The sequence below is a fragment of the Grampus griseus genome, assembly GCF_964374135.1.
Source record: "Grampus griseus genome assembly, chromosome: 1".
In the NCBI taxonomy this organism is placed as follows: domain Eukaryota; kingdom Metazoa; phylum Chordata; class Mammalia; order Artiodactyla; family Delphinidae; genus Grampus; species Grampus griseus.
In genome coordinates, this window is record NC_139017.1 from 73,118,088 (window position 1) to 73,169,019 (window position 50,932).

Genomic DNA, 50,932 nt, shown 5'->3' on the forward strand with positions numbered 1-50,932 from the left:
GTGTGGTTGGGGTATAGAAAAACTCTCACCTTGCAGCTCCCTCCTTTTCTCCCAAAGGTGTTCTGGAGGCCCTGGAAGATGACAAAAGGCTACCAGTGGATGTGAAGTTCGCAAGGGGTAGCCTGCCCACTGCCAATCAGCACCTCTCCCACAGAAGAGCCTTGGGGGCTGACTGGAGTTTGGCATCTAAGGAATTATCCTTAAAATCGGCCTTGCCCACACAAAAATACCTTTTTCACTCTTTCCGATGAAAGGTTTATAAATACTTGTCTGGGCTAAAGACCTCCAGTCTCACAGTCCACTTCTATTAAGAGTAAGTAGTTACAGTACAGACACTTCAAAACTAGGTCTGATTGGTTATGTCAGCATGGCTCTGTCCTAACACTGCATGGTCTTTTCAAGCTCTCCCTTCTACAACTAAACTTGCTTCACAATCCAGAGGTTAAGTAGCCCAGGTCATACAAATGGGATTCAAGTTCAGGTTGTCCTGGCCAAAATTTGCTTTCCAGTCTACAATAACACACAACCTCCCAACAGTTTAGGGTACCAGGTTGCTCAATGGCAACTGGTTTGATTAGAGGTGGTTAGCTTCTTCTTTTCCCTAAACAGCACAGAGGAAAAGGGAAACCAGGGCCGGGGTCCTCAACTGCCTCCTGAGACCATTATGTTTGAGCTTCCTATGGACCAAATGTGTTGGTACATTACTTTGTGTGGTTAATCTTACCTCAGGGATTATTCACAAGCGGGCAAATTGTTCACTTTCTGCCCCAAAGTCACATCCCCCTCCCACCCCAAATTTTAATACAACTATGAAGGACTCTCAACTCTACAAGGGGTATATCAAAATATTGTTATAGTGGCCATAATATTTCAAAGAGCCCAACAAATAAAGAGAAAGTCCTGACTAGATTTCAGAGAACAATTTGTTATAATGAACCAGAAACAAAAGATTCTACTGAAACTGGAACAGTTGACAGAAAATGGTTGAACTTAATTAAACCTTCAAGGGGAATAAGGGTCAAAGTCAATGAATGAAGCCCAAGATCGGCCTGGTATAAACATAACAGCATTTCAGCGTGGATATCTTCTGACCCCTCCCACCAGATATCTGCCATCAATTTCCAGCCCTTTCCCTTCTGAAGCATCTGCCAAACCAAATGGCTTTCCCCACTCTTTTGCAGGTGTAAGCCAATCCAAAAATACCCTCTTTGGGCACGATGCAAAGCCAAGAGGAAAAGTTTATAAATCTCATTCCAGGGTAGAAAGTGCACATACCTGACCCGGTACACTGGTTATGTGGTGTAAATGTACATGGTAATAACTTTAATCAAATCAGAGCTGCTACCGTGTGTAACTTGTTAGGTGGCCCTGTAGCTATGTCTAAGTTCCTAATTTACTTTACTAAAACATCAGCGTGGCAGAATGCATTTTTGAGCTCCACATTTTCTAAACACTTTTAAGAGGCTCTTTAAAGATGATGCAGAACAGAACTGTATCTCAGAAACCTAGATATTAAGGAGGGACATTGATGGGCTCTTTCTGGGACTTTTTCACGGGAGATGAACAGAGGAAATGTCAGAATGCCAAAGCATATGACAAGTGAGGGAAGGCAGAGCGGGGAAGAGGGTGTACTAGCCACAAGGCCAACACATTCATGTTCAAAGAGAAGTCTGGGCGAAGGAAAAAAAACCCCAAACGACAACAAAACAAAACCCAAGTCAGAGGAAAAAAGGGTTTCATACAACACAGTATCAAAAAGTAAAAGGAACACACTAAATGCACAAACTGGTGGCGAGTCAGTCCATAGCCTATTATGGTAGGTCCTTCCAGCATCAATCAAGTTTCTTCTCATCTGTTATCTCAAGGTTATTTACAGATGTGTGACTTTAACAAGAGTCTCACAGGAGGGTGGGCAGGCTTCAATCATTGGTTTCGGGATCTGTCTGAGCCATGTAGGCATCCAACTCAGCATCCAGGTGTCCTTTCGTTTTTGACATGTATGCATCCAGTTGGTTGTCCAGCTGCTCCTTGGTCAGTACAGGGCGAGCAAGGGCACCTCTCCCTCGTCCACGGCCTCGTCCTCTGCCTCCAAAGCCCCCTCTTCCCCGACCTATCATACCCCGACCTGGCCCAAGGGAAAAACAAGAAAAACAGTTACAAGTAAGTTTAATTGGTGCTATGGTAAATGCCCCTTAGAGCAGTGGGGCCTAGCTGAGCAAGGCTGAAGGGCAGGGCAAGAGGAGAAATCTGGAAAAACAGGAAACACACTGGGTAGAAAGCAACACATGGAAAGCACACATAATGAATCCCTTATTACATGCTCATCTCTAAATGCTATTTAAATTTTTTTTATTCTACCAACAAAGTAAGGGAATATAGTTAACTGATAATTAAAAATTTCTTAATCTCTCCTAAGACAGAGAAACTAAAATTTGAGACTCGCTATAAGTTTACAATTAAAATACAAGTACATTAAAGATAACCCCATTTAGCAAGATAGGGAGGAAGTAACAAGGGCACAGAGAAACAGGGGTGTGAAGCTAGACAGTTTTCAAATTAAACTTTACTGGAGATCCTTCTGAAAAATTAGCTCGTCTCCTCAAATTTATCAAACCTAATGAACTGATCCTATGTCAGGAGACTGAGGAGTTATTCTGACATAGGAACAATGAAGGGAATTGGGGAAAAACATTTTGAGTAGTCCCAGCCATTTCTATCTCCCGATTCTATTCACATTTTAACAATTATGGTTATCTGAGAGGTGGTTTCAATTCACTTAACAAAACATACCCAGCTTTCTGAAAAGCTACTTCAGACTCCTCCCCGCCCAATCCCTGTGATGTCTCTCTCAGAAACCAAGTCAAGATAATTTGGAAACATGCTATTTCATCCTGAAACCCAAACTAGCTTGTACTTCACTCAATAAGCCAAGCAACATATAATGCGAGAGAAGAAAACAAGCCCTCTGTTATCAAATTTCTTTTCCCAATAGTTATTATCCCCTGGCAACTTCAAGGTCATAAATTATGGAAGACCCACCACACACTTTAAAAAGACCAAAGCAAATATACCCAGGGGCTAAAAGAATATATATTATTTTTCCTGGACAGGTGTTGCTGGGAGTTTTCCACTAAACTCTAAGCCAGAAAACTCCCACGAGATTTGGCATTAACAGCAACACCATTAAAAACTCTCTTCCAGTCTGGGCCATGAGGTCACAGGACAAATATCACTAAGTCTCAAGGTAAGATTATCAACAAGAGTCAGTTAGTTAACTGACACAATACCATCTTGCTTTTTCTACTTTGATCAAAAAGAGTCATCTCTGGTTTCGCATAGACACAAACTTTATCTTGAATTTACTTGGTTTCAGAGTCAATACCTAGCTCCAAGTCTCACCATCCTCTTTAACTCTGCTTCATTTTTGTACATCTCCCTCTTCTCTCTTCTTAGACTCAAAGTGGGTTTTGAGCTATGGGGTGGGGTGTGTGGTGGTGGGTCAGGGACAGAAAAAGATAAAACGCCAAACTGACCATTCTGTCATTTTTAACAATACAATTTAAATTTGCAAGAGCCTGAAAGAAGTCTGAATATAATCTGGCTCTGTAACACATACCTGACTGTTCTTGGAAAACCCATGACAGACCTCCACATTACCAGCATGTGAATTTAGAAAATAAGCCAGTTTCATAAAACAAACAAGACAAACAAATAAGCCTGCCTGTGACTTGAAGCTGTGCAGAAAGGTGGCTCTGAGTTTTGAAGGGAGAGAAATAAGGGGAAGCTAGTCTCTGAAGTTGGTAGCTGACTAACCTCTACCACCGATTCCGCCACGACCCATAGCTCCACGCCCTAGGCCCCCTCTCCCAGGACCTCCACGACCTCGAACACCACCTCTTCTTAAGCCCATTCGGGGAGCTACGGCTCGTCCACCTCGGAGCAGGTTTTGACCTTGGAGAGGAGGCATACAATGTATATGCAGGTAAATCCAAGAGAGACAAAGTAGATTCTAACCAAAGGAAGGCGGTGAGGGTTAAATGAGAGTTAATTCAGTTAATTTTTAGGTTGGGTGGGGCAAGCTGCACACTGAGTGTGAAAAGATTAAGCTGCTCTTTATTCAATCAATTCAACAAGTCTGACCACAAATCCACTTTTGGAAGAAGCTGGGAGTTAAGTCAATTAGTTAAGTACATACATTTAATGAATATCTATTGAATAATTACACGTAGGTGCCTAGCATTATGGCAGATTTAAAAATAAATGATATGGTTCCTGCTCTCAATACATTTTTGTAGGGGACAAGAACTATACAGAGAACAGAATAACAGTGCCTAAAATGTAACATATAGCTAAGTGCTATTGGTCAACTTGTCCTCTTTTTTCCAGATGTAATAGAGTATTTCACTAGAACCAGGAACAGAGATGATTAATTAAGATATAGGCCAACAGGCCAAGAAGTTTCTTAGATTTGACTTATTTCTAGAACTCGAATGTGCTTTGATTCAAGCAGCAGCAGGGTGTTTTAAAATGGAATGGAGATGACATGAATTACCTGTTGTAACGCAGGTCCTAGCCTCTCACCATTGCACATTATCAGAAAAGGAATGGTATCGATAAAAGACATGCAGCACTATTAAAAACACGTCATTTCAAAAGTTATTAATTATATTAATACAAATTCAGGCTTAAAGATGTTAAACAAATGTGTCCATAAGCAGCCCAAGAGAAAAGGGAAGGGGGTGGGGCCCGACAATTATCAGGTACAGAGCACTGACCTCGGAGCGACATCCCGCCCCTAAGTAGGGTTCTTGTGGCACGTCCCCCACGAAGTCCTCCTCTGGACAAGCCTCTCTGGATAATGGGCAGGCCTCGTCCTCCGATTGCTCCCCTGGCCAGGGCCCCTATTGGTCGGCCTAACCGTGCCTGGATGTTACTCTTACCCAGGCGCTGCTTTAAGCTCTTCTGGAAGAAAAGGTGTTAGGGAATTGAGATCAAAAAAGCAATCCAATGGGATTTAGCAACTCAAAGTGCAGAGAAAAAGAAGCAAGTGAGATGTCTGTGTGGCGGGAGATAAACCTGCATGGGGTGTCCTAAGGATCCCAAACCAGAACCAAGCCTTTGCCTCAGAACATGGTAGAAAACAAGCAGAATTCTGATCCAGAGCTTCTAAGAAGCTTGAGTATGGTCCCATGAAACTGGCATCACCACAAATTACCTCACTAGTTTGGCTACAGAAGTCATATACCACTACTTGGAACGTAAGTTTTAATAAGAACACTGTATTTCAAATCCTGGATTCTGCTGCTTTTGAACCACCAGTTGACAATGACAGGACTGGATTCATACCTGCCCAAGGACTACCACTGTCTTCAAAGGCTTACTCAAACACCATAGGAAGTTCATCACACTCTGGGCAAAGTTTAAATTACAATTTCATTTGAGTTCTTGTGACTTAAGAACAAGTTTGATTTCTCAGTCAAAGAGGCCAGTGTGTTCCATTTTTCCTCTGAGTATCTATCTCCAGACGGTCCACTTTTTACCTTAAGATGTAAATAAACACAAAAAAGTCAAATCTCCTTTCCTTACATATCTTAAATAGCTGTAATTCCATGTCTACCTTTGCAAACAGATCCATTAATTCAGTATAATGACTTTAAATTCAAAATAAACACATAACTCAAACGTATCTCCACAGAAAGCTAGCCAAACCTGCATTAGAATTAAGACAGTTCAGCTATAATCATAAAACTCAGGGCCACATTTGAGAACAAGGACATACCATAGATAGAAATTTTTCAATAATCTGTCCCTCAAAGAGAAACTGCAAAGACCACATCTCAGACAATTAAATTCCTTCAGAGGAAAGGGTGACTGTGTAGCCTTGAACACCACCAAAGCCCTAGCAAACCTGTTCTCCTATAACGCCGTAAGTCAGTATGAACGAAAGTAAATTATGCGTCCTCAGGCTTCACCCACAAACGACTACAAACGACTTTCTCTGCAACCATATGCTGCGAGTTGTTATTATTAGCTTTCTAGCATGAGATCATAAACTGCTTCTAATCAGAGGGGCAGGCTCTGAACAACATGAGGTCAGGACTTCTTTCTACAAGTCTCTTGTGTTTAGTCATCCCTAGTACATTCTCCCAAGATCTGTGCTTTAAGGGGAGAATGCATAGTACTTAGAAGTTCTTCTCCCTTCCCATCCCTTACCTGCCACCGATACTAGTCTCTAATATTGAAAAGAAGCTGAAGGATGTCAACTGTATCATTCAGTTTCCACTCTAGAGCTGTGCTATATGCTAAGGTAACCACTAGCCACATGTGGCTAATTTAAATTACAAGTTAAAAAATAAATAAACAAAAATAAAAATTTAAGCTCCTCAATGGCACTAGCCACATTTTGAGCACTCAACAGTCAATGTGGCTAATGGCTACTGTGTTGGAGAGCACAGATATAGAACATTTCCAACACCGTGGAAAGTTCTATTGGACAGCAGTGCTCTAGAGTCTACTTTCTTCGGCACAGCCTCTGTCCCAAGCTTCTTGTTAAAAGGTCCTTCGGAATAATATGTCAGAGACCTGTCTTCAACAATTTTTAGTATTTCCTCTTAGAAAACAGTGGCACCTTTTACTGCTTTCCTGAGTCTAGGATGAATGCAGCCACTCCAGGGCTTAAGGTAGCTGAAGCAGAAGGCCTTGTTTATTTTTGGTCAGTGAGCCCAATGGTTCAGGGTGGGGGTGGAAGGGTGTTATATTTAACTGCTGATTTTATGCACAGCCATGCAGTGCTACCAGTTAAAGTCCTTACAGTTGCATGGCACCGCCCTCCAGACGCCCAGCCACAGCTTGGACATATCCTTCCACAGCCACTGTCCGGACTTGCATATAAAGTCTATGAATAATAAAGAGCAGGTTTTATTTCAGATCTGAATAGGATTATCTCTTACTGGAAATTTGAAAGAGAACCGCTAACTCTTAAATTACTCAGTGTTCTCGCTCTACTTTACTGACAAAACTTTAGGTGCTGTGGAGATGAGGGTCACCCCACTCTTTCTACTGTTTAGCATCGAAAACCTTTGACTAAGAGGCCTTTCAGACTCCCTGTATTAGGGAAGAAAGAATAAAATCATTTCCCTAATTTGTAAACCATTTAGTGAGAAATAAAGGATTTTTTGAAGATCATCTAAAACAGAAACCAAAATTTCTTTGTGGAAAAAGCCAGTGAATCTATTTTAAGGGCAAAGGATCAGAGAACAAAAGAGATTAATACTCATTGATAACAAAGAAACAGGCCACCTTGATGGCAAACTCCCTAAAAGAGAAAGACAACAAAAAGTTACTTATTGGTACCTGCCAAAATGGGAATTCTCTGAACTTCTCTTTCCTCCAGAAAAGTTCAGCTTTTGCCCTGAGCCACCTCGTAATTATCCATGGCGTCCTGACAGCCTCAGTGGACTACCTGACAGGGATCACCAGCTGCTTCTGGCGCATTAAGACCCATTCTCTCACCTGCTTAAGTTTTAATGCTGCCTGGACAGAGGGTCTATTCTCCATCTGCTGGGCCAGTCTTCTGTTTCTGGCACTGGCTAGCTGCTGTTGTTGCTGCATCGAAGCCCGAATATTCACTGGCATCGGCTGTTTGTTCTTCAGCATATTAGTAAAGCTTCAAGGTCGAACAAAATGGATGTTTAAATAAACGCTTTATTACAAAACATTTATTGGCATTTTCATGGCTTGCTAGACCAGGAGCTCCAGATCCCACGAACTTTAAGTAAAGTGGTACACTTAGATCAAGGCTGATGTGGGTTAAAGACTCCTCTGCTTCCACAAACTTGCAAGAATCAGAAACTTAGAAATGCAGCTAAGTGTAGCACATTCAATCAAAAGTGATAACAAGGGCTCAGGTAACGGCTTTTAGAGAGGTAGAAAGTATGAAAAGCATGCAATAAGCAGATGTGATGACAAGAGACAGAAGATGTAGTTTCAAAGACAGACAAAGCAAGCCAAAACCTTCGGGGACCTGAGGGTGCATTTTAAGGGCAAATATAAGGAAGGACTAGAGCACCTTCAAAGCCCATGGAAATGATACACCCACATAAATTATAGGAGCATATCACATTCTCTCATGTATTTGTTCACGTAGTAATGTGAATATGGAGAATTAGTGTATCACTAAGGGATAAAGAGAAGTACATATGCTTCAGAAAAGGCAAACAAACATAAGTAAATTTTTTAGTGGTCTAACATTAACTTAATAAAGTCACTGGTCGAAGGCACTCAATGAACAAAGCTCTCAGAGACAGAAAGTGCCTTTAAATGCCTTAACTTTTCTTAGTGTCAAATGATTACTTTTTCTGACTCTAAGTGATTACTTCTGAAAAAGTTAAGATTAGTTTAATCATTTAAGAGCTTGTGAAGACACTCTTCTATTATTCCTGTCAAGGTAAGTTTAATGGAATGAAAGAGAAGAACGTTCAATTGTAAAAGAATTGAAAACAAAAACAAACTAAAAGCAGAATGGAAAGAAAGTGAAATGGAGCAAAGCGAGTGCCTCTTACAAGGCCCAAGAATGACATTCAAGGGCCTTTGGACATATTCATAGCTTGCTACCCGCCTCTTACAGGCCAGACACAACACTGCTGGCCTTGGACTGGGCAGCAAGCCTACTGCAGCTAGGGTACCATGCTACCGAGCTGCACCACCCCTGTATCAATGTAAAAAAAAAAAAAAAAAAAAAAAAGTGAAGAAAAGGGAGGGTGTGAGGAGTCTTTTTAAAATACATCCCACCAGATAAATATTTCAGACAGCATAACATAAAAATCTACTGATAAGGGGTTTTGAAACAACCGCCCAATTTGTTTTGTGTACCACATACGATGCAACTAAGAACAGAGGTCTGTAGCCTTCTGTTGGTATTTAGTTTAAAACCGGTTTTTGTGCATTGGACCCCAGGGCCAATTTAAGTAATGTTTTCTTATGAACGAGCTGAAGTTGCTGTTGGCTGCCTCACCGCTCATTTAGAGACATCTTGGTGGTGCTTTTTAGCACAACTTTCGGCGCTGACTGTGCAGCCATCTTCAAATCCCGAGAATCTACAAAGGACAATGGACAGAATGAGCAAATGAGAATGATGACCACCTCATTGCAACAAGTGCCAAAGGCCCAAACCAAAAATGAATGAAAAGGCCTGTATCAGTGACTATTGACGATCACACCAAAACTCATTTCAGGTGCTTAAACTTAAGAAGCTAGTTACCTCTAACTAATAAACTCCAAGGCCACAGGACAGAAAATATCTGCCCAAGCCTCCAAAATGGCAGACTCAGACCCAGCCAAAAAAGTGTTAAGAGTTTGGCTTTTCATCTAGAGCGATCCTTCTCAACCTTGGCTGCAAGAAGGCTTTTTTTTAAAAAAAAAAAAAAAAAAAAACAACAAAACACAGAAGCCTGGGCCCAAACTACTTAAAGCACAATCTCTGATGGTGAGGTCCGGGGATCAGCAATTTGAAGGGGAAAAAAAAAAAAAGTCTACCTCGAAGGGTGGGGGGGGGGAGTCTACCTCGGTGCTTCTCTTGTGCAGCCACAACTGAGAACCACTGATCTAGAGAGATGACACAAGCATTCCAGTTTCAAAATCAAGTAGGAGACTTAGCAAGGGCCTGCGGAGCTGGGGGAGGGAGGGAGTAGGCAAGGTTTCCCTAAATGGGCATTCACCTGGGAGTTCGCTCCCGGGAGCGCTCCACCAAATTTAACCCTGAAGCCGCCATTACTTTCCAACGTTCCCTAAGGTCGTGCAGTCCTCCTTTGATTGCCCTTCCCTCTCAAAGCCCTGTCAGGACCGCCGACATTGCTCAACCCACCAAACAACATTCTTTTTTAACTCTATCAAATCCCCAACTTTTCCATCAATCCCGCGGCGGGTTTCCAGTTCGGGGTCTCCCCCGCCTCCCTCTCAGGGGCTCCGCCCCCTCCGGGGCCTCCATCTCGGACACCCTGTCTGCCTCCACATGCCGCCAGCTCCCGTTCCGCGTCCGCCGGACCCCTCCGTTCCCCAGGACTCTTGCCCTCCTCACCACAGACACGTACCGAAGGAAACGGACGCCAGTGCTCCTCCCGGGGCTGCCACCACGGCTGCGGCAGGCGGGCCGGGGGCCGGCCGAACCTGAGTTGACGGTGGAGGGGCTCGGGTTAACTTGGTGGGCGGTTAGTTAGATGTGTTAAGCGGTAGATTGCTAGGTTAGTTCTTTGCTGTTGGCTGGCTGTCCGGTTGGCCCGTCCGCTTGCTAACCGGCCTGCCCTTTCCTGCCTTTCACCACAGCGGCTGCCCTCAACTCCCGCTCGGTGTCGAAAACAAAATGGCCGCCACACCCAGTGCGGAGAGGGACCGGCTAAAATGGCGTCGACGCAGTTACGTTAGGCGACAGATCCGCCGCACCACTAAGGGGCGGGAAAATTTGTGCCACGCCTGCGCGGGATTAGGGCGGAGCCCTAGGGAGAAGGCGGGGCTTTAGCAAAGTCCTGGTCTGTATTAAACTCAGCCCCCCGGCTAGGAAGGGGCGTGACCAAGTGGCATAGCTCTGTTTATTTTTGGAAAATGGATTATTTTTTAAAGCTTTTAAAAAATATGTATTTATTTGGCAGCATTGGGTCTTAGTTGCGGCATGCGGGATCTTTAGTTGTGGCATGTGAACTCTTAGTTGCAGCATGTGGGATCTAGTTCCCTGACCAGGGATTGAACCTGGTCCCCTTGCATTGAGAGTGCAGTCTTAGCCACTGGACCGCCAGGGAAGTCCCTGCTCCCGGGTTTTAAGGGGGCTGCAGTTTAGTAATTTGGGTCGCTGGGGCTGATTCGGTCCCCCTGAAAAAGATGTTCATATTTCCTGGCACATCCCTCTGCCCCTCAAGCTAAGGCAGACGGACTACAATTCTTTATGTGGATGTTCCTCGGTCTCTCTCTCCCCCTTTGTTTTCAAAAAATTAATTAATTTTATTATTTATTTTTGGCTGCGTTGGGTCTTTGTTGCTGTGCGTGGGCTTTCTCTAGCTGTGTCGAATGGAGGCTACTCTTCCTTGCGGTGCGTGGGCTTCTCACTGCAGTGGCTTCTCGTTTCAGAGCACGGGCTCTAGGCACGCGGGCTTCAGTAGTTGTGGCACGCAGGCTCAATAGTTGTGGCACACAGGCTTAGTTGCTCCGCAGCATGTGGGATCTTCCCAGACCAGGGATGGAACCCATGTCCCCTGCATTGGCAGGTGGATTCTTAACCACTGCGCCACCAGGGAAGTCCCTCCTCGGTCTCTCTTGTGGACCACTGGGCCCAGGTAATTTGCACTGGCTCTCCCCTCATCATTTGCCTTGGCCCCGGTCAGAGAGTTGCAGATTGCTGCAAACGCCCCAGCCAAGGCCTGGGGGCCAGTGCTGGGAGCACACCTCTGCTAGATCCTGCACCACTCATCACCACCCGTCCATATTTTCCTCTTCACTTCCCTCCCCAACTTGGCCTGAACATCGTTAAATAGTTATTTGGGGGGGACCTTTGCGTCCCCGCTCCCCCTTCTGTGTCCTCTCTCGCCATCTGCCATCCATGTGGATTTTGATGTAGACCTATGCGGGATTTTCATTATGGCTGGACACACAATAAAAGGCTCGCATGTTTGAAGAATGAGTGTACGAACACGTCTTCAACACCCCCCCCACCCCAATCACGTGCATCAGATCCTTTCATTTTCCTTCCTAGCATGTATGTGTGTATGTTTTGGCATCCTTACTGGACTTTACCTATGTGATGTTGAGAGTCGTGTTTGTTTTGCTCACTGCTGTGTCCCCAGTTCCCATAGGATGTCTAGCGCATGGTAGGTCTTCAGTAAATATTCTTTGAAGATTGAAGGGAAATTCTTCTGGCTTTATATCTGAGAAGCTGATGTCTCCTCCACTTCCAGCTGGGACATTGAACCCCAATGTTCCTGGGCCTTGAGCATTCCTTAAGTAGGAAGATGTAATGGCCCCTTGACCTCTCTCAAAATAAGATCCCTCCCCAAATAAGGCAAGTTGGGAGTGAGCAGCCTTCACTTCCCCACCCACTTCCATACCCCAAAGGAGACAGACAGCAGCTGGCGGCTTGTGAGAGAGGAGCCTTTAATGAAAGATGAGTTGCAGGCCTGGCCCACTACTCTTGCGCCCTTGTTGGTGGGGAGGGAAAAGTGGGGTGAGGGGGAAGCAGGGTGAAGGGGCAGGCATGGCAGGGTGGAGGCGAAGGGCGCTGCCCACTGGGGCCGTCTGCTCAACTGTTCTCCCAGAAGAAGTTGTTACAGGCCACTGTGAGGGCAGCCACCAGCACCACATACTCCTGGAAGTCCACCTCTCCATCTCCATTCTCATCTAACTCCTTCATCACCTTGTCCACAGCATCCGCATCCTTCTGGGCCTGTGGAGGGAGGAGACGGAGAGGTAGGCGTATAGGGAAATGAACAGCACTGAGTCAGGGGCATGGGGGCTGGTTGATTGGGGAGAAGGAGGCAGAGATGAGCAAGAGAGAGAACTACTTCTAATTATGGGACTTAGTTTTGCTGTCCTCAAAACTAACAAAATACTTATGGCTTCCTGTTGCCTACAGAATCAGCTCCTTAACAAGGCAGAATAATAAAAGCAATTACCATACGCTGAGTGCCTACAATGTGAGAAGCACTACACTAGGAGCTTTACAAGCACTGTCTCATTTAGTTCTAGCACAAATAGTGTGAAGTAGCTTTCATTAGTCCCATTCCAGAGAAGAAACAAATTGACAGTCGACGGTTAAGGAACACGCCCAAAGTCACACAGCTATTAAGTGGCAGCACCAGAATTTGAACCCAGGTCTCATAAAATCTCAAAGCTGGTACACTTTCTACTGGCTTCTCTTTTGCATCCTTCAGTCCTGTCAAAACTACCGAGCACGCTCCATCTGCTTTCTCACACGCTCTTGTTCAGATACTACACCTCCTCCTAAAATGTCTACATTTACCCTAATGATCTGCCAGGGGCCTGAGTGCCACCTCTTTGGGGAAGCCGTCCACTTCAGTCAGGTTAATGTTCTCCCATAATCCTTTCTGGCACCTCTGTTAAGGCCCCGGGTGCTTCCTGGTGTTCAAGGTTTACTTTCAAGTGTCAGTCCTTCCCTGCTAGACGGTGTGTTTTGTTACTGATGCATCTACACAAGGCCTAGCCCTTAGCAGGTGATCAGTAAATCAGGTCATTTTGACTTGAACCCAGAAGAGTAGGGGAGCCTGGGAGAGGAAGGAGATGGTTGGGCTGAGCTGGGGTGGGATGGGGAGGTGGCAGGGAGGGGCCCACTCTGTTCCCCCACCCCTCGCCCACTCCACCCTGTGCCCCCACCCTGTGCTCACGTCCAGGAAGCCGGAGAGCTCCGTCTGCAGCAGCTCTTTGAGCTCCTTCTTGCTCAGCTTGTACTTGTCCCCCTCCTTGCCCGAGTGGGCGTGGAACACATTGATGAGAGTCTCCATTGCCGTCTCCAGCTCAGAGCCCATCTTGTAGCTCACCTACCCACGTCCCACCATGGAAGTGAGCTGGGGACCGTGCCTGGGGTAGCTGGGGTTGGGGTAGGGGCCCACAGCTCAAAGAGCCATGAGATCGAAGCCCCCCCACAACTGATCAGACCTAAGTCTAGCCTCATTCTCTGTGCCCTTCAGTCCACACCCCAGCCAGAGGGAAGCAGGGCTTTGGGCATGGAGGTAGAACAGCTGGATCTGGGCTGGCTCTAGAGGCCTGCAGTGGACTTCGCAGTTGCTCCTGGCTGCCGGCACACTGAGGAGGGTGGGGCAGGCAGGTAGGGGTGGTCACAGGACCCGGCCTGGCTTCCTCTGGCTCTATTTTTACCCTGGACTTGCCTGCCCAGCACAGCCAAGATCTGCTGTTGGGGATGGTGGGCTGGGCTCCCCTCTATAGCCTTGACTCTGCTGCCCACCCCGAGCAAGGAGTCAATCTGGTGCCCTTAGTCGGCCTGGTGGATAGGGTGGCAGTCTGAGTGGGTGGCCCAAGGTTCATGGGGACGGGGGCGTCTCACTGCCTCTGAGTTTCTTGTCAGCAGACTGGGGGCCTCTCTTGGTCCTTCTACACTGTTCTCTCCTGAACATGTCACTTTGGCTTCCCTCTGTTACCTCTAGTTTGGTTCGTCTTGCTTCTCTGCAGATTCAGCCCTTCTACTGTGTGGTGGTGGGAAAGGAAAGAGGAATGTCTGAGCCTTTTCCTTGGAGCCAGGGCTCCCAGGGAGGGGGAGAGGACACTTGTGGGATCTTGTCCCTGCCACTCCCACCCCCAGGCCCAACTTGGGTGATGTGGGGACATGGCAGCAGGGAGAATGGGGCTGGTATGTGTTAGGGGAGATAAAGGCTGAGTGCATGAGGTCCTCTGAATCCAAGGGGCTGGGGGAGAGGAGGGGAAAAATGGAGGGGTCTGTTGAGGAGAGGGGACTGCCGAGCCAGGGGGTCTCTTTCCCTTGGCCTTGGGATGGTTGGCCCCTCCACAGCCTCAGGGGGCAGCTCAGGTGTCTCAGATCAGGTGTCCCCATCCTTCCCCAGACCTGAGGGGCTGGACAATGGGCCCTGATCGGATGACATCCTAGCTCTTCAATGGGGCCCTTGTGAATGTCACCTGAACTCCGGACGTGAGAAGCGGTTGTCACAGAGACACGGGGGAGATGGAACCCAAGCCGGGGCTGATGGAGGGGATAAGCTGGGGGGTGGGTGGGGGGCGGAGGGAGGGGTGCTGGTGGCTCAGTTATCAGCCCCATCCAGGAGAGGCACATAGAGGTTTCCCGGAGACCTCAAGCAGCCTGGGATTTTGCGTAGGGGCCATTCTTGGCAGGGAGGGGGCAGACAGAAAAACAAAGGGAAAGAATGAGAGGAAAGAAGAATGGAGAAACTGGGCCAAGAAAGAGGAGGAGGAGAAAGGGGAGGTCACATGAAGGGACAGTGGGAGTGGGTATAGTACCCTAGTGCCCCCTTCCTGGTATCACATGATTCATGCTCTGCCACCCCCGCCCCCCAACTTCCCTGGGACCTGAGCTCTTGGCAAGGCTGGGTGGGGTGGCAGAGAGACCACGGCTGGCGGGGGGCGGGTGGGCAGAAGGAGCTGGTCCATCTGCTTTCTTATTCTTACACCGCTGGAAGCAAGGCGAGAGCTGGGTCTCCTCCCCAGCACCTGGGAGATGGAGGGAGCCTTGCGGGGGCACGTGAGAGCTCTGTGGGAGGAGGGCCTGGTCTCCTGGAAACTCAGTGGCTGCGTTCCCCACTGGCTTCCTTATTCACTGAGCTCCCAGATCTCCCTCTGACCTTCACTTGCCTCCCCTCACCACCTTCCAAACACTGTCTCCCCCAAATCCCGAGCTCCTCCCCAGACTTTTGGAGCCCTGCTGAAGTCCCCTTTCCACAAGGCTGGCCAGGGCAGGGACCCAGGGCAGATGGGGCAGGATACTCACTGTCAGCCTGGGAGCAGGTTCTGGACAGACAGACGAGGCTGCAAATGTGGCTACCGGAGCTGTGTGGGGAGACCTGTCTTCAGTCGTCCTTCCCCCGCCGACACCCCCCACTGGCTCCACCCCTTCACAGACAGACACCCAGTGGGGCAAGGGGCCAGGAGTGGACAGAGGCGCCCTCTGTCTCCTGGGCTGGAACAGGCTGGCCTGTGTCCTCTTCTCCAGCCTCCCCTGCCTCCCCCCACGCTGGGTCCCAAAAGGCAGGGCCCAGGAGGAAGGGAGGTGGGAAAGGTCCTGGGAAGAAGGAACACTCAGAGGCCTTCTCGGCTCCCCCGGCCTCCCACAGTACTGGGTATGCTGCTAGGCTAGGAAGAGGTACACGCACCTGGCTGAGGGGCTCAGCGAGGGAACTTCTCAGTGAATAATTTAGTCTTGGTAGTCTCCCCGAGGGGTTTCAGCCTGAGACCCCACTGCGGGATTTCAATCCAGGGTCTCCTCTATCGGGGGCTCGGCCTGTGTCCCCCTCTGTTTGTGGGGTCTCAGTCTGGGTCCTCTGTAGGGGTCTAGGGCTGCAGGGTCCTTGGTGGGATCCCATTCTGAGGGGCCCTCTTGTGGTGTTTCTTAGATGGGACCTCTCAGTGCCGAGCTCCCTCAGTTGATTCTTTGAATTTACAGTGGCCTCCCCACGCCCCAACATACATACTCCAGATCAGACGGGGCGGGTGTAGTGGGGCAGCGGGCTCCCCGTGTTGGGAGGGATGGGACCCCAGGATGCCTGCTGAGTGGAATCTGGCCAGGCAGCTCCAGGCGGGCCCTCCCCCTCACCAAGTCGAGGCTGCGGTGGGCTGCGTTGGGTGGGGCCAGGGTTCCAGGCCTGATTGCTTGGGGTGGGGAGGGCCGGGCGGGAGGCGTGACTGGGCGCGCTCCTCTCTTCAGAATGCAGACGGAAACTTGACACCTCCAGGCTTGGGAGGGGCTCTTTCCTCCCTCCAGGGAAGCTTATAAACCTCAGCCCTAGGGCTCCTGCCTCGCTGCATCCCATCTCCTTGCCCCGGTGAGTCGCAACCCTTACCCCTGGAGGGTTCCTGGGGAGCCTTTTTCCGCCCTGGCCTCCCAGGTTCCTACGCTGGAGCCGGCTCAGACTGGGATTCAGGAAGTGGCTTTGGGAAATCCAGCAGCAGTCCTTGCAGAGGGCAGGGGGTGGGTGGGAAAAGGGAGGATGATTGGGCATGCCCCCTTGCCCCAGCCGTACCCGTCCCCTCCCTCCCCCGCCGAGCCCCTCCACTCCGGGCGCTGTGAGTGAGTGCCAGTACCAAATCTCTCCTGGGCGCGGGCAGTCAGCGGAGCCCCATCCAGGACCTGTTGCTGGGAGACGGGGGCGGGGAGGGCTCTGGGGTCCTGGGCTCCGCACTCTGCCCAGCTGCCCCCGAGGGGAGGGGCGAGCGGGACGACAGAGAGGCGGGGTCTGCCCAGACCAAGCCAGCCCTGACCACAGCTGGGCGTTTGCCAGACCCCGGCCTCTCTGCTGGGAAGAGCAGCCAGTGTGTGTGTGTGTGGGGGGGGGGGGGACCGGGGCGGGTGCAATGCAGGCGGGTGGAGACCCAGGTCCTTGCACAAACAAGCTTTGGAGACAAACAACCCCATGACCCTTTGAGGCCGGTTAAGCTCCAAGAAAGGACCCTTGGGACTGAACCCCACAGAGGGGCCACCAGACTGAGAGGACTCCAAAGAAGGACCCCAGACTGAAAGCCTGCTCCCAGACAGAGGGGTCTCCAGACTGAGGGACCACCACACACGGGTCCCTGAGACACGGACACTTCAAAAGGACCCCCAGACTGTGAGACCTAGAGAGGAAGGGGTTTCTGGAAGTGAACATTTCTTCCCCCACCTACACTGAGGTACCATTGCCTGGTCCCCTGCCCCAAGCTCCATCCCTGCGTCCCTGTCCCTTCCCTACTTCCCCTTGAGGCCTCCTCCAGGCAGAGGCTTAAGGCGGCAGCGGCAGCGCCAGGGCAGGGGCGCTCTGGCCTGTCCTGACGCTCTCTTCTTCCCCCTCCTGCAGGTCAGCCCTGTGAGGACATCAGCTCCAGCCCCAGGGTCCTAATGGCAGCCGAACCACTGACTGAGCTGGAGGCGGCCATTGAGACTGTGGTCACCACCTTCTTCACCTTTGCAGGGCAGGAGGGCCGGAAGGGCAGCCTCAGCATCAATGAGTTTAAGGAACTGGTCACTCAGCAGTTGCCTCACCTGCTCAAGGTAGGTGGGGGTCTCTGGGTGTGAGGTTTTGGGAGCCAGTGGCTGTGGGACCCTGTGTATATGAGGAGATATTACTGAGCATGATAAGGTGACCACAGGTGTACTGTGGAGGAGGGTGTGATGACTGCACATGTAAATGGCTCTGGGCGTTCTTGCCTGGTGTGTGTATAGTTAGGTAATATTATGTCTGTGTGAACGCGAGTGTTGTATTGGGCTTTGTGCTCCCATCAGATGATGCTGTTGGGTTCTCGTGGTGTCTCTCTGTGCCTCTCTGGTCTCATTTCCCCAGCACAGGACTGGACCCAGAGCTGGCTTCCAGGAGATTCATAGGCCATCAGAGCTAGAAGGAGGCCAAGAGAAAACACGGTCCAAATTCCTCACTTCACGTATACAGAAACCGAGGCCCAGCTATGGGAAAGGGTTTGTCAAAAATCAAAACACAGCCAAATTAATGGAGTCATAGAATCTCAGTATAGGAGGTTCCTGTAAGTGGTCTGTGATTATTCCCCACCCGCTCTGGGAATCCCCTCAATAATGCAACTGACAGGATTATTCTTTGTCTCCTGTTCACAGGATGGAGTAGGGATTTACATTTCATCCGCTCTGGGTTGGCACATCATCCCAGGCTGTTAACAGTTTCTTTTACATCCTTTCTAAAAATTCAAAGGCACATAGAAGTGTGTGAACATGGATTAAAAAAAAAACGACACAAACTAGTCTCTGAAATTCATAGTCTATCATTTGCAATATCTCCTACATCCTTAGACTTTTCCCTTCCTCTTCTCACAGGAAACTTCAGGCTCTGCCCTGAAAGTACAGCATTCCCTGTAGCCTTGTCAAATAATGACTGGTTTTTCTTCCAAATCCGACTCCCTCTGGGCCTGGAAATGCAGATAGTGACCCCTTTGCTTTTCATTGCAACTTCCAGATCTTCGTTTCTTCTTCTTCTTTTTTTTTTGGCTGCACCCGTGCAGCTTGTGAGATTTTAGTTCCCCGACCAGGGGTTAAAACCCGGGCCCTCAGCAGTGAGAGCGCACAGTCCTAACCACTGGACTGCCAGGGAATTCCCACTTCTCCTTCCTAAGACACCCAACTCCTTGGAAGCTCGTATGTACCACGTGCCACCCTTCTAATCGCACACCTTCTAGCGCTTCAGCTTCTGGCTTTTACTGTTTTTCTTCTCATCACTGCCACTGTCATTACCTTCAGTATCCACACAGGCAACTTATTCAACACCTGGGCCTTTCAGTTTCTTTTTTTTTTGGCCGCGCTGCGCGGCGTGTGGAATCTTAGTTCCCAGACAAGGGATCGAACCCACGCCCACTGCATTGGGAGCACGGCATCGTAACCACTGGACCACCATGGAAGTCCCTGGGCCTTTCAATTTCTTCAACTCCTTACTTTCAAAGGTTCTGTCTTCCTGCACCTCAGCATCCCTGCCCCTCCACTCTGCTGCCCTGTCCATTCTTTAGGTCTTGTCATTACCAATGCGCCATCTCCAAAATCTCAATTTCAGGCCTCTCTTTCTCTGTCTGCCGCCTCCTGTCATTCCAGTTCTATTCCTCTATCTAGTTCCTCCACTCCATGACTTCCTGACTCCACTGGGAACTTCAGTCTCTTGACCCTATCACTTTTTCATCTTCCATCACCATCCCTCGAGACCTCATTTCCCTTCTTACTCAGCTGGGTTCTAAGGCTCACCACTATAATCACTTGCTCAACTCCCTTGATTCTCTTTCTCTCTGTCCTAGTTATTTGGCAAAATCCCAACCCAGGTTAAATCCAACATTTCAGCTTCATTAGCTTGCTGGTGAAACCCACCGTTCTGTGTCTGCGCTTGTACAGCTGAATCTGGCTAGAGAAAAATGCACTGCCATGTTGTTGAGTTGTCTCACTTTAAATCTATAACCACAGCCCCCAATAGGACCCTTAGCAATACCTGGAAATTCTTCTACATTTCCCTATTAATTCATTTACCAGCTCTTTCAGGTGATTATTTCACAACTTTTCCTTTCTCCTTAAACTCCAGTACCTCTTTTCATAGTCTCCCTCTCACTGAGAAAAATAAAAGCCATCGGGAAACTTCTATGTGCTTCCTCCCCAAAACTACCAACCGATCAGCACATTTCCTGCCTTCCTTCCTGTTAACACTAATAATCTGTCTCTGCTGCTAAGGCCAGCCCCTCCACTGCTGCACTAAATCCCATCCCTTCTCACCTACTTAAAGACGTTACTCTTTCAATTCTTCCTCCTTTTTTTCTTAAAATTAATTAATTAATTAAATTTATTTTGGCTGCATTGGGTCCTCGTAGCTGCGCACGGGCTTTCTCTAGTTGCGCAGAGCAGGGGCTACTCCTCGTGGCGGTGTGCAGGCATCTCATTGCGGTGGCTTCTCCGTGTTGTGGAGCACAGGCTCTAGGCGCGTGGGCTTCAGTAGTTGTGGCATGCAGGCTCAGCAGTTGTGGCTCGCGGCTCTAGAGCGCAGGCTCAGTAGTTGTGGCGCACGGGCTTAGTTGCTCCGCGGCATGTGGAGTCTTCCCAGCCGAGGGCTCAAACCCGTGTCCCCTGCATTGTCAGGCGGATTCTTAACCACTGAGCCACCAGGGAAGCCCTCAATTCTTCCTCTTCTCTCTTGCATCATCAAAATTTCTGTCTCTACTAGGTTGTTCTGATCAGTTTACAAATATGCTGTACTATCTCCCGTCTTAAAAGAAAACCTCCCTTGACCCTATAATTCCCTCCAGCTATGCCTTACATCTCTGTTCCCCTTTGTAGTAAAACTCCTCAAAAGCAGTGAGAGTTATTTATACTCTCCACTTTATGCTGTCTCTACTTTTCCTCTCCTGGTTCAGAATGCTCATACCCCAGGTATCTGCTAGGCTTATTCCTCGTTTGACAGATTTCTGCTCAGATGGCAAATCCTCAGCATGACCTTCCTTCACCACTGAGTACAGAGATCACCTCCTTGTGTTCTGTTCCTTTACCTTGGGCTATTTTCTTTCAGAACACTTCCTTCACAACTTAACTTCCATTATACAATTTTACGTTACCAAGAAGTAACATAATTTTCTTCCTTTCCATGTAGGAAACATTCTTGTTCTATAAAGGAAAGGAATCTGCTCACTGTTTTATCCCCAGCACTTAGTGTCTGACTCCTAGTTAGGTGCTCAATAAAATACTGAGAGAGGGCTTCCCTGGTCGCGCAGTGGTTGAGAGTCCGCCTGCCAGTGCAGGGGACATGGGTTCGTGCCCCGGTCCGGGAAGATCCCACATGCCGCGGAGTGGCTGGGCCTGTGAGCCATGGCCGCTGAGCCTGCGCGTCCGGAGCCTGTGCTCCACAACGGGAGAGGCCACAACAGTGAGAGGTCCGCGTACGGCAAAAAAAAAAAAAAAAAAAAAAAAAAAAAATATACTGAGGGAATAAGTGAGATAGTAAAAAAGTTTAAAAGAAGTAAAAATTGTTGAGTGAGTGAATGAATAAATGCATCTTACCTACGGTTCTACAAATAGCTTTTTAAAAATGTAACAATGCATATAGGCTGTTTTCCCAGTTTAAAAAATGATGTACTGTATTCTAATATGTAGCTTAACACAAATTTATGTAGTCAATCCTCTATTGATGAACATTTCCCTTGTGTTCACTTTTCCCTTTTGCAAACGTTGTTTATATTGATATATCTTTACATACTAAAGGGAAAATGTTTATAGAGTAAATGTCTGGCAGTATAAATATTAGGTCAAAAGGTTTGTTCTTAATTTTTATGGATATTATTAGTTTGCCTCCCAACAAGTTTGCACTTGTTTTCATGGCCAACAGCAGTGCATGCGACTGCCTGTTTCCCACATCCTTGCCCCAAATGGGTCTAACTGAGAGTTTATTTTTTAATTTAATTTTTTTGTTTTTATAAATTTATTTATTTATTTTATTTTTGGCTGCATTGGTTCTTCTTGCTGGGCGCAGGCTTTCTCTAGTTGCAGCGAGCAGGGGCTACTCTTTGTTGCGGTGCGCGGGCTTCTCATTGCAGTGGCTTCTCTTGGAGCACGGGCTCTAGGCGCGCGGGCATCAGTAGTTGTGGCCTGTGGGCTCGGTAGTTGTGGCTCGCGGGCTCTAGAGTGCAGGCTCAGTAGTTGTGGCACACGTGGCATGTGGGATCTTCCCTGACCGGGGCTCGAACCCGCGCCCCCTGCATTGGCAGGCGGATTCTTAACCACTGCACCACCAGGGAAACCCTTACTGAGCTTTTAAATTTTGCCAATCTAATATGTGGAAATGGTGTCTTTTTCTGATTTACACTTCTTTAATTCTGAGTGAAATAGAACTTTAAAAAATATTTTTGATAGGCATATATATTGCCTTTTCTGTGAACTGCCTGTTTCTTTTATCAAAGTGTTTTTCTTTTCATATTGATTTATTATAGCTCTTTATAAATAAAGAAAATAACCTTTGTCTATTATGTGCATTGCAAACATTTCCCCCTAATTTGCCTTTTCGTCCTTTGAGTTTGTTTTTGGTCTTTTTTGCCATACAGAATATAAAAAATTTTATGTAGTCAAATCTGTCAAACTTTTCCTGAATGGCTTCTGTGTTTTATGCCATGTTTAGAAAGGTCTTCCTCAGTTTAACTTATTAAAAAAACTCCCAGACTTTATTTTATTATTAAAATTTTCTTATTGATGTTAAATACCCCACTTATTATTTATTCAATTCCCATGTATATTTTGGGGCTCTTTATTCTGTTTCATTGATCTGTTTATTATTTAGAAACATTCTCATTTAATTACTGTGGTTTTAAAATATGCTTTGATAACCTGTAGGGTTGGTTCTCCCTCATTATTGTTTTTTTTTCAGAATTTTACCAGTAGATCCCACATGTTGATTTTTCAAGAAGAATTTTAGTAACATTTAATCATATTAAAAAGAATCCTGTAAATATTTTAATTGGGATTATATAAAAATGTTATTTTAGGGAAAATTGACATCTTTACACTATTGAATCTTTCTCTGTAAAAAAAAGTATGTTTTTCTATTTATTCTTGTTTTCTTTCATATCCTTCAGTTCAGTTTTCTTCACAAAAGCTTAATAGAGTCCTACATTTTTTCCTGAGTGCTTTATTTTATTTTTTACTATTTTAAGTGGAATCTTTCATATTATATTTTCAAACTGGTATTTGTTTTTGTGTATTAATATTGTCACCTGATACTTTATCATTTCTAATAGTTTTTTGGGGGAAGAAATACAGATTAGTGGGTAAGAGCATAAGCTCTGAGTCAGACAATCTAGGTTCAAATGCAAGGTCTAGCTTGTCATCCCGGGTTAGTTATTTAATCTTTCTGAGCCTTCATTTCTCATCTGTGAAATGGACTCATAGTAATACTGTTCTTGTTGCATTGGTCTTGCATTTATTCAGTCAGTATTTATTGAGTGCCTACTACGTTCTGTGCTGACACTGTCCTAGGCTTTGGGTTATAGTGGTGAACAAGCCTCCGCTATGTGCCAGACATTCTCCCAGGCACTGGCATTATGGTGGTGAACAAGACGGACAAGGTCCCTGTGCTCAGGAGACTTTCATCCTAGCAGATTATGAAGATTAAATGATGTAAAGCATGTAGGGTGTTCAGCATATGCTCAGAACGGTCAGCACTATTAAGTGCTTACACTGGTTGAAATGTTAACCTTTATCACTCTTTCGTTTTTTTCTAGGTATACAATTATATAATTGCTAATATAAGAGGTGAATTTGCATCTTCTTTCCCAACAACTTTACCTTTTATTTCTTTCTCTTGACTAATTGTATGTTTTCCCCCTCCATCTGTGTGTTACACTGGGCATCGTTGCCTTCCACTGGCAATGCTTATAGTATTTTATAAATAAGCATGATTGTAGCTTTAAAAAACGTCTTGTTTAGCTCTTCTATAAATTAGCTTTGTGCCATCTATAGGTTTGGCAAGCCTTCTCTGCCTTCCTCCAAATGTTGATTCAAATGTTTAGCATGAGCTCCTCCTGAGGCACCCTTGTCTGGTTTGACATGGATCCGTTGTTCTACAGTCAACTTCCTGGTTGTGGTTACTTACCTGGCAACCAATCCTTTGATCACGATGGTCCAACTTAGAATATCCTTAGATTTCACAGGTCTGCTGGGAGAGACTTTGCCAAGGGCCCCCTGGGAAACCATATACCTTGTGTCCTCGCCATTCCTCTGATCTACCAGGCTAGTGACCCAACTGGAAGAATGAGAAGACACTAGGATTATGCAAATGGACAGCCAAGTGCTGTGAACTTCTCCAGCTTTCTGTAAAGGAGGAGTGTGGCCTGAGAAGACTCTGGGTGGTCAGAGTGAGTCAATGCCTACAAGGGCTCCCCGAGTGTCTTTGGGCTTATCCCAGGGCTGGCACAGCGGCATGCTGGAGCCCACCCATACCTGCCGTTGAAGGCCCGTTGTGTGCAGCTCTTCCCCTCTCTGCGTTCAGTGACATCATGCTTATGGTACATGATCCGCCATGGTGTGTATATTTAGACCACAGCAAACCCTATAACCAGGCTCCCCACTTCCCTCCTCTGCTTCCCCCTGGAGTTGGGCACCAGGGCGGTGCTGTGTTGGGGCTGCAGCTTCGTCCTGAAGGTTTGGGGCAGATCCTAGTGCTCTCTGAGGGAAGGGAGTGGCGACTGGCAATTCTTCCCTCCCTGTGTCAGAACCCTCGTTTCTAACCCCACTCTTCCCTGTGGTGTCTCCTCAGGATGTGGGCTCCTTAGAGGAGAAGATGAAGAGCTTGGATGTGAATCAGGACTCAGAGCTCAAGTTCAACGAGTACTGGAGACTGATTGGGGAGCTGGCCAAGGAGATCAGGAAGGAGAAGGCCCTGCAGATCCGAAAGAAGTAAAGCCGGCTGGCCGGGATGGGGGTGGGCATGGCAGGGCTGGGCAGTACCCCACTCCCCACAAATAAAGCTTTCTCCTTGAAACAAAGATGTTTCTTACTCACACCCACCCTGATGATTTCTTCTCTTGAGACTAGGGGGTGGGAAAGCTCTCTCCCCACCTGAGGTTGGGTCCAAAAATTACGAGCTCCTTGAGGACCAGGAATGTTATTCATCTTCAGATACTCTGCAGCATCAGATCTTGTACAGGACAGGTGCTCAATAAATACATGGTTGATGAATGAATATCTGAAAGGTAGAGACAGATCTCTGGGGCAGGTGAGGTGACTTATATCCCACCAGGTCTCAGGGGCTTGGTCTTGGTTCCCACTTTCTTATTCCTGGGGTTTGTGTCATTGGATGGTAATGATAGCAGTGAACAGGTGTTGAGGGCTTGCTCTGTGCCAGGAACAGGGCTGAACATTTTCTTGTATTAGTTAATGCTCACAGCCTGTTGAGGTAGGTACTGTTTTTAAGTCTTGTATTAAAGATGAGGAAACAGATTTTAGAGAGGTTAAGTCACAAAGACAAGAATAGGTAGAACTGGGTTGAAATTCCAGAGCCTCTGTAATGAATCAGGATCCTCTCTGGACGGGTGCTTGGGAACCCTGGACCCTCCTCTCCTCCCTCCTACCATGGCAGGGGTGAAGCAGAAGGATGAACACAGGGTTCTGGTTCGAGGACTGGGGTGAGGGTGGCGGTCGTGCTGCAGGAAGCAGAACTTTAGGGCCCCCAAGTGCTGCTCTCCCCATCCTTCTTGGCTAGAGGGGCATGTGGTTTGAACTGTCTGCCACCAGAGGGAGCAGGGGTGGGGCAGCCCAGCAGGCACTGCCTTCCAAGGACTGTCACTGCCTTACTGTCAGGTGTCCATCATTTGAGGCAGCTATGAGTCCAGAGGAACATTTAGGCTGAGACAATCTCCCCATCACACACCATGAAAGGGTCCTAGATTGAGACCTTCCATCTAAGGGCCCCTGGACTGAGAGACCTCAGAGGGACTGCCAGGCTGGGACTCTGAGGGTCCATTTGAGACATTCCAGAGGGGCTCCCTCACAGTGAGAGACTGAGACATTCCAGAGGGACCCCCAGACTGAGACATTAGAGACCTCCGTCTTGGAGAAACCCTGAAATCGAGATAGCCTCAGAGGGGTCCCCAGATTGAGACACTTACAGACACCCCAGTGGAGGCCAAAAGTACATAGGAGGCCTAGAAGGAGACCCGCGGAGGGGCACTGGGAGGTATGCTTTGATCTCAGAGTTTAGGAAAGGAGTCCAGGAACTCTGGCTCTCAGCACTGCCCCCTTCTTTCCTGACCCACACAGACTCCCCTGCCTTCTCCCTTTCACTTCCCTCAGGTGGGGAAGGCCACTAGGGTTGGGCTGAGTTCCCCCCAGACCTACAGTCCAGGATCCCTGGGATGTTATCCCAGGTGCTGGATTGGGCGGGGCGGGGAGGGCGGTTTGCTGTGGAGTCTCTGGGTTAGGGAAGGCATGGGATTCTGAGGGAGGGAGGAGCAGGTAGCCCAACCAGTTTGGAGAGGTTGTTAGCTGACAGATAACCCATCTGGGCCTCCCATACGTGCATGCTGGCTGCGGGGAGCTGAAAGGACATCAGGACAACACTCAGTCTGCCCCCTTCACCAGGCTACCCTTCTCTGGCTCCTTCCTCCAGACCCAAATTTCTGCCATTAGGACTCGGCAAGGCTGGGCAGGCTTGAGTGTCACTATCTAAATCGGTCTTGAGGGGAGGAATGTGTGTGTGTGACACATTAAAGTACTTCAACCCACGTGTCCCTCATTCCTTCAAGGCCACAGAACCCGCCTTGACCAGCCTCTGCTTCTCCTTCTTTCCTGGTGACTGACTCAGAGCCTCCTCAGAACCCTTTCCTGTCCTACATTTCCTCCAGGCCTTTCCTCCCAGGCTCCACGCCACAGCGTTTCCAAGTCCTCCCCCACCCCCGCCCCACCCCCCACCCCCAGCTTCCCCTCCCTATCTTCCCTGGACTCTGCCTGCTGGTCTGGGGCCAGGGGCATCCCAGACCCAGCTCTCCATGGTTCCCTCCTCGTGGCCCGGGTGCGGGGCGGGCTCTCGGAGCTGCGGCCAATGGAGGTGGGGCCCCTGCTGGGCTGGCTCACAGCCCAGGCGGCTGCAGGAGCAGGGCTGGCTTCGGGATGAGGCCCAGCCCCCTGCCTCCCCTCCCTTCCCCCAGGTATAAGAGCTGAGCTCAGGTGCACTGGCTCTTCCAGTCCTGTCTCAGCGGCTGCCAGCAGGTAAGGAGTCCCAGGGCTTTTCACCCAAAATGGGCTGTCCCCGGTCCAGAGGGCATGCTTAACCTATCCTACCCTAGTCTGCCAGGGGAGGGTCTGGGGGACCAGGCCCTGGAGGCTGGTGTGTATGTGTGTGTGTGTGTATGGAACAGGGGTGGGGGGTTGGAAGGGATGGGAGGAAGGAGGCTAAGGTGAGGCTCAAGGGATTCCCTCTAAATAGGTTGGCTTGGGGGCTGTGACCTTAGCTCCGGGAGCCTGGGCAGGGACGGGGCTTGTGTGGAGTTGGCTCTGACCCCCTGGGTGAGGCACAGAATATCTGGGGTGCAGCCAAAGGGGATAGTTGAGAAAGAAATGCTGAGTTCTGTCCTTAGCTCAGCCTCCCCCCTCCTCTGAGCAGATCATGAGACATCAGCTCCTCTGGGGCCGGCTGTAGGACGACAACACTCTCACCAAAGGACCAAGCACCATGGGACAGTGTGGGTCAGCCAACGTGCAGGTGGGCCCATTCATTCCTGGCCTTTCTGTTCCCACTCTCCCCTCCTTCACCCTGAGCGTCTGTGTCCCTCACTGACTTCTGCCCCCTCACCTTGGCCTTGCTCTGCACTCCAGACCCTGCCTGTGAGACCTGAACCCTCTCTGGTGCCTACATAGGGTGATGTAGATGAGCCCTCCCTGGAAGAGGATGCCTGGGTCTCATGCTGGGACCTGCCCTGCCTGGAGGCTGGGGGGAGGTGGGGAGGAAGCCTTGCCCAACACATGGCTCAGGGCAGAGGACAGTGGGGGCAAAGGGGCTGGATGCTGGGCTTTGGAGCGCGCGAGGGCCCACGTTCCTGCCAGCTGTCTTCTGCCCTGTTGGCTCTGCCGGGCTCCTGGGGAAACAGGGTGTCATAGGATGGGTGGGACCTCTGCAACATGGGCCATGTCCCTTGCCCTCAGGGTGCCCAGGAATTCAGTGACGTGGAGAGGGCCATCGAGACCCTGATCAAGAACTTCCACCAGTATTCGGTGGAGGGTGGGAAGGAGACGCTGACCCCCTCCGAGCTACGGGACCTGGTCACCCAGCAGCTGCCCCACCTCATGCCGGTACTGAGGGAGTGGACCCCGCCCCAGACAGTACCCTGACTTCCCAAGCAAGTACTCCAAGACCCCACCCACACTGCCAAGGCCCCTGGCACTGGCAAACCCCAGCCCTTCCCCTTGTCAGCGCCAGGTAGGCTCAGGACCTGCTTTCTGCCCCTGGGTAGGGCGGAGTGGGAAGATTGGAAAGTGCTGCCTGGCTGAGCTGTGGTGTCTTCCCTCCTTTCAGAACAACTGTGGGCTGGAAGAGAAAATTGCCAACTTGGGCAGCTGTAAAGACTCTAAACTGGAGTTCGGGACTTTCTGGGAGCTGATTGGAGAAGCAGCCAAGAGTGTGAAGCTGGAGAGCCCTGTCCGGGGGAGTTGAAAACCTTCCCCTGGAATTCGGCGGCGGGGGGATATTGGGGAAAGGGGGCCTCCAGAGCCTGGGGGGCCTGGAAATAAAACTCCTCTCTCCACCACCCCCGCACTATTCCCCAGCCCCACCTGTCTCACCTCTGCAACGTTCAGGTTCATTATGGCCCTTCCTGGGACCTCTGTGTACTTCATCCCTGGGAGCTCTGTGGGGCTAATGGGTCCAGGGGTCCCCACCTGGGGGAGGCTCAGGGGGTGGCTGGGGCCAGGGATGTATTGGAGGGCTGCTGGAGGGTTGAGGATGCTGTAAGGGCCAAGTCATTTAGTAGTGGTAGAAGGGCAGAGAGGAGCTGAGCTATGGGAACTGATTTGAAGGGGGTGGAAGGAGGAATGGATATTCGGTACTAAAAAGGGCCTCTACGAACCTACCCCTCCTAATCTCTTCCCCAACCCCAACCGTCTGTCCAGTGCTGTCCCTCCCTGCCCCCAGCTCTGCCCCAGCCTCCTCTCAGGACCCTGTCTCCCTGGCTTAGGGCAGGGGAAGAGACAGAGCAGGTTGGGGGAGAGGCTGAGGAGGGTGAGTTTTGGGAGTGAGAGGACCAGCTGGGTGCTTGGGCATTTACAGAATGATGGTTGTTTTGTATCATTTGATTAATAAAGAAGATGGAAAAAATGAAAGACGTTGTCTTGACTGAACTCCATCCCCACCCCAAGTGTCCGTGGGTGAGGAGGTGTTGGGGTGAATGGCAGAGTCATTGGGTGGCACGGTACCTGTGGGACTGCAGTGGTCGGCAGTGGAGGCAAATAGGGGCCTCACTTTCCCCCGTGGATTTGGGTTGAGGATGGCAAAAGGCCTAAAAGGTGGGAGACCTGGTTCTCTCTGAGGGACAGGCTGTACTTTGCCAGTGACCTGGCCCTCTGACAGGAGAGGAGGGCGTGTGTGCACATGTGGGGAGAAGAATATGAACCCAGGTGAGCCTGGCTGACTGGTAACAGGGGAAATGTGAGGCCGAGAAACAGGCTGACCAACCTGGGTTTGAATCCCAGCTCTGCCACGTACTATCTTTGGAACTTGGGGCGTATTCTCAGAGTATCAGTTTCCTCATCTGTAAAATGGGGATGGGACACAAGATGTAAAGTACTTAGCAGAGAGCCTGACACAGAGTGAGAGGCCAGTGAGCAGAAGTCACTGGAGTGGGGGTGATGGGTCACTTCTGACGTCAGCTGTTGCCTCTGGGACATCAAACTGGCCAATTTCCTTGGGTATCTTGGAGAAGGGGTGGAGGGGTGTTTCCAGAGGAATCCTCTGCTGCACACAGAGGTCCTAGGGACGGGTGCACTGGAGGTGGAAGGCAAGGAACCACGCTCTGGGCCCTTTTAACTGTAGCCCACGGAAATCCCAACAGCAAGGAGATTTAAGCGGCCAGCCAGGCTGGCCTGGAATACTAACTGAACTTGTCTGTTAGGGGTCCCTGAAACGGGGCTCCCAGTGACCCAGGTGAGAAGGGCAGGTGACAGTCTTTCCCTTCCTTTCTCAAAGTTGTAAATTCTGTTCAGGCCCTGCAGGGTTAGGAGGGTGGGGTTGGGGGAGCGCCAGCTTGCACCACTCCCTCTGGGGTGGGGGCAGAAGGGTGTTAAAAAAGGTGTGTATCCCTTTAACATGGGCCCAACCCCAGGGCCAAGTCAAGAGGGAGCTCAGACCTTACCTCCCCACTGAGCCAGCTGCGCCAGGCAGGGCCGGGAGGGAGTGGGACAGATTCTGGGAGTGCAGCGGGGAGGAGTCCTGGCTGGCTGAGCTCGTAGCTACTTGGCAGTGCCAGAGCCCAGGTCCCAGAGCCCCGCAGGAGAGGAGGTGGACCAAGAAGGTAGGTGAGCACCCCAGGCCCGTCCTGGGAGGTCTGGGGCTGCCGGAGGGGCCCTGCAGGCTTGGGAGGCCCGGACAAGGGGCAGTGAAGGGGGCCTGAGGAGGGGGGCCTGCAGAGACTGAGCAGGAAGGTTTCGTCAATTGTTAACTTTCCCAAAAGGCCAGTACGGGAATGGGGCGTTCCGGTGGGCTTGGGGGTTGGAGAGGCCTTCAGATGAGTGGATGGGGTGGAAAGACCCCCCTCCCCAGCCCAGCAGCTGACCGGGTTCCTCTCCCAGGGCTGGGCCACCGGGCAGAGTGTTCAGAAGCTTTGCTCTCAGCTGCTCCGATTTTCCCCAACAGAAAAAGGGCAGATGTGTTTGGTGGAGGTTGGGGAGTAGCCAGACCCTGGACACAGGCCTCGCTGGGTGCTGTGTCTGGGAGAGGTGATGGGGTCCGGGAGAAGCCAGGGAGGGCCCAGGGAGCCTGAGAGCAGCCCGAGGAGGGGAGGCAGGGGCCTGGGTTGCTTCTCTCGACTCAGGCAGGTGCCGGACACTGGCCCCAAGTGCTCTGGGAGCTGTTTCTTGGGAGGGGCGATGGGGCCCAGGAGGAACCTGGGTGAGGCCCCCCTGGAGCCTGAACTCCAGGAGAGGGGCCCAGAAACTGGGCAGCTTCTCCTCTACCTCAAGACCCAGGCAGGTTCTGACTTGACTTGCTTTGCTTGGTGGAGTCCCCTGCCCTGTAGAGCATTTGCCCTGCCTGGCCCAGGTCGGAGGGAATGAGGGCTGGTGTGCTTGGAGACCCACGACAGAGCCCTGGAGTGCCGGGGAGCAGGAGCTCAGACTTTCCCCGTCGACTAGAAAAGAGCTCTCTGGGTGTTGGTGAGGCCAGGGGCAGCTGTGTGTGTGTGTGTGTGTGTGTGTGTGTGTGTGTGTGTGTGTCCACACCAAACTCCTCCAACTTCACTTGTTTGGAAAGAAACAGTCTTCTTCCTCCAGCTACGTAATTCTGAAAGCAGAAGAGTTTGGAAGGTCGATGGGTCACCCAAGCAGAGGGGATCAGAAATGGCAGAATTCCTTGCTCATTGTGATTGTGTACATTTGTGTGGATTAGATGCAGTGAGTTCTGTGAGGGTGGGGCTGGGGGGTAGGCAGGGACACTTGTGTGAGATAGTAGCCTCTGGAACTGGGAAAAGAGCAGGAGAAGAGGGAACAGAGAATGGAGCTGGAGAGGCTGGAGAGGTTAATTTGAAACAACCTTGCAAATTGAGTAAAGCATTACCAGCCCAGTGTAGATTGCAGCCTTCCCTGTGTATTGCAGGCAGCTGGGGCAAATGAGTGAATTAAGTAGGAAATGAAGGAGAGAGTAAGCAAGTGAATGGTGGATAAATGAGTGAACAAATTCAAGGTAGATGAAAGGAATGCAGAGAATGCCAAATTGAGGCTTGAGAGTGGCCTAGGCTCTAGAGGAGAGGTGACTAGGAGGGATAGGAGTCCAGGGACATATCCCAACACTTGGGAACAATTTAAGACTCAAGAAGTGTGTGTGGAGGTGGAAAGAGGAGGTGAGTTTTAGAGGGTGTGGTGGATGTTCAGGGCTCCACACGGAAAGGGACTGGGGAGTTGAAGAGATGGAGGGTGAAGAGGAGGCACTTGGAGGGGTGGGGCCCAGCACCTGGGGGTGGGAGGGTGAGGCTGGAGTGGCTGAGACCCAGAAGCATGGTGTCAGGGCAATTTGGGCTTTTGGAGAAGTCAGCAAGCTGGGCTGAGGTGGGCAGGGTGGGGGCCCCTTGGTTGCTCAGTGATGAATCAGCCAAGGTGGAGACAGTGGACATTGCAGGAGGGTTGGGGGCCCAGGTGAGAGGGTCCTTTGGAGGATGAGTCCCTCCATTCTCACTGTTTTGGAAGGCTCCAGTGTACTGTCCACCTCCCCCCTCCCCCTCAGGCCAGGATCAACCTGTGGCAAAGTCAATGCAGGAGTTACCTCCTGCCCCGCCCTTCCCAGGGAGGGGCTGAAGGGATGGCCCACCACCTCCCCTCCCCGCAACCACATGCCTGGGGACCCTCTGGCCTGGTTTGGTGGGAGGACTGGGCAGGCAGGAGGGGCAGGTGACCTTGGCATGGGTGTGGTGGCAGAGCCTGTCTCCTGACCCCCAGGGAAGGGAGGGAGAAAGAGAGTAATGACACCTGACTCTTCTTTTCCTTCAGAAGAAGCTTCAGAAAAGCATTTGTCCAAATTGTTAACTCCAGCATTGTCCAATTGACCAGAAGAAGGTGGGGTGGGGACTATTGGGAGGGCTGGGAGCTGAAGCACAGCTCTCTGGGGTGACTGTGTACCTGACAGCAGGTGCTGAGATGTCTCCTGGGAGCTCACCTGTGTCTTGCCAGGTAGAGGCTGAGGCATGGTATCAAGGAAGGGCAGGACTGGGCTCCAAGATGGCAGGTGGTGGGAGGGGAGTGCTCGGCCAGTGGCGAGAGGGACAGAGACACACTGCCCCCCAAACCCATTTCTTATCCTTTCCTCTCCCTGACTATTTCCCACAGGATTCCTCACTTGGGGAACAAGGTCTGGGATGGTGAAAGTGGGGGATTCTCTGATCTTTCTCCCCACTCCCAAGGCTGGTTGGGAGTAGGGCATGACACAGTCCTTGCTGACATGGGTGCAGCTTTCGGAATCCCCAGGAATACTGGTCGTAGGCCTGGGCAACTGCCCACCCAAGGGCAGCAGGGCAGACAGTTCATGGATTGAAACATTTTTGTCCTCATTTGTGAATGTTAGAGCATTTGTATGAAAGTCTTACAAAGGTATAAACATTGAACCACACAATTACACACAATAAATAAAGAGGACTGGAAAAAAAAAATGGTTTCCTACAGTCCTGGTTCCATACTTCATTCTTTTGGCCACAGACCAGAGCGGTCAGGTGGACGAGGCAGGGGAGAGAAGGGTAGGATTCCTGGTTAGAGTTGCCCTAAACTGACCCCTCTCCCTCTCAACTCTCCTTCCTTCCTCCATCCTGGCTTAGTCCTTCTGGTTCTCACCCTTCCTCCAGAAGAAGTTTAGTGAAAGAAAAATCTTCGAAGAGTGGTCAGGGGCCTTGGATACCTGGTATCAGGGCTGGCAGGAGGTGGAATATTTATAGAGCATCTACCTTGAGCAAAGCATTGGGCCAGGCCACGTGGGCGAGAGGAGATGCAGAGATTAAAAGCAGGGAGGTTGTATATCCAGGATTTTTGGGACTCACTTGGTCCCAAAGTCTCCCAGTCCTAACACAATGGCTGCATATAAGAAACACTATCCTTGCTTCAAGGAAGTTCTGGTGTCTGGGGAGAGATGATCCAGGAAGAGACTGCAGTCACAGCAGCTAGTGGGCCCAGCCAAGGCTGGCTGAGAGTCTGTGGGAGTCAGGGGAGGAGGACCAGAGGGCAGGGCAGTCTTCCCTGGAGGTGCGGTTTGGGCAGGCTTCAGCTAGGTGGAGAGGGCAGGGCAATGGGCACAGGAGGAGGGATGGATGGCCAAGAGGAGGATTAGAAAGCAGGTGGCAGGGGCAGGGGCTGCGGTGGGGCTCGGAGAAGCAGACTTCCCTTCCATTATCGAACCATGGGATGCCCTGGTGGCAGTGTCCACCTTCCCTTGCCAAGACCCAGTGGGCAAGGCAGCTGCAACTCATTCCTGGGCTTGGGGGCGGGAAGGGAGGCTTATTTGCCAGGGTTCACTTGGGGGGGCTCTGGGCATGGGCGGCGACTCACAGATCACAGATCCGCCTGTTGCCCTCATATCCTGTTATTCAGTAGGCTGTATCCGCTTGCAGTGTGAGTGCCTTTTGTCCTGGAGCGAGGGGCTGTTGTGTGTAGCCTCTGGCTGGCTGTGGAGGCTCCATCTCCAGCTGTCTCCAGCTGGGGCTGAACCTCCGGGCTCCTCCTTAGGTAATGGGGTGGGGAGGGGCCCTTGTATCCTGCTGTATATTTCGGGGTGGGTATGAGGGAGGTTAGGCTAGCCGGGGCTGGCTGGGGGCCTGCACAAAGCCTCACTTGATGGATCGGGACATCGTCCTTTATCAGAGAAGGGCAGCCATGGCCTGAGACCCGCGACGCACTGTCCTGGAGCCTGGCGGAAAGGACTGAGGAGAGCCTAGGTCCTCGCATCCTGCTTTGTTGCCTGGGGCAGGGGTCTCGGCCAGCCCTGGGGGTGGGGGACGTGGCCCATCCTAGCAGTTTCTAGCTGTGCTTGTCCCCGGGCCAGGGCCTCTGGGTGGGCCAGGTATGGAGAAGGCGGAAGGATGGGCACTGGCTCTCATCCTCTTCCCAGGAGCCTCTTGTTCTCTCTGGGGCTCTGACAAGCTCAGTGCCTGGGGCTGGGGAAGCGCCTGGAAAACCTGTTGAGGCTGTTGAGCTGGAGAGCACCTGGATGAGAGGAGACACATAGTTCTCATTCCAGCCCCACCCTGGGTTCCCCTTTCCCTGCTTACTTCCTCCTGAGGACCAGCCAGCCTGGGGGGCCAGAGGCCTGGGGGTGGGCCCAGCAGGTGGACAGGGGCAGAGAGGCGAAGGAGCAGGTGTGGCCTGTGGCGTCTCCTCACCTCCCCTCATCCTGGCACCCAGGCCCTGTGAGGTGTGAGGCGGTGAGATGGCGGACTCCTACACGGAGCTGGAGAAGGCGGTGGTCGTCCTGGTGGAAAACTTCTACAAATACGTGTCCAAGCACAGCCTGGCCAAGGACAAGATCAGCAAAAGCAGCTTCCGGAAGATGCTTCAGAAGGAGCTCAACCATATGCTGACGGTGAGGTCCCCCCACCCAAGGGCCTGGCCTCTCCGCGCCCCTACCCCACCCAGCTCCTGAAGCTCTTGCCCTCTCTGGGTTTCCTTCCCCACCGCCGCTTCTGTCCTTTCAGAGTTATCCCCCCAAAACCAGGGATCTCCACCCCGCCCAGCCCTCTGTCCTCAGAGTGCCCAGGCCTGAGCCAGTGAGGGCTCTGTTCCCATCTTTCAAGGGCAGCAGCAGCCCAGGCCAGACCCTGGACTCTGCCTAGGGTCCTTGCTGGGGCCTCTGTAGAGCTGCCACCTCAGTATTGCTGACCCTCAGTTCCTCGCCAGGACACCGGGAACCGAAGGGCTGCTGATAAGCTCATCCAGAACCTGGACGCCAACCACGACGGGCGCATCAGCTTCGACGAGTACTGGATCTTGATAGGCGGCATCACTAGTCCCATCGCCAACCTTATCCGCCAGCAGGAGCAGCAGAGCAGCAGCTAGAGGACCCTCCCACCGTCCCCTCCCCCATGCTCTTCCTAGGCTCCCTCCTCTGCCCACCCAGACCCCTGTCCTCTCTTCTTCCTCTAGACCTTCTCCTGACAATTGCTGAACAGGGCAAGGGGGGACGTCAGGGCCCCTTTGTGAGTGTCTCAGTCTGGGGGTGTCTCCCTGAGGGTCTCAGTCCCCGGAGCCAGCAGACCCTGGGGCCCCTCTGTGACAGTGCTGTATGGGGACCCAAGAGTTTCCCCACCTGTTATCTACCCTTCTGACCTCTGATGTTCCTGCCTGATTCCGGGTCTCTCCTGACCTTAGAGGTCAGCTTGCTGCTTCAGGTCTCCCTGTTCCTGGCAACACCAGTAGAGACTCCTCTCTCCCCTTTCCCTCAGCCCCTCTGCTGGGTAGAGGAGACTTCCAGGGATTGCCCTCCAGCTGCCTCTGGGTCTGGGAACAGGGTTGAGCCCCCTCCCTCCTGAGCCACTGAAATGGGCAACAAAGGCTGGATTTGGAGTTTGTGTCCCCCTCACCAAGTCCCTTTGTAATGTTCATTAAAACCTTTCCACTCCTTGGAAATTCCTCATGCCTTGGTGATCTTTGCCATGGGCCCCGGTGCAAGGGGGTGGCAAGGGGGAATCTCGCGGAGAGGGCAGAGCAAAAAAGAAGTAGAACTCTGGGATCCCAGCTGGTGCTGTCTGCCCTGGGTCAGCAGCTACTTCCCTCCTCCATGAAGGGCCAAAGGCCACACGTGTCATCACCTCTGGGCCCTCATAGACCAAGCTCAACTCACATTCAACTTCTGGGCACACAGTGTATCCCATTTTGTCCTCACTGAAATTCCATGAGAGAGGCACTGCAACCTCAGTCTTGAGTCATGAATAGCACAGAGATACTGAATTCTCATGTACAGATTGTTCTAATACACAGAGAAGTTTATGGGATGAGAAAGTGGGTTGCAAAGAAAGAGGGGTGTGGAAGGCCAGAGTTGGGACTTGTGCCTGGTGTAGGGGACAATGACAGCTTCTATGTTTCTCCCCTGCCATGGAAAGACAGCACATTCCCCCAAGAGAAACGGGGCAGGAAATCCAGCCTGTGCGCTCTGGATCAATGGTTTTCAACCCAGGGCAGCTTACCCCTGAGGTTTAAGGTTTTTCTAAAGATGCACAGGCATAGACAGTTTTATTGGAATCCATTACAGATCCTCAACCTTCTAAAAGTGACCTGCCTCAGAATGGGCTTGCAGTCAAGGTAGCACACTAGTCTTCTTTACCATCTCTCCTTCACAGCAACCCTTCTCTAGTTAAAAATGTAAAGAACAGGGACTTCCCTGGTGGCACAGTGGTTAAGAATCCGCCTGCCAATGCAGGGGACCCGGGTTCGAGACCTGGTCTGGGAAGATCCCACATGCCGCGGAGCATCTAAGCCAGTGCACCACAACTACTGGGCCTGCGCTCTAGAGCCTGTGAGCTACAAATACTGAGCCCACATGCCACAACTACTGAAGCCCGCGTGCCTAGAGCCTGTGCTCTGCAGCAAGAGAAGCCACTGCAAGGAGAAGCCCGCGCACTGTAGAGAAGACCCAATATAGCCAAAAAAAGAGTAAAGAACACCCTTTGCCTGTCCTGGGGAGTCACAATGCTACCTTGACTGAATGGTGAAGAACTCATTCACATTATATATATATAATTGTGATAAAATACACACATCAATTTACTCTCTTCATAAATTTTAAGTGCACATTGCAGTATTGTTAGCTATATGCACATTGTTGTACAGCCGGTCTCTAGAGCTTTTTCATCTTACAGGACTGAACCTCTATAGTCACTGAACAGCAACTCCCCATTCCCCACCTCTCAGGCCCTGGCAACCACCGTTCTACTTTCTGTTTCTATGAGTTTGATTACTTTAGTTACCTCATATTAAGCGGAATCATGCAGTACTTGCCCTTTTGTGACTGGCTAATTTCACTTAACATAATATCCTCAAGGTTCATCCATGTTGTAGCATATGACAGAATTTTCTTTTTTTGGAAGGCTGAATAATATTCCGTTGTATGTATATACAACATTTTCTTTATCCTTTCATCTGTCAATGGGCATTTAGGTTGCTTCTAGATCTTGGCTAATGTGAATAAAGCTGTAATGAACAGGGGAGTGATACTATCTCTTCAAGATCCTATTTTTAATTTTTTTCTTTTCTTTTTTTAAAGAATTTTTTGGCCGCACAGCATGGCATGTGGGATCTTAATTCCCCGACCAGGGATCGAACTCATGTACCCTGCAGTGGAAGCACGGAGTCTTAACCACTGGACAGCCAGGGAAGTCCCCTCAATTATTTTCGATGTATACCCAGAAGCGGGATTGCTGGGTTATATGGCAGTTCTATTTAAAAAATTTTGAGGAACCTCCATACTATTCCATAGTGGACGCACCATTTTACATTCCCACCAACAGTGCACAAGGTTTCCAATTTCTCCACATTCTCACCAATACTTGTTATTTTCTGTTTTAATTTTTTTTGATAGTGACCATCCTAATGAAAATGAGGTGATATCTTGTGTCTTTTTCTTTTTAATTTGCATTTCACTGATAATTAGTGATGTTGAGCCTCTTTTCATATGCTTCTTGACCATTTGTGTAATCTACTTTGGAGAAATGTCTATTCAAATCCTTTGCTCATTTTTAAGTGGGTTATTTTTTGTTTTATTTTGTTGAGTTGTAGTTCTTTATATATCCTGGATATTAATTAACCTGTTATCTGACATATGGCTTGCAAATATTTTCCCCCATTCTGTAAGTTATCTTTTTACTTTGTTGATTATTTCCTTTGTTCCCCAGAAGTTTTTAAGTTTAATGTAGTCCTATTTGTCTATTTTTGCTTTTGTTATCTTTTTTTGGTGTCATATTCAAGGAATCTTTTCTTGTTACAATGTCATGAGGATTTTCCTTGATGTTTTCTTCTAGGAGTTTTATAGTTTCAGGTCTTAATTTTAGGTTTCCATTTTGAGTTAATTTTTGTATATGGTATAAGGTAAGGGTCCAAATTCATTCTTTTGTATATGAATATACAGTTTTCCTAACACCATTTGTTGAAGAGACTATCCTTTCCCCATTGTGTGTTCTTGATATCCTTGTTGAAAATCATTCAAAACCATTCTGGTCCATTGGTCTGTATGTCTATCTTTTTAATTAATTAATTAATTAATTGATTTTGGTTGCACTGGGTCTTAGTTGTGGCACGCAGGATTTTCATTGTGGCATGCGGGATATTTAGTTGTGGCATGTGGGATCTTTTAGTTGTGGCATGCGGGCCTCTTAGTTGCAGCATGCGAACTCTTAATTGTGGCATGCATGTGGGATCTAGTTCCCTGACCAGGGATCGAAACTGGGCCCCCTGCATTGATAGCACAGTGTCTTACCCACTGGACCACCAGTGAAGTCCCTGTATGTCTGTCTGTCTTTTTGCCAGTTCCATACTGTTTTGATTACTGTAGCTTCATAATATGTTTTGAAATCAGGAAGTGTGACACTTGCAGCTTTACTCTTCTCTCTCAAGATTGTTTTGGCTATTTGGGGTCCTTTGAGGTTCCATATGACTTTTAGGATAGTTTTGTCTATTTCTAAAAAAAATGCCACTGGGATTTTGATAGGGATTGTATTTAATCTGTAGGTCACTTTGGATAGTATGGCTATTTAATGATATTAAGTCTTCCAATACATGAACATGGGATGTCTTTCCCTCTGTTTGTGCCTTCTTCAATTTCTTTCAGCAATGGTTTGTCATTTTCAGTGTACAAGTCTTTTGCCAAGAACTTGATGTGAAGCCTAAGGTGTGGGGATGGCATGAGAGATCCCGGAGGCAACTCAGAATAGAGCTCCCTTCACTGCCCCTGGTTTGTGTCTGGAAATAAACACTTCACTGGTCAAGACTTTAGAGCAGCTGGCAGGAAATGAGCTGGTGTGTGACCCCAGTTACAGGCCTGTTTCTAGAGGGGTCTGAGTGTAAGCCTAGAGCACTGGGGAGGATGCTGAGCTTCAGTGGAGGTCAGAGAAACTTAACAACAATCAAGGATTGGGCTCCAGGGCCTGGAGCCAGAGAGGCCCTAAAGGAGCAAAGGCAGCTACTTTGAGGTCAGGCAGCTCATCTGGAGGCCTCTCTGGGGAGTGTTGGGGCCAGAGAAGGGTGGGCCTTCCTCCTTCACCCAGGAGTCCAGGGACCAGATGGGCTGAGCAGGGCCCGAGCAGAGCAGGGGATAGGGGGCCAGAACAGGCTCCTGTGGGGGTCCCACAGTGGAGCTGAGAAGGGTCTCTCTGTCTTGTGTCTCACACTGGCCTGGCCTAGTGTCTAAACTATTGGGACTGAGGTGTAGCCGGGCTTGTCATTCTATGGGATGAGAACCTGGCTTATCTTGCCACATTAGGGTAAGGAAACTAAAGCCACCTGGGTCAGCTTTTGTACTTCCTGTATATTTGGCTTTTCTTTCCATTTCAATTCCTAGTAAAGTTCCCTTTTGGAAAATAAAACAATTCTTTCTGTTTGTTCAATGTTAAAAGTTTTAAAAAACACGTTCTCATCCAAGGCTCATTTGGTCCTCCTTAACCCTGTGAGATAAGAATCATGATCCACATTTTACAGGTGAAGACATGGAGGCTCAGAGAGGGGATGTGACTTAGTCAAAGACACACTGCTGGTGACCAGCAGACCTGCCACTCAGACCCCCTCTTTTACTAACTCTGTGAACTGCCCAAAGGGCAGAAGCTGTTGTCTGTGTCTTGGTCCTGATAACTATGAAGGGTTAAGCCCTTTGCAGGCCCTGTATGGTGGTTGTGGTTGCTTCTGCTGAGGACCCATTCATTCATGTATTCATTCACTCATTCAGAAGGTAGTACTTTGTATGTGCCAGGCACAGTAGATACTGCAATAAAAAGAGGAGGAAAAATATGTTTCCTGATTTTATGGGGCTTTCAGTTTAGAGAAGACAATAAATAAGCACGTGAAAACACAAACAAGTGGATAATTACAAATTGAGGTCAACTGCTAAGGGATCACGTTTACAGTAACTTTTTCTTCTTTTTGGCCACACCACATGGCTTGAGGACTCTTAGTTCCTTGACCACAGATTGAACCCAGGCCACGGCACTGAAAGTGCTGAGTCCTAACCACTGGACCACCAGGGAATTCCCTATGGTAATTTTAAACAAAGAAACTTGAATTTTAGTCTGGGAGTGGGGAATGTCATTATGGAAGTGACTCTTGAGTTGAAATCTGAAAGATGAGCAGAAGTTATCCAGGCAAAGGGAGGAGGCAGGGTGAGAGTGAAGTTGAGGAGAGGAAGTGCTACCTAGATAGAAGGACCATTATATGCAAAGGCTCTGTGGCAGGAAGGGGGCATGATGAGTTACCCAGGGAAAGTTAAGTGTGGCTAAAACCCAAGAACAAGGTGGAGAGAGATACAAGGTGAGGCTGGAGGCGTGGGCAAGACCCTGAGGGACATGTTAAGGATTGGTAGCTGCTGAATGGTTTTTTCAGCAATGTGAGTGTGTGTGTGTTTGTGTGCGCTTGGGTGTGCGACATGATCAGAGTTGCACTTTGAAAAATTTCACTTAAAATTCCATTTTGCAATAATGGAAAAGATTAAGAGAGGGGGTAGAGTTGGGACAGGGAGACCAGTGGAGAGGTAATTTAACAAATAATAGCAAATAATTGCTCATTGTTACTGAGTACTTACTCTATACCAGGCATTGTTCTATTTCACAGATATTAACTCCCTAATCCCCACAACCCAATGAAGGAAGTACTTTTGTTATCTCCATTTTACAGGTGAGGAAACTGAGGCACAGAGAAGTTACATAACTTGTCAGAGATCATAGAACTGACAAGTGGTGGAACCCAGGCAGTCTGATTTGGGAGCTGCTGTTCTTAACTACGATTATCTCCTCAACTCGGGTGGAGAGAGCGCAGGTTCATTCATCCAGTCAACACGTGCTTATTTAGTGCTCACTACATGCCAGGCACTATTCTATCTCTATGGAGCTTGGAGTCTAGTTAGGTGGAGATACGTGAGCAGCAAACAAACAAAGAAGTCATATGATGTGTAAAGAAAAATAAAGCAGAGATGAAGAACAGTGAGTTCTGGGGAGTGGTGTGGTGGGGAAATGTGAGAAGTGGATGCGTTCGTGAGAGATTTAGGGGGTAAAATAGTCAGGCCTTGATGGGCTGGACATGATGGATCAGGGAGCGGCAGGTGTGCATGTGACTCCCATATTTCTGGCTTGTGAAACCAAATACGTGGTGGTGCCATTTATTGCCACAGGGAAAACTGGAGGAGGCCCAGATTTGGGGCAGTAGGTGTGTGGATATTGCAATTTTAGTTTTAGACATCTTCTTGTGATAGTCACATGGTAATGTCAAAGAAGTAGTTGGATATACACATCCAGAGTTCAGAGAGGAGGGCTGGATTGGCAGTTTGGGAGGCAGAAACATAGATGGAAACCTAAGCATTGGGCATGGATGAGCATGCCAAGGGATAGAGCATGGAGTGAGAAGAGAAGAGGTTGTGTCTAAAAAGCATCTACAATTCTGACACCAATTCCAATTCAATGTGTGAGATTTTTCCCCATACCACCAAGCAATTCTCTGACACCAGCTGGGTCTCTTATAATTCAGCTCAATTCTGAAATTATCTACCTGGAGATAGTATCAGAACTACAGGTTAAGGGCTCAGTCCTGCAAAACGTCCCCCCGAATCCCCCCACGCCATTTCAGATACCAATTGAACTTCTGCCTATAAATCAGAGGTTCCCACTATCTCCTCTTTGGGTGCTAGAGAAGAACTCTCTTCCCCAGATAGTCACATGGCCTCTCCCTCATCTGCTTCAGGTCTTTGATCAAATGTCTCTCTCTCAGTGGAAACTTCCTTGACCACTTTATTTAAAATTGAACCTCTTGAGACTTCCCTGGTGGTCCAGTGGTTAAGACCACATGCTCCCAATGCAGGGGATCTGGGTTCGATCCCTGGTCAGGGAACTAGATGCCGCATGCTGCAACTAAGAGCCTGTGTGCCGCAACACAGATCCTGCGTACCGCAGCTAAGACCTGGTGCAGCCAAATAAATAAATTAAAAAAATAAATATTAAAAAAAAAATTGAACCTCTCCACAGGCTGTTATACCCTATTCCTACTTCCTGCTTTATTTTTCCTCATGGCACTTGTGACCTCTAAAATACTATGTGTTTTACTTATTGTTTTTTTTTATTTTAATTTTTTTAAATTTTTATTATTAAAAAAATTTTATTTTATTTTATTTATTTTTGGCTGTGCTTTGGTCTTTGTTGCTGTGCACGGGCTTTCTTTTGTTGTGGAGCACGGGCTCTAGGTGTGTGGGCTTCAGTAGTTGTGGCATGCAGGCTCAGTAGTTGTGGCACACAGGCTTAGTCATTCTGCAGCAGGTGGGATCTTCCCAGACCAGGGCTCGAACCCGTGTCCCCTGCAGTGGCAGGCGGATTCTTAACCACTGCACCACCAGGTAAGTCCCTACTTATTGTTTATTGCAAGCACCACGAGGGAAGATTTCATTGTCTCTCTTGTTCACTGTAGCATCCCACAGTGCCTAGCACATAGTAAGTGTAAATTCATATAACATTGTTCAAAATAGAGTAATGCCTGTCAAGGGCCACTATCAAGTCTCTTTCAGACACCCAAGGACTGGAAAACTTCTGAAGACAAAAAGTTACAGATTCTCAGAGAAAACACACCCCGTAGAAGCACATCCAATTTCGATACAACTCTGGACCAAAATAGATATGAACCCACCCCCTCTTTCCTGCACCTTGCCCTTTGAAGCCCAGTGAAAGACTCAAACCCTCAGCCTTTGGGGCTAATGCCACTCTATGCGTCTGGCCTCTTTCCTCCCTCAGAAAGTGAATAACCTTCTCTTTTTCCCTTGTTAATACTTCTGTGAATTCTTTCACAACCCGTGTTGGCTCACCTAACAGTAAGTACTCAATATTTGTTGAATAAATGAACTTCCACATGGATGTCTCACAGTATATGAAACTGACCAAGTCCAAAAACAAACTCCTGGTTTTCCCTCCAAATCCACATCCTCAACCCCACCTTCCCATATTAACGGCGCTACAATCTGCTCAGCCGTACAAGTCAAATCCAGAAGTTTTCTTGGGGTCTTCCTTACCTCTCACTCCCCATACCTAACTGATCAGCAAGTCCTATTGGTTCTACCTCAAAAATAAACCTCAAATCTTTTCACTTCTTTTCCCCTCTAATGCCCTTCCCATCATTTCAAAACCATCACCATCTCCCCCCACTGCAAGGGCCAATCTTCTCTGCTTCCCACAAGTCCTGCCTTGATCCATTCCTGAAATTACTGCCAAGGTCATCTTTTCTGTTTCTTCTAAAAGAATGCCCATGACCCATATCCATTAGCAGCAGCCACAACAGCAACAAATTAAGCAGCAAAATACAGAGAAGAAAGAAAAAAATTAATCATTATCCCACCACCCAGAAATAAGCATTAACATTTGTTGAATACCATTTGGCTCTCTATCAGTATAGATAGCTAGAGAGACTGATAGATAGACTTACAGAAAAAACAGTGACAAAAATGGGACCACAAGTCCATTCTCTAGTAAGTCTGTGTCTTTATTCCTGTTTCACCCCTAGGTTTTTCATGACATTTTTTTTTTCTTAAATTCCATATATATGTGTTAGCATACGGTATTTGTCTCTCTCTTTCTGATTTACTTCACTCTGTATGACAGACTCTAGGTCTATCCACCTCATTACAAATAGCTCAATTTCGTCTCTTTTTATGGCTGAGCTGAAACTAACATACCATTGTAAAGCAATTATACTCCAATAAAGATGTTAAAAAAAAAAATGAGACCACAATACATGTTATTTATAATAAAAAGTACTCTTTAGGTTTTACTTATAGATAACAAAAGGGAAAATGGAAAATGAACAAATTACTAAATTTTATGAAATAAAATAAATCTCGTGGTGAAAAATAAATTATGTTTCATCATGAGAAATATTAGCTTGTAAAAGAGTCAGAGATAAAAAACAACTCCTCACCACCTACCAGAAGGATGAGGAAAACAGTATATTTACACTTATTCCCATTTCCCCTGCCCCAATCTACCAATTTCTGATAGTTATATTAGTTAATTTTAAAATGTCGACGTATACCGTATTCACATTCTGTTTTGTAAACATGATTTCCAATGCAAGTTTGGTCTTAGTTCTAGTTCTGTGAATTCAGCTCTCACAAACAGACCTTTTAGCCTGGCTTCTTCATTCCGGCATCCTTTATTTGAGTCATTATTTGGTTGGTTGGATTTCAAAGGGCTCTTGGCTTCTGTATTCCCTGAGTTCTTTCAGCTTGAGACTGTTGCTGCTTGGCAGGGCATAAAATTCTCAGGTCATACATTCTTTCTCTCTGTGCTCTGTAGACATGGCTCCTCTGTTTGCTGCCATTGTGAGTTCCATGGGAAAATCTCAGGCTAACTGGATTTTCCTACCTTGTCTGTGGCTGGCTTTCCTTCCATGGATGCTCTCTCTTCTTTTCTTTCTTTTTCTTTTCCTACTATTTTAATGTTGAAATATTTCAAGCATACAGAAGAGTATAGAAAATAGCACATTATCCAGTCATAAGCTTTGTTGAATTTAAGAAATATTTGCTTTAGATCCCTTAAAACAAACAAAATTTACAGATCTAGGTGAAGGCCTCCACATGCAATCCTATATTGCACTGGCCCTCTCCACAGCTGTAGCCACTGTTGGGAGGAGGAAATTTTCCTCTGCCCTTCTAGGTTCTTCTGGCTGGTCTAAGAATTAAATTGACATGAGACAGATTAACAGGAGAAAATCAAACAGAAGGTTAATGAGATGTATACATGGGCGAGACCTAGGAAAACTAAGTAACTCACCAAAATGGTCAAAACCCTCACCTTAAATACCATCTTCAGCTAAAGACAAAAGGAATTTGGGGGTAGTTGTTTGGAGCTTCAAAGGAGAGGAAGACAATTCAGTGAGAGAGAGAGAAGCAAATATTTTGTAAATAAATATTTGCTGGGCCATGCAGAGACAATCGGACACTAGTGGACTCTGATCTCTCCCTACCACACCTAGCCTATATTCTTTGCAGGTAGCTCTGGTGATAGCTTTATTCTGGCTTTTATCCAAATTCTTTAGGCAGCAAAGGGGACGTTAACAGAAAGACTTCCTGAGTCTTATGTTTCTTAAAATTAAATTAATCTTCAAGCCAAAGAGACACATTTTGGGGTGGCAAATTTTGCTCCTGAATTATGAGTTTATAGTTTTTTACCGCTATCCTGAATTATGCGTTTATGATTCCCTTGATTAAAAAAATAATTTTGATCACATGTGTACATATTCCTAAGCAATATGTTATTTAGTACTGCATGTTTTTGCACTTTACATAAATAGTACCATAATGCATGGATTCTTCTGCAACTTCCTCTCTTGTTTTATCCATATTGATGAAGTTCATTCATTTACATTACTGTGTCATATTTCATTGTTTAAATATGCTCTAGGGCTTCCCTGGTGGCGCAGTGGTTGAGAGTCTGCCTGCCGATGCAGGGGACATGGGTTTGTGCCCCCGGTCCGGGAAGATCCCACATGCCGCAGAGCGTCTGGACCCGTGAGCCATGGCTGCTGAGTCTGCACATGCGGAGCCTGTGCTCCGCAATGGGAGAGGCCACAACAGTGAGAGGCCCGCGTATCGCAAAAAAAAAAAAAAGCTCTAATTAATTTCTCTATACTGTTGATGAACAGTAGGGTTGTTTTCATTTTTTTTCTGTTTCTTTTAAAACTATTTTATTATCTATTAATTAAAATTATTATTGTATTATAGTAAGAAAACATAATCTGTGTAATAATGATTCTTTGAAATTTATTGAGACTTCTTTTGTGTCCTAGAGCTTATTCAATATTACATGATCCACATGTGCTAGAAAAAAATGTTTATGTTCTCTTTGTTGGGTGTAGGATTCTCTATATATACCAAATAGTTTGAATTTACCAATAACATTATTCAGCTATTTTATATTTCTGCGCTTTTTTTGTCTTCTTGATCAGTTTCTGAGAAGAGTGCATTACAATTTCTAACCATAATTTATTTATTTCTTCCAGAAGTTTTGTTAGCTGTTGCTTTATATATTTTGAGGCTATATTATTGGTGTTTTAATGTTCATGATGTTTGTATTTTCTTGTATTATGTTCCTCTTATCTCATAGTTTTTCATCTTGAATTCTCTTTTATCAAATATCAAAATTACTTCCCTGATATTTCTTATGCTTTATAATTTCCCTGGTGTATTTTCTCCTGTTCTTTTATTTAAAATATTTAAAATTTAAACATTTAATACATTTTTCTTTTAAATGTTTCTCTTTTATGCAACATATTGCTGAAAAAAATTTTAAACCCAACTTGGGAATCTTTGTCTTTTAACAAGTATGTTTATTTTGTTCATCTTTATTACAGATTCCTTTATAGTATTAGGACTTATTCTGACATTTTAATTTTCTGTATACTGTGCCTTTTTTGTCGTTTTTTTCTTTCTTGCTTTCCAACGGATGGAGCCACCTTTCTTCTTATATTTTAAAAGTTATATATTCTATATTTTTACAATGTTGTGATTGCTTTAATTTAACTCCAGTTTCCTCCTTAGAATAATTTCTAAATGTATCATTCATTTTATATTTCCCTTAATAGCAAAAGTACTTTTTCACACCCGCATATCCTTTTAGTCTTGCCCTTTCCTCTCTCTTCTCTCATCATCTTGACAGTTCTTAAAATTCAGGTTGATTCTTCTTTTGTGTAATTCCCCAACCAAAGGCTAGCTGTCTTGTCCCTCAAGTACTTTTCCTCAAGCCGATAATAAAATTTTGTGCCAAGTCCTTTTTTTGCAAATATAACCTGCAGCAACTGGAGACACTGCTCTCCACCCAACCATTTCATTCTCTCTCTCTCTCTCTCTCCCTTGCCCTTTGGCTTTTAAAAATAATCAGTTTTATTATATTATTTAACCAGTTTTACTCCCCATGTCTCAGGAATCATCCTCATTTCTCTCTTCTTATTTGAGTACTTTCTCTAAGAGTGTTGTTTTCTTTAAAAAAATAAATTTATTTATTATTTTTGGCTGTGTTGGGTCTTTGTTACTGCACGCGGGCTTTCTCTAGTTGTGGTGAGCAGGGGCTACTCTTTGTTGCAGTGCGCAGGCTTCTCATTATGGTGGCTTCTCTTGTTGCAGAGCATGGGCTCTAGGCGCGCAGGCTTCAGTAGTTGTGGCACGAGGTCTCAGTAGTTGTGGCGTGCAGGCTCAGTAGTTGTGGTGCACGGGATTAGTTGCTCCATGGCATGTGGGATCTTCCCGGACCAGGGCTCGAACCTGTGTCCCCTGCATTGACAGGCGGATTCTTAACCACTGTGTCACCAGGGAAGTCCCGAAGAGTATTTTTTTTTTTTTTTTTTTTGCGGTACGCAGGCCTCTCACTGTTGTGGCCTCTCCTGTTGTGGAGCACAGGCTCCAGACGCACAGGCTCAGCGGCCATGGCTCACGGGCCCAGCTGCTCCGCGGCATGTGGGATCTTCCCGGACCGGGGCACGAACCCGTGTTCCCTGCATCGGCAGGCAGACTATCAACCACTGTGCCACCAGGGAAGCCCCCGAAGAGTGTTTTTAATGTTGGTCTTTTTCTTGAGGCCTACTATGCCTGAGGATTTTTTTTTTTTTTGGCTGTGCCAGGCTGCTTGTGGGATCCTATTTCCCCCACCAGGGATTGAACCCAGCCCCAGGCAGCGGAAGAGCAGTCCCAACCCCTGGACCACCAGGGTTTAATACCCTCACATTTGAATGACTATTTGGCCATATGTAAGATTTCTTTCAACGTTTAAAAACATTGCTACTTTGTCTTCTTGCATCTAGTGTTTCTGTTGAGAAGTCTGATGCAGTTTGATTTTTGTTCCTTTGTATTTCTTTTGGAGATGTTTAGAATTTTATCTGATTTGAGACACTTAAATTTCAGTATGAGTCTAAATGTGTTTTTTCCCCTCCTTAGTCACCCCAGTTAGCACTCTGTGAGCCATTTCAAGCTGAGAACTTTCACCTTACTCTAACTCTCAGAAACGTATTACCATATTTCTTCAGCTATTCCCCCCTACCTTTTCTTCTTCCTCTCTTTGGGGAATCCTATTATCCTGATCTCACACTTTTATTCTGTATGTCATTTAGCTCCCTTTGAAGTATTCTCTCTTTAATCTTTTCTTCTGCCCTCTGGGAGATTTTCTCAGTCTGATCTCCCAGTTCACTCATTTGTTCTCCAGCTGTATCCATCCTTTATTTTTTCCACTTGTTGTGTTCTTAATGTCAACAAATATATTTTTTATATTCGATATGTCTACTCGGTTCTTTTTTTATGACCTCTTGTTCTTATTTCTATCAGTTGTTCTTTATCTTTTTGAGGATATTTATTATCTTATTTTAATTTCTTGGTTCATCAGTTTCAACAATTCTATTTCAAATGGTTTAGCTTGCTCTTATTATGTCATTATAATAGCTATATACCTCAGGTTCTGATTATTTTGGCTTGTAAGTACATGTTTCCTGGGCTGGGGTGGAGTTTGTTCTCAGTTATTGTGTCTGGTGATGGGTATTGGGGCCCTCAGTGTGGACAGCCAAAGACACCAGAGAACTAGGGTCACTATTCTCTTTGCTGTCACTCTACTAGGCAACATTCTGGGAAGGGCTATGCCTTCGAACTCTAAAACACAGCTCTGGGAAGAGGCAGTCCCTTTAGGTCGTAATCCTCCAGCTCTGGGGATTTGCAGGAGGGGGCTTTGCTGCCCCAGGTCAGCCCACACCTATGTTCAGCTGCTTCTTATCCCAACAGGGCTTTTATGCTGCACTGTTTGTAGTCAGCTGTCAGGGTTCTTGTTTTTCCATGGAGACAATCATATCATCTTGTTATTTTTTCCTAATCCTTAGACCTTAAGAAAAATGGCCATACACTTCAGTTTAACGTTGAGTGAAGTGATAATAGTGGGAATCATTTCCTTGTTCTTGACTTTAATAAGAATGATTTAGGGACTTCCCTGGTGGCACAGTGGTTAAGAATCTGCCTGCTAATGTAGTGGACACAGGTTCGAGCCCTGGTCAGGGAAGATCCCACATGCCGCGGAGCAGCTAAGCCCGTGCGCCACAACTACTAAGCATGCTCTCTAGAGCCCGTGTGCCACAACGACTGAGCCCACATGCCACAACTACTGAAGCCTGCACACCTAGATTCCATGCTCTGCAAAAAGAGGAGCCACAACAGTGAGAAGCCTGCGCACCACAACAAAGGGTAGCCCCTGCTCGCTGCAACCAGAGAAAGCCCGCGTGCGGCAACGAAGACCCAATGCAGCCAAAAATAAATAAATAAATAAATTTACATTTTTTAAAAAAATAATTTAAATCATTTACTATTGAGAATGAAATTGAACTAAGTTTTTGATAGATGCCCTTTGTTGGTCAAGATATTTCTTTTCCATTCCTAGATTACTAAGAGTTTCATTATGAATGGATATTGAATTTATTCTGGCATCTCTTGAGATAATCATATAATTTTAATTTTTAATCTGTTAGTGGGGTGACTTACATTAATACATTTGCTAATGTTAAAACCATCTCTGCATGCATGATGTTGACCCAACTTAGGCATGATGTATTTTTCTTAAGTAAAATGATGGATTCCATTTGCTAATAGTTTACTGAGGATTTTGTATCTGTAAGCATAATTGAGATTGGTTTCTAACTTTCCTTTCTCATATGGTACATTTCTGGTGTTCACATGCAGGGTGATTTACTTAGTACACAGATTTGGCTGTGTATAACAAATACCAAAAATAGCAGAGGCAAGTAGGAAGAAGTTGACTGCTTTGTCACGTACTGTCTGGAGGTTTGTGGTCTAGGGCTGGTTTGGGGGTTCTGCCCAGCTATCCCTGGTTTGTATGGTCCAAATGGCTCATCTGTATTCTAAACAGCAGTGAAAGAACAGCATGTTCTCTGCCATTAAGGGCATGAATCAGAAGTTGCATCTATCGCTGTTACTGGCCAGAGTTGGAATCAAACTCAGATTTGGCTCAAAAGTCAATGTTCGAGAGACAAGGGTTGGTGGAAAAAGATGCTTTATACAGGAAGCTGGCAACCTGGGAAGATGGTGGACTAGTGCCCCCCAAACCATCTCCAAGTTGCCAGTTAGAGGGAAAAGGATTTTATAGGAAAAAACTGGGAAGATTCAGGGGTGTGCAGGCAGGGGCTATGTGCCGAACAGTAACAGTCAACTCTGACAATCATCTCAGAATTGGTCATGCAGTGATCTGGTCAGCATCATCTTGATTGTTTTAAGAACAGTCAATCTATAGCTCCAGGGTTGCTTTGTTCCCATTTCCTTGAGGCCAGTTTCTGGAATTAGGCAAGCCA

The 50,932-nt window shown here is 47.8% G+C and overlaps 5 protein-coding genes across 11 annotated transcripts; 3 read left to right on the forward strand and 2 right to left on the reverse strand.

The window, feature by feature from the left end:
* Positions 1 to 905: 905 nt before the first annotated feature.
* CHTOP (chromatin target of PRMT1) lies at positions 906 to 10,377 on the reverse strand. Of its 4 annotated transcripts, none has more exons than XM_082649462.1 (7): positions 10,089 to 10,377; positions 9,014 to 9,095; positions 7,513 to 7,666; positions 6,812 to 6,895; positions 4,776 to 4,959; positions 3,814 to 3,951; positions 906 to 2,125 (listed from the first exon to the last, which is right to left on the reverse strand). In XM_082649462.1, the coding sequence occupies exons 2-7, from the start codon at positions 9,076 to 9,078 to the stop codon at positions 1,920 to 1,922; spliced, it is 831 nt and encodes a 276-aa protein (XP_082505588.1). In that variant the 5' UTR covers positions 9,079 to 9,095; positions 10,089 to 10,377; the 3' UTR covers positions 906 to 1,919. The 4 variants fall into 4 exon arrangements, with proteins under 4 accessions (XP_082505588.1, XP_082505587.1, XP_082505590.1 ...); XM_082649461.1 differs by having other exon boundaries at positions 4,776 to 4,962; XM_082649464.1 differs by lacking the exon at positions 6,812 to 6,895.
* A 1,743-nt stretch (positions 10,378 to 12,120) lies between these two features.
* Positions 12,121 to 16,896, reverse strand: S100A1 (S100 calcium binding protein A1). 2 transcript variants are annotated; one of them, XM_082664785.1, is made up of 5 exons: positions 16,783 to 16,896; positions 16,542 to 16,652; positions 15,473 to 15,531; positions 13,383 to 13,535; positions 12,121 to 12,424 (listed from the first exon to the last, which is right to left on the reverse strand). In XM_082664785.1, the coding sequence occupies exons 4-5, from the start codon at positions 13,521 to 13,523 to the stop codon at positions 12,281 to 12,283; spliced, it is 285 nt and encodes a 94-aa protein (XP_082520911.1). In that variant the 5' UTR covers positions 13,524 to 13,535; positions 15,473 to 15,531; positions 16,542 to 16,652; positions 16,783 to 16,896; the 3' UTR covers positions 12,121 to 12,280. The 2 variants fall into 2 exon arrangements, with proteins under 2 accessions (XP_082520911.1, XP_082520912.1); XM_082664786.1 differs by lacking the exons at positions 16,542 to 16,652; positions 16,783 to 16,896 and adding an exon at positions 16,173 to 16,199.
* Positions 16,396 to 24,690, forward strand: S100A13 (S100 calcium binding protein A13). 2 transcript variants are annotated; one of them, XM_082664777.1, is made up of 4 exons: positions 16,425 to 16,523; positions 17,125 to 17,367; positions 17,532 to 17,725; positions 24,462 to 24,690. In XM_082664777.1, the coding sequence occupies exons 3-4, from the start codon at positions 17,573 to 17,575 to the stop codon at positions 24,603 to 24,605; spliced, it is 297 nt and encodes a 98-aa protein (XP_082520903.1). In that variant the 5' UTR covers positions 16,425 to 16,523; positions 17,125 to 17,367; positions 17,532 to 17,572; the 3' UTR covers positions 24,606 to 24,690. The 2 variants fall into 2 exon arrangements, with proteins under 2 accessions (XP_082520904.1, XP_082520903.1); XM_082664778.1 differs by lacking the exon at positions 17,125 to 17,367 and having other exon boundaries at positions 16,396 to 16,523.
* Positions 24,691 to 26,860: 2,170 nt separating this feature from the next.
* Positions 26,861 to 29,017, forward strand: S100A14 (S100 calcium binding protein A14). The gene is made up of 4 exons (XM_082651406.1): positions 26,861 to 26,911; positions 27,306 to 27,404; positions 27,845 to 27,991; positions 28,215 to 29,017. Exons 2-4 carry the CDS (start codon positions 27,375 to 27,377, stop codon positions 28,350 to 28,352), a joined length of 315 nt encoding a protein of 104 aa, XP_082507532.1. The 5' UTR covers positions 26,861 to 26,911; positions 27,306 to 27,374; the 3' UTR covers positions 28,353 to 29,017.
* A 1,033-nt stretch (positions 29,018 to 30,050) lies between these two features.
* On the forward strand, positions 30,051 to 36,007 carry S100A16 (S100 calcium binding protein A16). 2 transcript variants are annotated; one of them, XM_082647653.1, is made up of 3 exons: positions 30,051 to 30,204; positions 34,784 to 34,961; positions 35,276 to 36,007. In XM_082647653.1, exons 2-3 carry the CDS (start codon positions 34,809 to 34,811, stop codon positions 35,432 to 35,434), a joined length of 312 nt encoding a protein of 103 aa, XP_082503779.1. In that variant the 5' UTR covers positions 30,051 to 30,204; positions 34,784 to 34,808; the 3' UTR covers positions 35,435 to 36,007. The 2 variants fall into 2 exon arrangements, with proteins under 2 accessions (XP_082503779.1, XP_082503780.1); XM_082647654.1 differs by lacking the exon at positions 30,051 to 30,204 and adding an exon at positions 33,977 to 34,108.
* The last annotated feature ends 14,925 nt before the right edge of the window (positions 36,008 to 50,932 follow it).

Coding starts and splice junctions, on each gene's coding strand:
- CHTOP (XM_082649461.1), bottom strand. CDS start 9,078: ATGGCTGCACAGTCAGCGCCGAAAGTTGTGCTAAAAAGCACCACCAAG. Junction 3,952..4,775: donor GGGCGGGATGTCGCTCCGAG/GTCAGTGCTCTG, acceptor CTCCTCTCCAAG/GTCAAAACCTGCTCCGAGGT. Junction 2,126..3,813: donor TGGCGGAATCGGTGGTAGAG/GTTAGTCAGCTA, acceptor CCCTTGGGCCAG/GTCGGGGTATGATAGGTCGG.
- S100A13 (XM_082664778.1), top strand. CDS start 17,573: ATGGCAGCCGAACCACTGACTGAGCTGGAGGCGGCCATTGAGACTGTG. Junction 17,726..24,461: donor AGTTGCCTCACCTGCTCAAG/GTAGGTGGGGGT, acceptor GTGTCTCCTCAG/GATGTGGGCTCCTTAGAGGA.
- S100A16 (XM_082647653.1), top strand. CDS start 34,809: ATGGCGGACTCCTACACGGAGCTGGAGAAGGCGGTGGTCGTCCTGGTG. Junction 34,962..35,275: donor AGCTCAACCATATGCTGACG/GTGAGGTCCCCC, acceptor GTTCCTCGCCAG/GACACCGGGAACCGAAGGGC.
- S100A14 (XM_082651406.1), top strand. CDS start 27,375: ATGGGACAGTGTGGGTCAGCCAACGTGCAG. Junction 27,405..27,844: donor GTGGGTCAGCCAACGTGCAG/GTGGGCCCATTC, acceptor CCTTGCCCTCAG/GGTGCCCAGGAATTCAGTGA. Junction 27,992..28,214: donor AGCTGCCCCACCTCATGCCG/GTACTGAGGGAG, acceptor CCCTCCTTTCAG/AACAACTGTGGGCTGGAAGA.
- S100A1 (XM_082664785.1), bottom strand. CDS start 13,523: ATGGGCTCTGAGCTGGAGACGGCAATGGAGACTCTCATCAATGTGTTC. Junction 12,425..13,382: donor AGCTCTCCGGCTTCCTGGAC/GTGAGCACAGGG, acceptor CTCCCTCCACAG/GCCCAGAAGGATGCGGATGC.